This window comes from Capsicum annuum, chromosome 3 (genome assembly GCF_002878395.1).
Source record: "Capsicum annuum cultivar UCD-10X-F1 chromosome 3, UCD10Xv1.1, whole genome shotgun sequence".
Lineage (NCBI taxonomy): Eukaryota > Viridiplantae > Streptophyta > Magnoliopsida > Solanales > Solanaceae > Capsicum > Capsicum annuum.
In genome coordinates, this window is record NC_061113.1 from 51555471 (window position 1) to 51627559 (window position 72089).

Sequence of the window (72089 nt, forward strand, 5' to 3'; positions counted from 1 at the left end):
CACTCCATCAACTCTAGTTTGATGTTGTGCACAAGATGTTTATCCCTAGAAAGAAAATAAGGATTGTGGCTAGATTTCTTGACCTTACTCTTATGGAGTTACTGGACACTGAGGTGAAGATTGATCTGCCTTGACTCATTCTGAAGCATATGCAAAGGGTTCTCCTCAAGAAAGTAAATGGACATACTCTTCCTTATAAATTCTGTCTCACCCCTATATTTGAGAAGTTTAGAGTGTCTGTCCAAGTGTGGTCTTCACAGACAACCAAAGATATTATAGGGAGTGTAAACCATATGATGTTACCTTTGTCCATGAGGAATGCTGATATGCAAAAGTTAAGGAACGCACTTACATCAAAGACTGCTGAGTTGAAGGTTGCTAAGGCTGCACTAGAAGCTGCTCAAGTTGCTCCTGATGATGAGAAGAGGGCTTTACTTGCTCAAATTACATCCCTAACAGCTACTTCAGAACGTGAACGATCTAAGAATGCTGATATTGTTAGGAAGCCAACCTCTTTTATCCCTTCTTCTTCATCTACTTAGCTCCCCTCTTAGTTCCTTAAGACTGTCTTATTTGCTTTCTTTGTCCTAGGTCCCTGTTTTCTCTTTTTGCTATTTTTGGGTGATGATAATTGTATCCTTCTTTTTGAATGAAATGTACCTTATTGGTTATTATTAGCTGCTTCTGCTTTTGCATACTACATAAATATTCTCTTGATCTGAATTTTGATTATTTTAGTGATAGCCCTAGTGGCCATAAATTATTAGATGTGTTTCACTTGTTGGGCCAGCTTTTCGATGATGTCAAAAGGGGGAAGAATAGATTATGCAATGCTTATAACTCAATTGACTAACCTATTTCATTATGTGTTCTTTTATTTAAATTCCTTTATTGAGTATGTGCGGATTTTATGATGGATGTTGTGCTGCTAAGTTTGTCATCTCAAAAAGGGGGAATTTGTTAGCGAATATGAAGTTTTGATGATGGATATATGAATGAAATATATTGTGCAAGCTGTTCCACACAAGTAAAGAAAGAGAAGTTATTGATGCTCACATGTACTGCATATTGAAGTTGATGCAAGGCTGACAAGGCGTTAAGACAAAAGTGGATAAGCAAGGATGCTCAAAATTGTTACTAATACTTATCACATACAGCAAAAAGATTGAGAAAAAGATAAGTGCAACACTTAGAGTTTGAATTGATCAAGGAGTCCATCTAGACTAAGAGATGAAGTAAAAGAGTCCTATAGAGTCTAAGTAAGAGACGGCAGCAACAAAGAGTAAAACTACCTGGGAGTCCTATTGAAGATAGAAGAGTACATCAACTAAATGACTCATCAAGGAGTTGGATTAAATACAATATACGACATTCAAAGTTTTACTCAAGCGTTGAAAAGATAATCAACAATCAGCAAAACAGTTGACTTACTTGAAGAAGAACATGGTCCCTTACTTAGCAAGTCATAGACTTTGTAATAGATACGTTTTTTGAGTTGTAATGAGTCTTTTGTTCTAGTCTCAGTGAAGTATAAACTGAGTTAGGAGTTGTGTCTTCAATTTAGGAAACTCGAAGACTTGGGAACACTTATCTTGGGAAGATTTGTGTTTTTATAGAAATAAGAGTTAGAAGTTTTAATTCCTACTTTACAAGAAGTATTGTAATTTGTTGATTGTTGAGGCTCAAGAGTAATAGTAGAGTTGGAGTTAAATCCTGTAGAGGTACAGGTTGTGTTTTTTTACACCTTTCTTGAGCTGGGTGTTTTCCACGTAAAAATATTGTGTTCAACTTTTACTTCAGTGAACTACATTAGCTTACTTATTCCACAGATAGACAACCAGAAGAGTATATTATTAAAATCAGTAGGGTATGCAGTCTAACACTTACCCTTAAGAGGACCTTCATAACCTTTACTATCAAAACCTCCCTCTTCATTCTTAGATAGGGCTTACCCTATGGCTCATTTGGTTTCTTCAATAATGGTTTTATCCATAGAAATACATAAGCAAGGTCAAAATTACTATCTCAGACAGAGTGAAGAGTATCTACCCGGGTCATAAAAGTCACCCAATTCCTATCCAGTTCCACCACTCTCTTATCAGCCCTATGACGAGCCCTTAGAACTGATCATTGATACTTTATCTTTACTCTAAAATCCTTCTATTTACAATTGTGCTCTCAAAATACAGCTCTCGGCCTCTAATTGACCAATTTTCTCTTGGAGATCTTAGACAACTGAATAGGTATGGTCAAGCATGCATGCCTTTATAGTATTATCTACTCAAAGCTTTTGGTTGGGATCAATAAGGACCAACGGGGCAGCCTCGTGATTTTCCATTACCCAATGGATTTCCTAAAAACATAGAAACTAAAAGTACTTAAAGCCTCTTGTATCTTGTTATCATACTAGAGCTTCATAGTAAGTAACCAACAGAGTTCATGTAGCTTAGTATAAGTGTTTACAACATCCTCAAGTGATGTTGCAGACATAATCGATTGATCCCGAGCCTTATTCATAATAGTGAGAGAAAGCGAATAACACTGTATATAGGGCAAAAGCATTAAGATTGTCAATACTAAAAAGAAGATCATGACGAAAGGTTACATTACTTGAAGAATGGAGGCGATCAATTTAGAGGGTGAATACTTCAAATCATCAACAAAAGACCTTTTTTTCACTCCCAAAAGCTAGGGCTGCCAGTGAGAGATCACTCTATAAATTCGCATCCTCAAAATCTAAAATCAAAGTAACTGGTGAAATGCTATGTATATTAGAGCCACTAGTAGGAATTGCTCTAGCGCCTCTTTTCTTGGACCCGCCAAAATCCTTGGAAACTGTATAAAGAACATATTTAGGAAAGTCTTCACCTATTCTTATGTTTGTGTCCTCTTATTAATCATCTACATGACCATTATACCAGTGAGCAATGACACCATGATATTACATGCAAAGGAATGTGATCATGATTCCTCTGACATGATATTTACTAAACTTTCTACCCTAAGATCATGGTTTATCATCTAGCTGGAGTAAAGTTGTAACAGTCTAAAGCCTAAAACCAATCAGCTCCAGGACCCAAACTAAGTTTCAGGCACGTGAGAGTACTAAAGTATTGCTGACAGTACCTTTTTTAGGTGGTGGAGTAACTTTTTTTGTATCCATAATTTTTTTGCCCTTTAAGTAATCCTTGCAAGGGATACGAAGGGTTCTCGTCTTCACTTGTAAAACTCAATTTCATAACTGGGTTCTAAGAATTGAATGATCTTCTTATATTATTTCTCTAGTTCTAACACATTATCATTTTCGACTTCTTACTCATAGCTTAGTCAATGTTCCTTCATTTCTCCTTATTTCATCAGCTTAGCTAAAAAGGAGTTTGATTAATCTTAATTCAATTGTTGTTAAACTCTTATCTCACAATTTTAACTATTTTGCAAACTGACGATTTTCTAGCAAACAACATCTTTATTTTACTATCACCAACTTAAACTTGTCCTTTATCAATTATAATGTGGCAATTTAGGTGACTATTCATAACTAATAAAGTTTGGATACTATTATCCTAAACTAGAAGAGCAAGAACTCAAGGGGTATAAATAAGCAGTGTTGATTATAGATCAAGCTCAAAATACTCTAATTTTTTATTTTTAAAAAAATATTTTCTAGCTTTATGTTATCACTATATTATATTGTAATTCCCTGTATGTTTGGATGCCTTATTAGAGAGCAAAAATAAGCCTATATGATCCTTAGATTGATTAGAAAATGTTTTGGAGTGAGTTTGGGATCATTAGGGAAGCTTAGGACGTGAAATAGGACCATCTGTTGAGTGGTAGGAGGTCGTGCCTTGGCCTCACGCCATATGGACCACTGTAAGGTCCTACTACCTCGACTCACGGTGGCCCGTGCATCACACGGCCTTAGTCTCGTGATGAGGCTCGCACCGCACCAGGGGTGGTCATGCCTTGGGGTGTGCATTGCACCCCCCTATTTCATTGATGGCATTTCATTTTAATACGTTATTTTAAGGGTATTTTGGTCCTTCTTGGTTAAAAATCATCCTTCACTTATACTATTTAATCCCAGATCACTAAGTACGACATTATTAGTCAAAAACATACTCCATCATTCTCCAAAAACTCTCAGGAGCAAAGCAACTAGAGATTCAAGGTCCAAGGCTAAATTATAAAGCTATTCTCAAACTCCTTCCATCAAAAAGGCATGTTGAACACTCTCTTCTTCAACTACTTTTATTAAGTGTGAATTTAATCATTATTTATATATATTTTGTTGATGGTTTGAAACTAGAGTTGAGGATTTTGTTTGAAAAGCTTGATATAAAACTCCTTTTCCTTATGAACGGATAATTAAATCTTTGTTTGGGGTTTCTGAGTCTAGAATGTCTTTTTAAAAATGATGAATATTTATGTATTGACATTTGAATATTAAATGGATGAATATTTAAGTCATGATTTTTAAGTCTCTTGAAAGCTTTGAGTTGTATAAGAAATATAAATGTTTTTTTCGTCCTTTATATCATTGAATGTATGGTATTATGAGAATATTTTGAAATGGTTATGTGAAACTCAATTGTGGTTATGCTCGTGATTTTGAAGGCAAGATTTTGGAGTCTAAAATGTTAAATGATAATGATTTTGGCATGATATGGATGACTTGAAAGTCTTGATATGATGGTACCAATGGTGAATGCCTTAATGAAAGACTGTGAAAAAAGGTTAAGAAAAATATTTTAATTTAAGTTTAAAGAGAATTATGTAGTTCACCGAGAAGGTATAGTCCCTGTGACCAAAACCAGAAATTGTGTTTGCCGACATGGGGGAGGTCCTATCTTGAAAAATAAAAAACTATTGTATTCTTGTTTTGCACAGTAGTATTATAGTTTATGTTATTGATATAGATGGTCAATTATGTTATCTCAATCCATGCGGTAAGCATGGATTAAGGTCCCGCCAGCTGGGTATGGACTAGAGCCATATAGCCCATGGGTTACTAGATGCCAGTTCAAACTACATAGTTCAAAATTAAAGGTTTTCAAGTGATAATATTTCTTTTATGCTTTATGAGTTTTATAAGTTGTTATATATAAATTGCTTTTGTCCCTTTCCCTGGGTTGTATGATGTCACTAGTCCTACTAACCATCCCTGGACGCTATATCTTTTTATGATATAGGTTTCAAAGCCTTCATCTATGACCCTGCTTAGCATTAGAATTCATTTGGTACAATAGTTAGCAAGTGGTGATCCATCCATATTTCGAAGGGCATATGTTTTTTCCCTTCAGTTAGACTTGAATTATCCTATCTTATTGGATTATCAAAGACATGCATTTTTAGAAAATTCATAGTTAAGGTGGTTAAATATTTTGTGTCGCAATTTAAGACTTGGGTTCTGAATTATTATTTCATTTGAATTTCATATTTTATGGGCCTAATTCTGACTTTATTATGGCTATGCTTTTAATAGTATGTTAAGGGATACTCTCAGGCCTTTATTGGTCTGGGATGCCTGTCACGACTAGGGCCTAGGATTGAGTCCTGTGAAACTTAGTATTAGAGAACAATTCAAGATCCTAGTATATTTATGAATTCGTGTCAAGTAGAGTCATGTTTTAGGTGTATGGAGCACCATACTTATAAACGAGAGGCTACGAGACATTTAGAAATTTTTCTCTTTCTTCATGTTCTATTTAGTACTAGAGAGTTTAGTTTCAAGTGAATTCTTTAATCTCCTAAACCTTTTCCCACATTTTAGATCATGCCTCCAAAAGGAACTAATAACCAAGGGACTTCAGCCGGAGCCTTCAACCCTACTAGAGCAAATGTTGAAAAGGTCTGTCCTACTCATGATATATGGATCCATAATTGATCTTATACTTCTAATTACACCACTTCTACTGGGTTCCACCATCCCCAGCTAGTCCTCATCGAGCTCCTAAGATCGGCACCACCCATATCAGTCCCCTTAAGGTGAATTTTCTAATATTGAGTTCAGACAGACCATCCAAATAATTGCTTAGATTGTTCCATCTCAACCACTCCATTTAGTTAGTGTTGGTTCTCTTTTTTGTTCTTTAAATTCTACTTGGGTTGGCCAATTTATGTGGCTAAACCTACTGACTTTCATGGGGTCTAAAATTGAGAAAGATCCTTGAGTGTTTGTTGATGAAATTGAGAATGATTTTCATGGTTATGCATTTTAGTGACACTTAATAGGTGGAATTTGTATCCTACCAGCTAAAAGGGGTAGCCTTTCTATGGTATGATAAGTGGGAAGAGTGTAGGGGAAAATATATTGCACCAGGCATTTGGAAAGATTTTTCTAAAGCCTTTCTCAATCACTTCTTTCCTCGGGAATTAAGAAAAGTTAAGGCTAAGGATTTTGTGAATTTGAAGCAAGGAAGATAAGTGTTAAGGAGTATGCTCTGATATTTACTTAGTTGTCTCACTATGCTTCAGAGTTGGTGTCTAGTATGAGGACTTGGATGAGGAAGTTGTCACCTGGTCTCTCTAGCGAATTGGTATAAAGTGTAAAGGGGATGATGCTAAACAAAGACATGGATTTATCGAGGTTAGTGATTTACATGTAGTAGATTGAGGAGGCAAGCTAGTAGCAAAGTAGTAAAGGGGGCAAACAATGGTTCAAAAATAAATATAATAGGTAATGCTCAATCATCAGCTAGTGACCAACACCTAAGCCTTCTAGTGATCAGAGGTTCCAGTCAAATAATGGCCCAATGATGTAGGTTACCCAGTCTTAGGCCAGTGTGGCTTAATCGAATCCATCTTATCCTTCTTTCCATACTTGTTGGAAGCTCTATCAAAGATTTTCTCACTTGAGTAAGGGTGGTTGTTATAATTTTGGTCAGACTGGTCATTTTTAGAGGGGTGTTCTTTGGTGAAGGGAACTTTTGGTGGCAATAAGGCCCAAGCTACTACTTCTTCAACCTCAGCCCAAAATGAAGCTACCTCTGGTGTAGGCGGGGATCGCAACCATATATATGCCTTATTTACTTTTAGACTCAGAGGCCTCACAAAATGTTGTCACGGGTATGATACAAATTTTCTCTTGTGATGTTTGTGTGTTACTTGACCCTAGTTTTACTCTATATTATGTGGCCCCTTATATAGCTATGAATTTTGGTTTTGATCCCAAAAATATTCCTGAACCCTTCTCAGTTTCTACTACTGTTGGCGAGTTTATTATTGCTAGGAGGTTCTATAGAAATTGTGTTGTGTCTATTTTTTATCGGGATATTATGATGGATTTGGTAGAGCTTGATATGGTAAATTTTGACATTATTCTAGGGATGGATTAGCTCCATTCTTATTATACTAGCTTAGATTGTAGACCTGAAAAGTCATTTTACTTTCCAAATGAATCAATTATTGAGTGGGAGAGTAGCCCCGTAGTACCAAAGAAAAGTTTCATCTCTTACCTTAGGGCTCAAAAAAATAATTGTTAAAGGTTTTTTATACTATTTGGTTTGGTTATGTATTCTAGTGTTAAAGTCCTTAACTCCAGTCTGTTTCTATAGTTAATGAATTTCCTAAAGTCTTTCCTAATAATTTTTTCAGAATACCTCCTGACAGGGTAAAAAATATTGGGATTGATCTCTATCCAGATACTTGTCCAATTTCCATCCCACCATATAAAATGGATCCTGCAGAGTTAAAGGAATTAAAAGAGTAGTTGAAAGACCTTGATAAAGGTTTTATCCATCCTAGTGTCTCCCCTTAGGGTGCTCCAGTACTTTTTGTGCACAAGAAAGATGGGTCTCTCCATGTGTGCATTGATTATTACCAGTTAAATAAGATTACAATGAAAAATTAATATCCTCATTCCAGAATTAATGACCTTTTTGACCAGCTTCAGGGTGCTAAATATTTTTCAAGAATAGATCTCTGCTCAGGTATCATCAGTTAAAGGTTAGGGAAATTGATATTCCCAAGGCTGATTTTCAAACCCAATATGGCCATTGTGAAATTTTTGGTGATGCCCTTTAGTTTAACTAATGCCTTTACAACCTTTGTGGATCTTATGAACACGGTGTTTAAGTAGTTTTTGGACTTATTCGTTATAGTTTTCATTAATGACATTCTAGTTTACTCATGACGTAAGGATGAGCACGCCAATCACCTCTAGATTGTTCTTCAAACCCTTAAGGATCAAGAGTTATACACCAAATTTTCCAAATGTGAATTTTGGCTAAGTGTTATGACTTTCCTTGGTCATATTATTTCTAGTGAAGGAATTAAAGTGGATCTTCAAAAGATTGAGGCGGTGAAGAAGTGCATAGTCCCATAACTCTAACTGATATGAGGAGTTTCTTAGGTCTGGCAGTATATTATATGAGGTTCATGGAAATCTTTTTCTTCTATAGTTGCTCTATTAACAAGGTTGACTCAGAAAAGGGTGAAATTCATGTGGTTTGGTACTTCTAAGGGGGTCTTTGAGAAGTTGAAGTATCAATTGACTTCTTCCCCTATTTTAATGCTCCCCGAGGGTACTAAAGGATTTGTGGTATATTGTGATGTGTCCCGAGTAGGACTTGGTTGTGTACTTATGCAACATGGGAAAGTTGTGGCTCATGCTTTCAGGTAACTTAAGGTACATGAGAAAAATTACACTACTCATGATCTTAAGTTAGAGATTGTGGTCTTTGCACTCAAAACTTGACATTACTGTTTGTATGGGTGCATGTGGATATTTTTATTTATCACAAGAGCTTATAGTATATGTTCACACCAAAAAAGCTAAATCTCATACAAAGGCGGTTGCTTGAGTTATTGAAAGATTATGACATGAGTTTGCACTACCATCTAGGTAAGGCTAATGTTATTGTTGATTCTCTTAGCAGGTTGTCCGTGGGGAGTCTTTCTCATGTTGAGTAGGAAAAGAGAGGTTTAGTAAAGGACATCAACAGTCTCTCTAATTTAGGAGTCTGACTTTTGGACTCCGAAGATGGGGTAGCAATTATTCACAAAATGGCTAAGTCATCCTTAGGTGCTTAAATTAAGGAGAAGTGGGCAAATAATCCCGTACATATGCAAATTAGGGAAGATGTTGGCTAGCAAAAAGTTATGGCTTTCAAGATCAGGGGAGATGGTGTTTTGCGATATCAAGGAAGATTTTATGTTTTTGACGTTGATAGGTTACGAAAGAGGATCTTGATCAAAGCCCATGTCTCTAGGTATATTTTTCTTCCCGTCTCTACAAAAATGTATCATGATTTGAAAGAGATGTATTTGTAGAATAAGATGAAAAAGGATGTTGCCAAATTTATTGCCAAGTGTCCTAATTGTCAACATATCAAGGTTGAGCACTTAAGGCCTGGTCGTACATCCCAAGACATAGCTATTCCCATGTGGAAATAGAAGATATGGATTTCATCACTGGCCTCCCATAATCTCACAACTAATATAACTCTTTTTGGGTCATAGTTGATAGAATGGCCAAGCCTGTTCACTTTCTACTTGTGAGGACGATAGAAGAGAATTATGCTAAGTTGTACATTCAGGAGCTTGTTAGATTGAATGGAGCCCCTGTGTCCATCTTATCCGATAGAGGTACTTAATTTTCTTCTCAATTTTGGCAGTCTTTTCAGAAAGGTTTGGGCAAACAAGTAATCTTGACACCACTTTCCATCCTCAAATGGATAGTCAAGCGAAGCTTATTATTCAAACTTTGAAGCATATGCTAAGAGCCCGTGTTATTGATTTTAAGGATAATTAGGTGGATCATCTGCCTCTTATAGAGTTCACTTACAATAATAGTTATCACTCTAGCGTAGAGATGGCACCATTTGAGGCTCTTTATGGTAGGAGGTATAGATCACCAATTTGGTGGTATGAAGTAGCCAAAACTAAATTTTTCGGGATAGACCTTGTTCACCAAGCAGTGGAGAAAGTTAAAGCTATTAGAGATAGTCGTAAGACCTCTCAAAGTCGTCAAAAGTCCTATGCCGATAGGAGGCAAAAAGAGTTGGAGTTCAAAATTGATGATTGGGTGTTCTTGAAAGTCTCTTCCATGAAAAGAGTGATGAGGTTTGGGGAAAAAGTAAGCTCAGTTCTCACTACATCAATCCCTATAAGATTTCGAGGATGTTTGGAAATGTTGCAAATGAGTTGGATTTGCTTGTGAGCCTGGCATCACTTCATCCCGTGTTTTATATATCTATGCTTAAAAAGTGTGTGGGTGACCATTCGTTTGTTGTCCCCATAGAGGATATCGGTGTGAAAGATTCTCCATCTTATGAGGAAGTTTTTATGAAGATCTTGGATAGACAAGTGTGAAAGTTGAGAACCAAAGAGATAGCTTCGGTGAAGGTGTTGTAGAGGAATCAACAGGTGGGAGAGGCCACTTGGGAATAGAAAAATGACATGAAATCTAGATATCCCTCTTTATTTGCATCTTCAGACGATGTTGATTGAGGTGTTAATCCTAAACTCATCTTAATTTTCTTTGCATACATTCTTTCATATTTTACGTAAATCTTTATATCGTGATAAACATGCCCTTAATCATCATTCAAAGGTGAATGATCCCAAGAGAGGGATAATCTAATGCCTTGTATATTTGGTTGCTTTATTAAATAGCAAAAATGAGCTTATATAACCTTTAGATTGAGTATAAAATATTTTGAGATCAGTTTGGTAGCATTAGGAAGTTTAAGACGTGAAATGGGACTATGTGTCACATACTAGGAGGTCGTTCCTTGTCCTCATGTTGCACGGACCATCGTAATGGTCTACTGACTCAATCTCATGGTGACCCTCGCACAGCACGAGGGTGGCCATGCCTTAGGGTGTGCACCGCACCTTCTATTTCGTCGTACCCCCTATTTTGTCGATAAAATTTTGTTTTACATGTTATTTTAAGGGTATTTTGGTCCTTCTTGGTTAAAAACCATCTTCCACCTATACTAAGTGATCCTAAATCCTTAAGTACGACATAAGTAGTCAAAAACATACTCCATCATTCTCGAAAAACACCTAGGAGCAAAGTAACTTGAGATTAAAGGTCTAAGGCTAAACTCTCAAGTTGTTCTCAAACTCCTTCCATCAAAAAGGCATATTAAATACTCTCTGCTTCAACTGTTTTTATAAAGTGTGGATTTAATTATTATTTATATATATTTTGTTGATGGCTTGAAATTAGGGTTGGCGATTTTGTTTGAAAGCCTGATATAAAACTCCCCTTCCTTATGAATAAGCAATTAAATTTTTGTTTGGGATTTTTGACAGAGAAGGACCCACGTGTTAGGTTGGGGGTGCACGTGCACCCGTTATGTTCGTAAAAAGATCTGTATTTGTACATGTATATATCTTAAAAAACTAATGTATACATTATGTGCAACCTGTAGAGCATTGTTGCCCTTTGGGTGTGTTGGTTCTAGCTAATGTGCCCCACACCAGTGACCCTGGATCGAATCCCACTGTGTCACATTTTCTTTTCTATATTTTAAATTAATTTTAACAACAAAAATGGTAGAATTTGAACCTGTGGCATCTTGTTTACAAGATACACCTTTTACCACTGAGCCACTCCACTCGTCTACTTTCATATTATTTAGGTTTTATTTATTAACCTTAAATCCATATTTGACCTATATATTTATATTTTTGTCCTTGCTTAAGCCTATACTTATCAATCAGTCAGACACGCTATTACCCCTCAATCGTCATTGGAAGATTCTCGAACACTTAAGATAATGGTACACCCACACTCTTTAAATCTTAAGTTCGCCTTTGATTTTTTAGACTAAAATGACTATTCAAAAATGATGAATATTTATGTCTTGACATTTGAATGTTATATGGATGAATATTTAAGCCATGATTTTTAATCTCTTGAAAGCTTTGAATTGCATAAAAAATACAAATGCTTTTTCTGTCCTTTGTATCATTGAATATATGGTATTATGAGAATGTTTTGAAATGGCTATGGGAACTCAATTGTGGTTATACTCATGATTTTAAAAGCGAGATTTTGGAGTCTAAAATGTTAAATAATAATGATTTTGGCATTGATATGGGTGACTTGGAAGTCTTGATATGATGGTACCAAATGTGAATGCCTTAATGAAAGACTCCGCGGAAAAAAGATTAAGAAAAATATTTTAATTTGAGTTTAAAGAGAATTATGTTGTTCATCGAGAAGGTGTAACCCTTATGATCAACACCGGAAACTGCGTTTGTGGACATGGGGGAGGTCTTGTCCTGAATAATGAAAGATTATTGTATGCTTACTTCGCGAAGTAGTATTATAGTTTATGTTAATGATATAGATGGCCAATTATGTTATCTCAATCCATGCGGCAAACATGGATTGAGGCCCCGCTAGTTTGGTATGGACTGGACCAATATAACCCGTGGGTTACTAGATTTTGGTACAAACTACATGGTTTTCAAGTACTAATACTTTTTTATGTTTTAAGTCACTTGTTTCTTATTTTCTCTGTGATAAGTTTGTATTATGAATTTTATGAACTGTTATATAAATTGCTTTTATCCCTTTCCAGGGATTGCGTGTCAGTACTAATCGTACTGACCGTCTCCAAATGCTACATTTTTTTATGATGTAGGTTCTGAAGCCTTCATCTGCAATCTTGCTCAACATTTAGAATTCATTCGGGACAACAGTTAGCAAGTAGTGAGTCATCAATATTCCACACTTTATTATGGCTATGCTTGTGACAGAAAGGTACACATATAAGTTGCCAAACCATATGAAAACAGGAAGCACCAGTGTTCTAGTGGTAGAATAATGCCCTTCCATGGTACAGACCCTAGGTTTGATTCCCGGCTGGTGCGCTATCTTTTCAATTTTTCAATTTTTTCCGCCTTTCCACTTTCAACACAACGCAGCTACAAATTCATTCTACTCGAAAATACCACCTACGTACGTAATAAGCAAAAGGTGCACATTGCACAATTCTGTGTCAACACTTTTTTATTTGTGGAATCCTTTTTTACTTTTTAGTTGAAATTACTTCCACTAAGCACATGAAAACCAACAAAAACTCTTTTGACCTTTATCTTTAACAAACGGAAACTGCAATACATAAAAAATTCAGGAAATATTACACGGTACCCCCGTGCCCTAAGCTGCGCTCACGTTTGCATAATGAGAGAAGAAAAACTAAAATAATAGTACTAATAATATTTTATACCCTAAGGGGGCATTTGGTTAGGAAATAGTTATCCCGGAATAATTAATCCCGAGATAACTTATCCACCATGCATATGAGATAACTTATTCCATCACTATAGTGTAAATGGTAGGATAAGTTATCCCGACATTAACTAAAACCTCCAACCAAACATGAAATAAAATAATTCATTTTATTCTGAGACTACTTATCCCTTATACCTCACACCAAACCAACCCTAAAAGGACATGTGAACATTGCCCAACTTCAATACTCAATAGTGGATGATAGGAACGTCTACTTTTTGCTAGCCTAAAAATGATTCTGCTTTGGGAAACATGAATTTGCATGTATTGCTAGTGTGAAGATATTTATACTACTGATATTATTTATTCTGTTTATAAGAAATTATTTATTTATTCTGTTTATAAGAAATTATTTTTCTTACCTATTAATGCTTATTATAGATGGTTGCCTATAGTTGCCATGATACGACAGCACATAAAACTTTAAACAATACAGATCCTCTGAAATAGAAACTAATGCTCAACTACAGAGCAAAACTTTGGTTTCTATGAGTCCACTCCATGTGGTTAATTCACTGACAGCCTTATAATCAACCCCGGTCATAATGTCCCACAGGAACAAGGTACGTAAAAGGGGTTGCAGCAAACTTCGCTGAGAGTACTATTTTAAGAATGATATTTGCTGCAGAAACTGTCAATACTTTGGTTGCTCTATCAAAGTAGGTGCCTGAAATAACTATGTTGGGACTGATATTCCATTCAAAATACTGAAAAGTATCTGTTTCAACCAAAAACATCTTTACACAGACCCACAAGTCACGAGATTCTTACACTGACGAATTGACAGCAGAATTTTGAGTAAACACAGCATCATCTTCTGCAAACTAATTTACTACACGTCCTAGTTTCCAATGCTAATTACCTAGTGAGATAGTATACCACCAAAAAGAGAACCACAAATGAGGCTACAAGTGTAAACATTCTTCGGCTTGATTTTGTCTCAAATACCTGAAAGACGCGGAAACAATTTAGATTCAGCACAAACATCCAGGCTGAGGCAAAGTTGGAATAAAGGTCGTCTAATCTTACATACCATCTTAAATTTATCCATTGTTCCAGATAAAACTCCCCTTGAAGAATCCATGTCATTGCCCTGATCAGCCAAACAAGAAAAGCTTAGAGAAATTTTCAATAATACCACAAACGTAACGATACGAGGTAAGTTACATAATAGAAGTGTGCTGACCATTCTGTCCAGCATCCTATTATGAGTCTCCACTTCCTCATGTATATCACCTGATAACTGTTAAATATAAAGTTTCATCAGAACAAATCTATAAATCTTCAAAGGTTCAAGAAGCTCATTGTCAACAACACAGCTATGTTACTTGATGGACACATTCAGTGATGATTTAGAAGAGAAAAAAACTTGGAAGAAACTCAAATACTTAAGTAGCAACTAAAAAAGAGAACAGTTTTTCTAACCTAATGCAAGATCTCCACAGTTACATACATGACAATAATCAGTTGAGAAACTTAGAAGAAACTCAAATACTTAAGCAACTAAAAGAGAAAACAGATTTCCCAACCTAATGCAACAAGATCCCATAGTTAAATATACATTTTTTTTTATAACCGTGGTGTCCGGGCCAGCTTGCCCGCACCTCGATTAATTCCACAGGATACCTGCCACGTCCCACGAGCAATAGGTACCAGATAACGCTGTCCACCAAGGCACAGATGGGAAGAAATCACATAGTGTTTCTCTCTATTGGGGATTGAACCTGAGACCTCATGGTGCTCAACCCAACTTAATTGAACCACTAGGTTAAATATACATGACAATAACTCAATTGGGAAACTTAGAAGAACTAAAACACTAGAATTAAATCTTCGCTTTTTGGAAGATGGTCTATATTTTAACCCACCAGACATTAAATAGTTGGGCTCCATCTACTACTACTTAAGAAAAAAAATCCAAATGGAGCCACAATCACCCTTTAAGAGTGGTCTATTGTCAAAGTAGACAAATAATATTGTCAAAGTAGACAACCAAAATAACAATGCTATTTCACTCGGTCAGTAAACAGAGAAAAATATAACTCATGCAGGACAAAATTAATAGCTTCTACATGTGCAGGACTTACTCTTTTCAGCAGATTAACTCTATCTTGCAGTCCATCCATTGCTTTCTCATTCTCTTGTTCATCAATTTCATGTGAGCCATATGATGATGAAGCCCTTATACCACCTTCCTCAATACCATCAAATAGTGCTACTCTGTTGCTACGTTCCCTAAATTCAAGGATTATTAAGCAATTATACGAAGACGTAGGTGCAAATAAGAATGTTCCTTTACAATTACAAGAACAAAAAGCAGCCGTGGTAATGAAATAACTTCACCCCTAGTAGGTAGCATTTATAAGGCTAGAAAAGAAGTTTCCACTTCAATTTCTTTTTTTTTAAAACTTGCTAATTCAAATTACCCTGGCCACGTCAAATATCAGATGGATGGGGGTAGGCATACTAGGCAAGATAAGATTAAAACTGAGCATATCCGTGACAAGGTGGGAATGGCTTCGGTTGAGGACAAGATGGGGGAAGTGAGACTGAGATGGTTCACGCATGTGAAGAGGAGATGAACAGATGTTCCAACGTGAAGGTGCGAGAGGTTGGCCATGGATGACTTCATGAGAGGTAGAGGTAGGCTAAAGTATTGGAAAGAGGTGATTAGACGGGGCATGGGGCATCCAACTTACCGCAGACGTGACCTTAGATAGGAGGTTGTGTGACACGGATTAGAGTAGGAGATTAGTACATCGTAGTGTGTTGTCTTGCTATCCATTCATACTAGTAGTTGTAGTATTGCTCCTGTAGGTTCTTGTCCTTAGATTTTTGTTACTGTCTGTTGTTTCTTGTACTTCGATTATCATATTATTTTCTTGTAGTTATTGTTTAGAATGCTTTGTTATGCTTTCAATTCCGTTTATTCTTTTTCTGGATTGTTTTACCAGGGAAAGTAGCCTCTCTATCTTAACGGTAGGGATAAGGTCTACATGCACACCACCCTCCCTCTCCCCTGACCTCACTTTGTGGTACTACAATAGGTATGTTCTTGTCGTGTCAAATATGAGAGTATGATTGTGGCAGAAATGATAAAGTTCACCATCAAAGCTAGATCAAGCCTATCAACCCATATTTTACAGGGGAAACAGGCATGGGCAGCATACATGTCCAATGCACTAATAGGACATGTATATATATATATATATGTATATATATATACATACATATATTGTTAGAATAAATATGAAGAGGATCCTTGGAGTAGCAGGTAAAGTTGCCGTCATGTGACCAGGAGATCACGGGTTCAAGTCTTGGAAACAGCCTCTGGTAGAAATGCAAGGTAAGGCTGCGTACGATACACCCTTGTGTTGGGGCCCTTCCCCGGACATCGTGCATAGCTGTAGCTTTAGTGCACCGGGCTGTCCTTTTTTATATATTGTTAGAATATAAGTAGAAATAGGAATAGTATATAAAAATCCTACTTGGAAAAGAATTGTATTATAGTATCTATATATAGGGTCTCGATGTAATTATGTAAACACACAATTCAATAATATTTTTTCTCCATTATTTCTCACATGGTCAGAGCATTGTTGAGAAACTTCAGGGAAAAAAGTTATCGTGCATCAATTTCCGGTGACTGATTTGTGTCATTATCTATTTTGTGGGTTGTGTGCAAAATACAACACCACCAAGAGGATCAGAAAGTTCAGGGGACAAAAACCCGACCAAAACCATCGAAAAGTCACTAGCCACGCACCTACCGGAATTCCGGCAATATCTGTCACGCACCGACGCATGAGCCATTCTCTGATTGACTTTTTCAGCTTTTTCTTTTCTATTGGGGTCACCCAGATACTCCGACCTCTGACCAGCTTTTGTTTTTCAGTTTCAGCACAGATGCACAGATTCCAGTTGCTGGAACCCTAATTCCGGCGATTTTATATTTTTCTTTCCCGGTGAATTTTCAACAATTTTCAGAACCCTAATTCTGTTTCTTGGTATTTTCAAGTCAAAATTCCAAGATGTCTTTTGGGTATGATGTTTTTGGCCCCAGAACTACGGGAATCAGAAGTTCAAGTCCTATGATCACTTCCGAACCATTAATGGGAAGTTCAAATTATTTAGCTTGGGCTTCCTCGGTTGAGTTGTGGTGCAAAGGTCAAGGTGTCCAAGATCACTTAAAGATGAAGGCTAGTGTGATAGATGAAAAGGCAAAATCTACAGGGGAAGATGCAAAAGCCAAAGAACAATGGGAGAAAGTTGACGCTCAATTATGTAGTCTCTTATGGCGATTTATTGATTCAAAGTTGATGTTTTTGTTTCGCCCATTCCAAACATTTTATTTAGTTTGGGAAAAGGCTCCTGTTTTATACACTAATGACATATCTCATTTTTATGATGTGATATCTCGAATGACCAACTTGAAGAAACAGGAATCCGATATGTCTACTTACTTAGGAAAAATACAAGCAGTCATGAAAAAATTTGATACATTGATGCCCGTCACTGCGGATGTGGAAAAACAACAAGAGCACAGACAAATGTTGTTTAGTTCTTATACATTGATGCCCGTTACTGCGGATGTGGAAAAACAACAAGAGCACAGACAAATATTGTTTTTAGCTCTTATACTTGCTAGACTTTCTACTATCCATGATTTAGTACGTGATCAAATTTTAGCTAGTCGTACGGTTCCTACAACTGATGAGTTATTCTCTCGTCTGCTTCGTCTTGCCGCGCCTCCCAGTCACAGAGTAATTTCATCGCCCACCATTGATTCCTCCATTCTTGCATCTCAAACCATAGAAAAAGGAACATATCAACCTATGGAGAATCGGCGAGGAGGAGGTCGTTCTGAAAAATCCCGATCAAAGTGTAGTTATTATCATAAAGTTGGACACACTCAGGATATATGTCATAATTTGCATGGTCCACCACCCATTTATGATCCTATTGCTGTAAAGGAATATAATGAGTTTCTTTCGAATCGAGCAAGATAGCAGACATCTCCACAGCCTAATCGACCATCCAATAATGCTCATATTGTCCCGACACAATATGATGAGTTCCTTCAGTATCGAGCAAGCAAGCAGACATCTCTACAAGTAGCCTCAGTTGCCCAGCCTGATACTTCTATTGCTGGCATCCTTTTGCTTGGGTTTCACAGTATAGTACTCTTGGATCATAGGTTGTGGACTCAAGTGCTTATGATCATATTTCTAGTAATAAATCACTTCTGTCCGATTTTGTTTATTCACAATCTCTTCCTACTATCACTTTAGCCAATGGAATGGAATCCAAGCAAAACCAAAAGAAGTTGGACAAGCCAAACCCCTATCTTCTGTCACTCTAGACTCTGTTTTTTACGTCCCTGGTTGTCCTTTCAATCTTGCATTTGTTAGTCGTTTGACACGTGCCCTTCATTGTAGCATAACTTTTTTTGATGATTCTTGACCGCAATACGGGACAGACGATTGGCGCAGGACATAAATCACAGAGCCTTTACCATAGTACCTCTTCAAATTCCTTCAATATTCCATTAGAGACCCTCCAGACCTAATTCACAAACGTTTTGGGACATCCGAGTCTATCCAAGCTACAAAAGATGGTGCCTAGTTTGTCTACTTTGTCCACATTAGATTGTGAGTCATGTCAACTTGGGAAACACACCCATGCTACTTTTTAACGTAGTATTGAGTCGTTCAGAGTCTATTTTCTCATTAGTTCATTCTGATGTTTGGGGTCCTAGTAGAGTTAGTTCACCCTTAGATTTTCATTATTTTATTAGTTTCATTGATGATTTTTCAAAATGTACTTGGGTTTTCTTAATGAAACATTGTTTTGAGATATTTTCTATATTCAAAAGTTTTTGTGCTGAAATACAAACTCAATTTGGTGTTTCTAATCATACTTTTCGTAGTGATAATACCTTAGAATACTTATCCTCTCAATTTCAGGAGTTTATGACTCATCAAGGAATTCCGTACACCCCTCAGCAGAACGGTATAGCATAAAGAAAAAATAAGCATCTTCTTGAGACTGCTCGCACTCTTCTCATTGAATCCTATGTTCCGCTGCATTTTTGGAGTGACGCATTCCTCACATCTTGTTATCTAATTAATAGAATGTCATCATCTTCCATTCAGAATCAGGTTCTCCATTTTGTATTGTTTCCACAGTCACATCTCTACACTATCCCCCCTCGTGTCTTTGGAAGCACATGCTTTGTTCATGACTTAGCCCCTGAAAAAGATAAATTAGCCCCTCGTGCTCTCAAGTATGTCTTCCTTGGTTACTCTCGAGTTCAAAAAGGATATCGTTGTTATTCACCGAATCTTCGTTAATTCTTTATGTCCGCCTATGTCACTTTTTTTTAATCTCAGCCTCACTATACATCTTCTGATCATCCTGATATCTCTGAGGTTTTACCCGTATCTCCACTCTAACCCGCACCATCCTTGGTCTTACCCGTATCTCTAGACTTACCCGAACCAACCTTTGAGGAATCAACAATTACTTCTACGTCTCCAGCTGCAGTGCCACCACATCTGACTTATCATCATCGTTCGCATCCACCATTAGTCCCAGATGATTCCTGTCATGCGTCGGACGCTCATCCTACTGCGGATTTGCTTTCTCCTAGCCAATCAGTTCCACTTAAAAAAGGTATGTGTTTCACTCGTAATGCTAACTCACATTATACTTTCTTGAGTTATCATCGTTTATCATCACCTTATTATGTTTTTGTATCATCTTTGTCCTCTATTTCCATCCTTAAGACTATAGGTGAAGCACTTTCTCATTCATGATGGAAGCAGGCTATGATAGATGAGATGTCTGATTTACATGCAAGTGGTACTTGGGAGCTTGTTTCCTCGTAAATCTACTGCTGGTTGTCGTTGGGTCCATGCAGTCAAAGTTGGTACAGACTCTCAGGTTGATCAACTTAAGGCTCGCCTTGTTGCCAAAGGATAGACGCAAATATTTAGGCTTGATTATAGTGACACTTTCTCTCCAACAACAACAACAACAACAACAAACAACCCAGTGTATTCCCACCTAGTGGGGTCTGGGGGGGTAAGATGTACGCAGTCCATACCTCTACCTCTGATGAAGTAGAAAGGTTGTTTCCGATAGACTCCCGGCTCAAGACACGAGATACCACACAAACACATAGTAAAGCACAGAAGCAGATTACATAACATAAATACGGCACCCATAAGTAATATAAAACAGAGGAAAGCAGAGGAAAGCACACAAATTCGTAATAAAACATGGAACACGGAACACGGAATCATAACAGGAATAAAACCCCCACCAAGTAATTCCCTACACTAGCGACCCAAACTGGCCCTAATCCTCTGCCGAAATTCGCGCCCTCCAGACCTTCCTATCAAGGGTCATGTCCTCGGTGAGCTGTAACTATTCCATGTCCCACCTAATCACCTCGCCCCAGTACTTCTTCGGCCTACCCCTACCCCGCCTAAAACCATCCAACGCAAGCCTCTCACACCTACGGACCGGGGCATCCATGCCCCTCCTCTTCACGTGTCCGAACCATCTCAATCGTGCTTCCCGCATCCTGCACTCCACTGAAGTCACACCAACCTTCTCCCGGATAGTCTCATTCCGAACTCTATCCCCTCTAGTCAGTCCACACATCCAGCGCAACATCCGCATTTCTGCCACCTTTATTTTTTGGATGTGGGAGTTCTTAACTGGCCAACACTCCGCTCCATACAACAAGGCCGGACGGACTACCACCCTGTAGAATTTGCCTTTAAGCTTGGGCAGCACCTTCTTATCACACAGCACCCCCGACGCGAGTTTCCACTTCATCCATCCCGCCCCAATACGGTGCGAGACATCCTCGTCAATCTCACCGTTACTCTGGATCACGGACCCAAGATACTTGAACTTATCCCTCTTGCATACCTCCTGTGCTTCCAGCCTCACTACTATCTCATTCTCCCGCCTCACGTTATTAAACTTGCATTCCACATACTCTGTCTTGCTTCTGCTCACCTTGAACCCTTTAGACTCAAGAGTTTGCCTCCACACCTCTAATTTGTCATTCACACCCCCTCGAGTCTCATCTATCAGAACTACATCGTCTGCAAAAAGCATACACCACGGCACCTCCCCTTGAATGCGCCGCGTCAACATATCCAACACCAACGCAAACAAAAAGGGACTAAGAGTAGATCCCTGATGCAATCCTGTCAGGACAGTGAAATGCTCTGAGTCTCCTCCCACCGTCCTCACCTGGGTTTTCGCTCCATCATACATATCCTTAATTACTCTGGTATATGCCAGCAGTACTCCACTCACCTCCAAGCATCTCCAAAGCACCTCCCTGGGGACTTTGTCGTATGCCTTCTCCAGATCGATAAACACCATGTGCAGATCCTTCTTCCGCTCCCTATACTGCTCCACCAACCTCCGCACCAGGTGGATTGCCTCCGTCGTCGAGCGGCCGAGCATAAATCTGAACTGGTTTTCCGAAATAGACACTATCCGTCTCAGCCTCACCTCGACCACTCTCTCCCAGATCTTCATAGAGTGACTCAATAACTTAATCCCCCTATAGTTATTGCAACTCTGAATGTCCCCGTTATTCTTATAGAGAGGAACCATGGTACTCCACCTCCACGCCTCGGGCATCTTTGCCGTCCTGAAGATTTCATTAAACAATCCAGTCAACCATCTTACACCAGCCTCTCCAACGAACTTCCAAAACTCCACCGGTATCTCATCCGGCCCCGTCGCCCTACCCCTTCGCATCCTGCGGACAGCCTGTCTAACCTCTTCTACCTTAAAACGTCTACAATAGCTAAAATTCCGACACTCCTCTGAGTGCTCCAGTTCCCCTAACACAATAGCTCTATCCCCTTCGTCATTCAAGAGCCTATGAAAATACGACTGTCATCTCTTCTTAATGTGGCCGTCCTCCACCAACACTCTACCGTCCTCCACCAACACTCTACCGTCCTCCCCCTTAATGCACCTCACCTGATCGAGGTCACGACCTGTCCTCTCCCTAGCCTTAGCGAGTCTAAACAACTTTTTCTCCCCTCCTTTCTCCTGCAACCCTGCATACAAGCTCTCAAAAGCGGTCGTCTTAGCTGCCGTGACTGCTGACTTCGCCTCCTTCCTCGCTAGCTTGTACTCTTTCCTGTTTACCCGCTTCTCCTCTTCGTCCTTACTTTCCACCAACTTAGCATACGCCCCTTTCTTGGTCCCCACTTTCTTCTCCACCTCTTCATTCCACCACCAATCCCCCCGACGGTGCCCGGCCCGGCCCCTAGAAACACCCAACACCTCACTTGCATTCTCCCTGATGCACCTTGCCGCCCTGTCCCACATACTATCCACGTCCCCCCTACACTCCCACACCCCCATTCCCGCCAACCTCTCCCCTATCTCCCACGCATTCACTGGCGTCAGGCCGCCCCACTTAATTCTCGGTCTACACTCCTTAGTCCTCCTCTTTCTATTCTTCTTTATACCCAAATCCATAACCAAGAGCCTATGCTGGGTCGAAAGATTCTCACTCGGGATGACTTTACAGTCCTTACACAACGCCCTATCCCCTTTCCTAAGCAACAAAAAGTCAATCTGAGTCCTGACTACCGCGCTTCGAAAGGTGATCAGGTGCTCGTCCTTCTTCGGGAAGCCCGAGTTCACCACCACCAGCCCAAAGGCCCTCGCAAACTCCAGTAGGGTCGCCCCCTCGTCATTTCTCTCCCCAAAACCAAAACCACCATGCACGTCACCAAAGCCTCCCGGTAGCGCCCCGATGTGCCCGTTAAAATCCCCTGCTACAACAATCTTCTCCGAACTAGGCACGCCTCTCACCACCTCCTCCAAAGCCTCCCAAAACCGCATCTTCTCCTCCCCCTCCGATCCCACTTGCGGCGCATAAGCACTACACATGTTCAGGGTAAACCCCCGAACGACCAACTTAATAGTCATCAACCTATCATTGATCCTCTACACCTCCACTACCTGACCTCTAAGCTCTTCATCTACTAAGATGCCAACACCATTCCTACGCCTGTCGCTCCCAGAGTACCACAGCTTGTAACCATCCACATCCCTAGCCTTAGACCCTACCCACTTGGTCTCTTGGACACACGCAATGTTGATCCTCCTCTTCCTAAGAATCTTCACAAGCTCTATGGACTTACCCTGAAAGGTCCCTATATTCCAAGACCCAACCCTCAGCCTACCGTCCCGCCCTCCACTACCCCCCCGGCCAAACCTTGGCCCCCCTCCCACTCCCGCCCTCTCCTCATCCCCCGCCCCCACCGCGGCCCCACTCCCCAACCCCCTCGGACATAACCCTATCCACCCATTACCGCCCACAGCCACAACTACACGAAAGTATAGGAAAATATACAGATATACACGGTGGTAGTATCAAATCAGCAGCAAGAAAATACAAGGCTCACACAAATTCAAAGGAGTACTCCCGAAACAAAACTACACTCAATTAGGGGGCAAACACCACCGAACTCAACACCCACCGCCCCAAATACAGGTTCCCAGCCAATAACCCAATCCAAAGCAGTGAAAGAAACGACCACAGCAACAGCAACAACAGACAACAGACAATGTCTACAAATTCCACGCAAGTCCAGGTACAGGGGCTACTACTAGCACAATACTAAGAATGGAATATGAAATAATGAAATAAAATGGAATATGAAATAACGAAAATAACAAAGGTTAGAAGTCACCGGATTACGCTTGGAGCTGCGGCTGCTGGAGACGGAGCGGCGGGTGGCGGCTGGAGACCGGGCGACGGCTGGCTGGCTGAAGGCCGAGGTGGGGGAGAGGGCTGGTGTACCCCGCTGGGGGGGTACAGACAGGACAGGTAAGGGTGGGGGGTGGGGGGCTGGCTGTCGGGGCCGGCGGTCGGGTCGGCGGTCGGGGCCGGCGGTCGGGTTGGCGCCGGGGACCGGAGGTCGGGGCCGGCGGTCGGGTCGGGTCGACGCCGAAGGTCAGCGACGGCGCCGGGGACCGGGGACCGGTGCGAGAGGGAGGGAGAGAGGGTAGGGGGAGAGAGAGAGAGCCGTTAGAGAGAGAGAGAGCCGTTTGGGCGGCGTCGGGGGTCGGCGCCGGGGGCCGGAGGTCGGGCCCGGAGATCGGGCCGGGTCGGCGCCGACGGTCGGCGACGGCGACGGGGGCCGGTGACCGGTGCGAGCGAGAGAGAGGATAGGGAAGTACTAGATGCTTGACTAAAAAAAAAATTAAAAAATAGACTATTTAAAAAAAAGTTCCAATTAAAAATCATGAAAAAGCAACAAGTGACACTTTCTCTCCAATGGCTAAAATAGCATTTGTCCGTCTTTTTCTATCCATTGTTGTCATTCGTCATTGGCCTCTATATCAGTTGGATATTAAGAATGCTAGTCTGCATGGTGATCTCGAGAAAGAAGTCTATATGGAGAAACCACCTAATTTTGTTGCTCGGGGGCGTCTAGTGGCCTTGTTTGTCGATTCCGCAAGTCACTCTATGGTCTGAAACAGTCCCCTCGAGCTTGGTTTGGAAAGTTTAGCATAGTAACTCCGCAGTTTGGCTTGATTCATAGTGGAGTTGATCACTCAGTGTTTTATTGACATTCTCAACCAAATCTGTGTATTTATTTGGTGGTTTATGTTGATGATATTGTTATCACCGACAATGATGAAGATGGTATCACTAAATTAAAGCAACATCTCTTTCAGCATTTCCAGACTAAAGACACGGCAGACTGAAATATTTTCTAGGTATTGAGGTTGCTTAGTCCAGATCAGATATTGTTATTTCTCAATGCAAGTATGCCTTAGACATTCTTGGAGAGACAGGAATGATGGGATGTAGACCCATTGACACTCTTATGGATCCAAAAGCTAAACTTCTGCCAAGACAGGGGGAGTCACTCAGGATCATAGGCGGTTGGTTGGAAAGTTGAATTATCTCACCCTGATTGGACCTGACATATCCTTTCCTGTGAATGTTGTAAGTCAGTTTATGACTCCCCCCGTGAGTCATTGGGATGCAGCTATTCGTATTATGCGATATATAAAGTCAACTCCAAGTAAAGAACTACTTTTTGAGGATCGAGGTCAGGAGCATATCATTGGATACACAAATGTTGATTGGGCAGGATCACCCTCTGATAGACGTTCTACCTCTGAATATTGTGTTTTAATAGAAAGTAATTTGGTGTCTTAGAAGAGTAAGAAACAGAGTGTGGTTGCTCAATCTAGTGTGGAAGCAGAATATCGAGCAATGGTTGTATCAACTTGTGAGCTAGTTTAGATCAAACAATTGCTGAGAGAACTAAAATTTGGAGAAACTGGTAAGATGGAACTTGTGTGTGATAATCAAGCATCGTTTCATATCGTATCAAATCCAGTGTTTCATGAGAGGACTAAATACATAGATATTGATTGTGACTTTGTCAGAGAAAAGAAACTCTAAGGAGATATTGTTACAAAATTTGTGAAGTCAAGTGATCAACTTGCAGATATCTTCACCAAGTCCCTCACCGGTCCTCTATTAATTACATTTATAACAAGCTACGTACAGATGATTTGTATGCACCAGCTTGAGGGGGTGTTCGAATAAGAGTAGAAATAGGAATAGTATATAAAAATCATACTTGAAAAAGGATTGTACTATAGTGTCTATAAACAGGGTCTCGATGTAATTATGTAAACACACAATTCACTAATATTTTTCTCCATTATTTCTCACATATATATAAAATTTATTTTTTGACAGGAAGAGCAAATTTTAATCATGGATACTAGAGCAACTTAAAGATTCATGTCCACCTACTTAATCTGAGGGCTTTAAGAAACAAATGATTTAACAATTGAGGTTAGAAGAATGATAGGCAGCACTAATAAAGCATTGCTAGTACCCGAATAAGATAAAATAAACTCTATGCCACCTAATTACACATTTTAAGGCTTTTCTCGAGGTCTAAATACTAGTGAGGTCATATATATTTGTAGAGGAATGAGATCGTCTTTGGTAGGGAAAACTTTACCCCGAAAGTGAAACTTCCCAACATGAGGACTAGTCATCCCCCAAGTTGCTGTGGAATCTGAGTAGGAAAAGAGATGCACTATGGATCCAATGGTACACATATGTTATAGCAAAGGAGGCACTATATAGGCCATGGTACAAAGCACGCTTGTTGTATGTTTTGGTGTGGTATTTGGAGTATCTTGCTTCTGGTATTATTGAATGTGTTAATTACTATTGTATCTTGTTTTACTACTATTCCTTATCTTATCTTAAATTGCTTTATTTTGAGTTGGGGGTCTATCGGAAACCGTCTCTCTATATCACATTTGAGGTAATGGTATGGACTGCGTACACTTACCCACCCCAGACTCCATGTGGTAGGAATATACTGGGTATGTTGTTGTTGTTGTTAGTGATAATGGAGATGGTTCTTAATGGTGGTGGTGGTAATAATTGATGTTAATGATTAGCAATATAGGTGGTGATAGTTGTGATGGGAGAGAAATTTGGTATTGTAGTTACCGTTATGATGGTGGCGATTGGTAGTGGCGGTGGTAGTAATATGAAGTTGGTTGATGCTAGTAGTTGGAGACAGTGATTGTGATAGCTTAAAAATGAATGTATGATGGTTGACGATGTGTTGGTGGTAGTTGGAGATGTTGTTAGCTGTGATGGTGGAGATGATTATTAGTAGAGATATACTGTAGCGCTGATGCTAACTGAAACAGTGGCAGGGGTGGTGACACCGGTGACAATGGTGGTGGTGGTGATAGCCGAACAATGTGTGGATACTGATGATGTGTTAGTGGTAGCTAGTTAGCAGTGACGCTAGGTGTGATAGATGAGTTTGTTAGTAGTTGGGATTGGCCAATAGTGGTTGATGATAGTGGTGGTGTTGGCATTGGCGTTGGCGTTGACGATGGTGATAGCAGCGGATATAATTAAAATAATGGAGGTGGTAGATATGGTAGCGACTGAAAATAGTGGTTAGTAGTAATTATGATTGTGAATGGTGGTTTTGATGGTAGAGGCGATTGGTGGTGGTGGTGGTGGTGGTTGTCAATGGTGGTGATGGCAGAGGTGGTTAGTGGTGGTGATTGATGATTATGGATAGAGTGGTGGTGAATATTATCCAACAAAAGAATACCTCTTAATGATTAAGACTTAGTTCCAAATCTGAATGATTAAGACCATTCAGACCTATTAAGAGACAAAATCTTAATGAAAAACAAATGCACTTAATGGTCCGAAGTCTAAATCATTCAGATTAAGAGCTCCATTAAGTGCAAACAAATGAGGCCTAAGGGATCCATTGGGCTGGCAAGAGGAACTACAGTGGTGTATTGCTCATCATACTGGTAAAAACAGTACAGCTACAATGTTCAAGATAACTCTAGCAGCTGCAGTTTACCATAGCTGGTTGGAGAGGAATCAGGTTGCTTTTCAGGGGCAGCAATCCAACATTGACAGCTTAGTGAAGTTGATCATACATGCCATCTTTGTCAGAGCAAGTATGAAACCCAAGTTAAATCAGGAAACTTGAAACTATGAACTGGTACCCGTAGTTGTTTATGTGGTTCTGGGAGTCTCTTACAAATAGAGGGTGTTTGACATCACGGCATAAGCCTTGGACAGTCCAGAGCTGTGCCATATCAGTCTTCATTGACTCTGCTTTGTAATTCCGCACTTGGTGATAAATAAAATGTTTATTTACCCCAAAAAAAAAAAACTTTGAGGATTGCAGTGCCCATCTAGTACATAGATTAATGTAAAATAGTAATTACACTGTTGAAATTAATTATGAAATAGAACTGACAAGATTCTTAAACCTAATTCAGAAAAACACATGAAAATTCTTTGATGAGAAAAAAATAAGTGTAAAATGTATCATTATGTCCTAAGTAAAGTAATATCAAACCAGGTCTATTTAGTCCACTGGTAATGCTTGTTAAATATTGGTCTGAAATGTTATTAAGAGCCTTCTTGGAGGGGCTTATAGCTTTTAGCTTATACGCTATAAGCCAAAAACCATAAGTCCGGAATTCTAACTTATGGACTTTAGTTTATTTTGTCTTTTTGTCTTAAAAACAAGTGGTTAAAAACATTTTTTATTTTATCCAAACACTACAAAAGTTGCAGTTGAAGAGGAGCCATGGGGTAATGGTAAAGTTGCTACCATGTGACCAGAAAGTCACGGGTTCAAACCGTGGAATCAGTCCCTTGCAGAAATTTAAGGTGAGACTATGTACCATAGACCCTTATGGTTCGGTCCTTTCACAGATCCCATGCATAGCGAGAGCTTTAATGCGCCAGACTGCCCTTTTTACTACAAAAGTGCTTAAAGGCACTTAAAATGAATCAATCCAAATAGGCTCTAAATCCAGCTACAAGCTCAATGAGTACTCGTATAGCCAACCCCAGTTGGGATTGAGATACAGTTGTTGTTAAAGTAATATCAAAAACCACGTTAGATGGAGTAACGCATCCTACTATCATGTGAATATTCTTATACACACTGTCTATCAACCAACAACTCGCCTCAATCCAAAACTAGTTGAGTCGATATCACACATATCTAAACCAACCTGACACAGGCTCATTCACCAAATGATTGAATCTATGCTACTAACACGATTAACGTAATGAATAAGATGATCAGCATCAAAATTCATTAAGTAATTAAGGAATAAGACAGGATAAAATTAATAAAAGAACCTTCGAGAATTCATGGCTAGTGATTTGAAACTTTTGTTCTGATGGATCACAGACGAAACCTGTAAGAAAATTACAACAATAGATCAAATATTTAATCAATTCAGAGTAAAAAGATAATATCCTAATCATCAATTTAACAACCCTGGGTGTACAGATGTGACAAATCAATTGAAAATCAAAACAATCAGATGATAAAAATGACTCGTAATTGTACATGATCAGATTAATGAAAAACAACTAGTTTCAGATCTGTTGGAAAATTTTGGTGGAGGTTACCTGCAGGCTGTAGCTGATCGCCAACTTCACTGAGGATACTGTGCAAATTCCTTTTGCTTACCACCGGGAAGAATAGGAAGGCCAAATGGGTTTTAATAAAAGTTGCCAGTTTTAAAAAATATACGTTATCCCATTTTTTTTTGTTTCTTTTTTCAAGGTAAAGAGATTGTTTGGATAAGCTTAAAAATTGGTCAAAATGGCTTTTAAGTTATTTTTTATTTTTGAAAGTATTTTGCAATTTTAAAAAAGTTAAAATTGGCTTTTTAAAAGTCAAAAGCTAAAAGTACCTTATTTCCTACTTATTTATTTTTGGCTTATAAACCATTAAAAGTTGACCAAGACGCTTTAATTCCTCATAATTCTCGCTTATTCCAAAATTACCTCTTTTGTATGAAACTTTTAATTTATGAAATATAATTTTTATATATTATTTTGCTTCTTTAATATATTCTTTTAAATTTCGACAATCATTATTATACAACATATGAATTTCTCTAAGAAAAAAATAACTCACCAAGCAAGATATATGGAGAACACTCACTGAAGATATACAACTTCATAAACGATTAGTAAACAATTCATCTATATTTGACGACGCAACATTCATATTTGACAATGTTTTAATAGTGATATACTCATTACTCAATCAACGAGTAATATATTTTTCAATTAAGAGTCATTTTATCAAATAAATAGTATTATTTGTGACCAACTATTTATCTATTAGTGTAATTAAAATGATTAATAACATATATATTTTGTTTGATGATTTAAACTCTTTTAACGGAAAAAAAAATTAGCGCACAAATTTAATAATCATTCAAGAATCTATTAGATAGATGGATAGATGGAAAGATGGATACATAGGATAGATAGGATAGAGAGGATAAATTGGATAGATCGATGGATAGATGGGATCGATTGATAGATAGATGGAACAGATGGGATCCATCGATGGATAGATGAAATAGATGGGATAGATGGGCTCAATCAATGGATAGATGGGATAGAATGGACAGATAGATAGATGAATAGATGGATGGATGGATGGATGGATGAATGGATGGATGGAAAGATATGATGGATAGATTAGATGGATAGTTAGATAGATGGGATGGATGGATGGATAGATGGATGGATGGATGGATGGATAGACAAATAAATAGATGGATAGATGGATAGATAGATGGATGGATGGATGAATGAATGGATGGATGAAAAGATACGATGGATAGATAGATTGAATAGATAGATGGAACAGCTAAATAAATGGATAGATGGATAGATCGATGGATAGATGGATGGATAGGTAGATAGGTAAATAGATGGATGGATAGGTAAATAGGTAGCTAGGTAGGTAGGTATCTATCTATCTACCTACGTACCTACCTAGCTAGCTAGGTAGGTAGGTAGGTAGGTAGGTAGATAGATAGATAGATAGATAGATAGATAGATAGATAGATAGATAGATAGATGGATCGATGGATGGATGGATGGATGGATGGATAGATGGATAGATGGATGGATCGATGGATCGATGGATGGATGGATGGATGGATAGATAGATAGATGGATGGATAGATGGATGGATGGATGGATGGATAGATGGATGGATAGATGGATAGATGGATAGACAGATAGACAGATAGATAGAGATATAGAGATAGATATAGATATAGAGATATAGAGATAGATATAGAGATTGATAGATAGATAAATAGATAGATAGAGAGATAGATAGAGATAGAGATAGATATAGAGATAGATAGATATAGATATAGAGATAAATAGATAGATAGATAGATAGATAGATATAAATATAGAGATAGATAGAGAGATTGATAGATATAGATATAGAGATAGATAGATAGATAGATATAGATAGGTAGGTAGGTAGGTATTGATAGATGGATGGATGGATGGATTGATAGGATGTAAGTAGATAGATGGATAGATGGATGGATGGATAGGATGGATAGGTAGGTAGGTAAAAAGATAGGTAGGTAGGTAGGTAGGTAGCTAGACCGATAGAAAGACAAATAGAGAGACAGACAGGCAGGAAGGTTGACACACAGACACACAAACAGACAGACAGACAGATAGATAGACAGATAGATAGACAGACAGACAGATAGATAGATAGATAGATAGATAGAAAGACAGATAGATAGACAAATAAACAGACAGATAAATTGATAGATAGACAGATAAAGCTGGAAAATTAGCCATGATGTTGGGTACGATTCACTTAAGTCAACCTACTCTAGGGTATGAATGGTTACCTAAATCATTCCCTAGGATTCTCTTAGGTCATCTACACTGGTTAGCGTATGACTACACATCCTTGAGTCATATCCAAAAGATACGACTCAAGCTCTAACCCGTACACATTACTCGTACCAAAAATAGTCCACTTTTGATCAAGGCATCACTTTATACAATTGGTCTTGGTATGACTCGTACCTTATGGTATGATTGGTTAGAGGCTCACCCGTACCTAGGATAGTGAGTGACCCTCACCACAATGCCTAAGGTACGATAAGGGAGGGAGAGAAGGATACGACTCATATTTAAGTGTTATGACTCATGCCCCTATTCGTACCCACCCCAGTGACCTCAAATGAAGAAATTTCTCCATAGTTCAAAGTCCAGGTGTTTCAATGCTGTATGGAGGGAAGTGTTGGACAGTCAAGAACTTCCACATTTATAAATTAAAGTTGGCAAAATGAGAATATTGCATTGGATATATGGACTTACTAGAGGGGGTAGAGTTAGGAATGAGACTATCCGGAAGAAAGTGGAAGTGACTTCGATGGAGAACATGATGCGAGAAGTGAGGTTGAGATGGTTTGGGCATGTGATGAGGAGGGGCACAGATACCCCAGTTCATAGGTGTGAGAGGTTAGATTTGGATAGTTTTAAGAGGGGTAGAGGTAGGCCAAAAAAATACTGAAGGGAGGTGATTAGACATGACATAGAGCAGTTATAGCTCACTAAGTACATGACCCTAGATAGGAAGGTGTGGAGGTCACGAATTAAGTTAGAAGGCTAGTGTGTATGGGTGAGTCATAGAAGTAGTTAGAATAGCTTTGGTGTAGCCGGGTTAGTAATCCTAGGACTGTGCTAATAGATAGGAGCTGCTAGTTTGGAGAGTTTGGGTGTGGTAAGTGTCTTTGGTTTGTGAGTGTATGCTATTACTATGCGGGTGTCTTATTTCTTATTTCTATTATTCCATTCATCTTATTTCATGTTTCATTATGACTTTCTTAACTATTCTTTGTCTTGAGTCGGGAGTCTATCAGAAATAGCTTCTCTACTTCTTCGGAGGTAGCGGTATGAACTGCATCATTTTACCTTCCCCAGATCCCACTTTGTGGGAATACACTGGATTTGTTGTTGTTGTTGCTATTGTTTTCTTATCTTCTTCAAGATAAATTTGAAGGATTTCAACCAATTGTGCTTGTGAAAAAAATATTCAACTATTTTTAAGTAAGTGCCGCTATGTTTTCCTTATTTTTGTTCAAAATTAGAACTTCAGCCAAATAAGCTTGTGAAAAAAAGTAAAATTTCAACCAAATGTGTTAGCGGTGGGAACCAAATCTGATTTTGGTTCAGTGAATACAAAGGCATCCATTGACTTATGGTAAATTTGATTCCACTTGTGATATGGAACAATCAAATGTTCAATCAAATCTAATTTTAGGTACGGTAAACTCATAACTTTTAGTGGTGGAAAGTTTGTGGCACTTGTGGTGCGACAAAAGTGATGGAATTGAATTTTAAGTTCTGATTTTGGATGTTCAAAATCAATAAAGAATTGAGTCAAATTCAACAAATATAACTATAGAATTTAAAGTGGGAGAAGATATGAGAGAGGTAACGGAGGTTTTTTTTGAAGGAAATTGAGGGCTTTTTTTTAGAAGAAGAAGGCCCCCAAAGTGATGGAATTGAATTTTAAATTTTGCTTTTGAATGTCCAAAATCAACAAAGAATTGGGTCAAATTCAATTAATATAGCAATAAAATTTAAAGTGGAAGAAGATATGATGGAGGCAATAGAGGTTTTATTTTTATTTTTTTTGGAGAAGAAGAAGGCTTATAACTTTTTTCTTGAAAAAATATTTTGGCTCAATTTTTTTTTTAGTTGAATTATTTGTACAAAAATGAGATATACGGAAAAAGCCCAAAAGTTCAAGGATCTATCAATGTATTTTGCCTTATTTTTAAAATACATAAAGTCACTATTGAAGTTGTTTTGAATTTGCAAAAAGACACATAAAGTTTGAGGAAATACTATTACCTCTTTATTCTTATTCAAAATGAATTTATCTTCCCATTTCGAACTCACATGACTGATAAAGTAAAGTGCACTCTTCAATGATGCGTGACATAAGAAAAAATAATTATTTTTTAAAATTTATTTCAACATTTGTTCTTTAAAATACATTTTTGATGTTGCTTATTTTATTTTACTTTTTCAATTTTTTAACTCATCTTCTCCAAGAAGATTCAGTTGCTTATCTCATTCGAATCTATGTCACTTTCTCCTCTAATTTCTTTTTCATATCCTTCTTTTTCTCTATTTCTTTAATTTTTTCTATAATTCATCATTGTGTTGTCTATTTTTTTTTTTTATTATTCTTATGATGTTTGGTAATGGATTTTGATTTTCGATTATAGTTTGATGATGATTTTGATTTTTCTGATTTTTATTATGAGAATGATTTAATAATAATTTGATGATAAGTATGGTGGAGTTAGTTATAACAGTGACATTGATGGTTGTTGAAAGATGACCAACGATGAAGAAATTGACCAACAGTGAGGTTCAATTGGCCGGTGTGATGTGTTGCGTCATTTACTTTTTCAAAAGAAATTATTAAAAGGTAATAAAAATGAAAAAAATGAAAAGGAAGATGATCACTGTTAGTTACCACTTTCGATCAAAGAATATTTTCTATTGACAAAGAAATGACAATTGATTTTTGTAGCAACAATACAATTCGACGCAACCTTTTCTTCCTCAATTCTCTGCAACTTTTCCTTCTCTCAGTAGTGAAGGGGTTAGAGAAAGGGGAAGAAGTAGATAGGTTGGAGTGTGGTAGTGGGGAGTGAAATTTGGGAAGTTTTTTAAAGTTATTTATTCAAAAAATAGTTTTTTTCTTTTTTTTAATAATTTATGATTTTTTACTCGTGACAAATAGGGATTAGTGCATGACAAGTTTTTTCCTTCTTAATATTGAGATTGATCGAAAAATGAGGTAATAATACCACTTTAGAATTGTTCAATGGGGTAATAGGACGCCCAGAAACTTTAAGTGTCTTTTTACAAATTTGAGACAACTTCAATAGTGATTTTATGTCTTTACTCCTTTTTTCCCTTTTTTATCAGCATTTATAATACTCCCCATTTGTTTTTAATACTTTACTATATTTTTTCTTCTATAAAAATAAATAACTTACCTTTATTGTTTAGTGTAAAAATAAAGAAAAAAGTTTTGTATTTGTTGTTATTAACTATAGTCATTTCTTCATATATATTTTTTTGTTGCTGGTTTTATTTACTACTTTCTAAAAACAAAAGATTAATATTGGACACATAAAAATGAATGAAGAAAATCTGGCAGTACGCATTATTTTTATAGTTTCACTGCAAACAGTATGATATTACATGTTATTTTATCTAAAATAGATATTGGTACTATTTTCTTTAGAGAGAACCAAAACTGCAACGTTCTATATTTATTTTTATTATTTTGATCATAAATTTTGTTATCTATAGTACTTTTTATCTATAAAGTTAATTTACCAAAATTGTCAGTATTTAAAATCGGATAGAATAATTTTAAATATTTTTAAAAATTAATATTTTAATTAATTAAAAAAATTGAATATTTGAATGTTTTACTTGTCACTTGAAACTTTTTTTTTTTTTTTTTTGCAATAGAAGGTTATGTCATCATTTTTTTCTTGATAACCATATTGTCCGGATCAGCTTACGCATACTTCGACTAAATTCACGGGATACCAGCCACCTCTCACTGACAACAGGCACTAGATAACTTTGTCCATTAAGGCTAAAATAGATGGAAAGAAATCGCCTAGTGTTTGTCTCTGCTGGAAATTGAACCTGAAGAAGAGTTAGGTCGTAATAATAAATGTAAATCTCATATGTGGATGAAAATAAAATAAAGCTGACTATAAATCATAAGCTTCTTCTTGGATTTAATTTAGAGGCATGTATTTGATTCTACATTATTATGTCGCCCAAATTACACCTCTTAATGAAAGTATAAAGCGATTGTTATACCAAATAGAGAGCTCAACTAGATTGGAATCGATCCTACGAGAAATAGCCCGAAATCTCAATCAAAATAGTTATCTAAACAATTATAGTAATTTTTAGTTAATGGGGTTCTTGAAATTATGATTTCAACAAGTAACAATTTTCAATTCAAGTTTGTAGTCAATATATGAGAACCACTAGAACTGTGTTCCCATAACTTCATAATTTTGTAGGTTCTTCATACTATTGATTTCTTGCGGTGTTTGGCATGCCAAATTGATAGGTTATGTTCACTTAAATGGTTTTACGTATCTATTAGATGACTACCCTCAATCATTCTTTCTTATCTCATGAGTTTTGCACTACTAATTCCTATCTTGGATTCCAAATTCGTTTCCGCTTTCTCGACTCAAACTATTAAGTGAAGGTTGATAGCTCCAAGTCTCTATTGTTTGTTTCCTTTACTCATTCGTTACCCCTCATTTTATTGCGACTAAATATAAGTCTAGTTCTAATGTTTGCAACCGTTAGAAATCAATAAAAGAGAAAAGAACAACAATACACGTGCAAACACCCTTTGAGAATCACTTCGTACTTCGAACCCTACTTTATTAATCCGTCATAGTTTCCACAAATCTAATTGTGATATTTAGCTATTCATGATCATAATAATATAATAATAATTCTGAAAAGAAGACACAATCATGCACTTATGAAGAAGATGATGAAAATCACATATCTTAATTATGAATTAAACCCACAAAATCGATGTTTACAACTCTCAAGGACAAGTATATGCCTTAAAAGTAGTAATAGAATGTAACCTAAAATATAAAACCTATTAGATTATTTATAGACATAACACAAATCTTGTGCTAAACAAAATCAGATTGTTGGTCCGTCAGTGCTAATGACCCGTTAGGTATCCTAACGATTCATTGGATGAAGTAATGACTATGTTAGCACACTTTACTATAGCTGGTGGCACTCATATAACAATTCGTCATTAGTCCGAATGAGTTGTTAAGTCTTTGTTTTACTGGGACTCTTTTGCCAACTTTTAGGCAATTTCCCAATGATTTGTTTAAAACAACCATCCCATAACCATTGTTAGTTGCATCGACTCGTGGTGTACTCTCTTTGTCACTGAGTCACTTTTTCATCTTTCAGCTTTCTCTTTTGAACGATTCCATAGAATGGTTGGTATTGACTTGTTAGATGTCTTAACGAGTCATTGAGTTCATCCACTGCATATCTCTCCAAGTTTAGTTTTCACAACTTGGTCTTTGATATTCAGAACGATCAAGGGAATGACTTATGGCATGATCCAATGAGTCAACCCTACTTGGGCAGCTTACACTTGTATATTTCTTTACTCTTTTGCCTTGCCTACTTTTGAAATCTATTTTTTTTTGTAAAACTTACATAAACACATCACTACCACATAAACAAGCCTTAGAACTAGCATATTTCTCATATTTTGAGCATCGAAAGTGTCATGAGACCATGATATATCAACACCCTTAACTTAAGACATTTGCATGTCATCAAGCAAATAAAACAAAACAAAATCATACAACGCTTAACTAGGAGAAATTGGAGAAACCGACAACAATCAGTGCAATTAGTTTTAACATAACATTTCACCCCCTCCTACATAAGAATAAAAAACCACCATGTGTATACAAGCAACCCATTACCATAATACAAAAGGGACCCAGAAATGGCATCATATTATGAACAGACAACCTAGCATATATGCAAATGACACCATCTGAATAAGTAGCAACCAACAATGCAAACTATATGCCCTTACAACAATGAAGTCATGTATGTTCATAGTCTAAAGATGCACTTATAGATAGGGACTGAATCAAAACACTCGCTCTCTTAAAGAAGTTCTAACAGTGTACTTGAAATACCATAAATTTGCACTTATTTTTGATATCTTAGTTTTTCGAACGGTTGGACTAAAATCACAATAAGACTTTTATCGGCTTGTAATGTAGGCTTGGGGACAGGTATGATAGATATGGATATAGTGACTCAACCCTTCTTGACACTACACTTTTTTTTCTCCACTTTTCAACCTCACATATTTTCTTCCCCCTTCTTCCCTTTTGGTTTTGTTAAGTTTTTGGATGTGGTTTTTTTTACACTCTATATATTTTTTCCGTTTTTTTTTCTCTTTTCTTATTCTCTTTTTCTTTTTCAAACTTTAATTATCACTTTTTTTCTTTTCTTACCACATTTGAATTTATTTTCTTATATTAACTGCTTCTTCATACCTATGTCAAACTATGTTCTCCTATGATCATCACCCTCAACTTACGCAATTTACTCGAGTTGAGGTATACAGTATTCAGGAAGGGACCAAGTCCAAACTAGGTTTATTATAATTAGAAATAAGAAGATGAATAGGTTAATAAAAGAATCAAGTCAATTAGGTCTTAAAATTGGGATCAAGGGATACTAATTTCATTTGGTTAGGTATTTAATTTGGGATAAGAGTGGACTTATTCAAAAATGGTCCATGATTCTTTCCTAACTCAGTAACCTAGGCAAAATCAACCGAACTAGTTTTAGACCGCGCACACACAGAGTAGAACTAAGTAAACACCTCACACGCATGTCGCACAGGGTTACACTTCTCAACTACTACCTATCTAGTTCATGCATCGCTAAGCTATGGTTATTATGTCTGTAATACTAATTTCATAACAAGATCCACAGTGGCCACAGTTCAAAACATAAATAACCCAACCTAATTTTTTTTAAGAGAGGTATCCTTTAAACATCAGATTCAAACTCAAAATTAGTAAAAACTTAATTGCACTATGGTTTCTCTATTTTCCTCCTAATTAAACATAGGAAAACACATTAAAACAAATAAAAAATAAAAACCTAAATATGTTGGTTCTACTAGATAGATCATTTGTGGAAAAAGAAACACAACTAAGAAACCCTCGAATGTTGGTATACCTCATTCCCAATATGTAGAATGTTCATTTCCCTCATGTACAAAAACTACAATACATGAAGTAAGGACATACCTGTGGTACCTCAGGCGTATGGTCGGATGAATCAGTCTGGGATACAGTTGCAGTCTCAAAATCAGTAATAAAAGTATTGGCAATGTTTAATACTTTCGCAACAACCTCAATAACAATAGTGTCACCGACAATGGTTAATGCACTAAATAGTGGGAGCTCCCCATAAACTGATGCTGAACTAGGAGAAACCCCTAGATGAATTTGCTGCCTAATCTAGTCCACATGCTAGTCAATATGGGAGGCCTTTGAGACCTTTTGTATATGTTTGAGCTTAGTGATCCGGACTCTATCTGTCTCAACTCATATATCTTACCCTCGACCATATTCAAGGGTTTCTTAGTAAAAAACCCAAATACGTGCAATAAATCCTCATCTACCACTGAAAGTATGGATTGTGGTGGTATCATCCATATCCCTCAGGATAATGACTTTCATGTCTACTCATAAAGCCTAAAGTTGAGCATATAAGTCATCAAATCAGGAGCCTTGACTACCGCAGTAAAACACCCTAGGTTTTGATCCTTAGAAAATTTCCTATGTTCGAGCTTCTGGACATCATGCAACTTGAGGGTACTTGTCGTATGATGTGGGTACTCTTTAGGGTGTCTTGGTCGTATGTTACTTTGTGACATTTTGGTTGTTTTTTTCCAAGATACAAATCGACATCATAAAGGTCGTCTGGAGATGGTATGAGTAGTATAGTTCAATTCATATGTTGCCTAGTGTCAACCCCCTTGGATTCTATCTTAGATATAGTTTGAGGGTACTAGTCCTATGGTATGGGTACAACTTAAGCTAGGGGATTCATATGGCAGATAGTGTGTGATGTACAATATTTTGTCTAGGGTACGAGTGGTGGGTACTACTCGTATGTTGTGGATACAATTTGGGGTAGTGTGGGCGTACCCTCATACACTTAATTTTTATCTTTTAAGCTGAGGGTATTTTGGATATTTCCTCTCTTACCCAACTTAAAATCCACATCTTATAACTTCTATAGCGCATTATTAGCTATCAAAAACACATCAAATAAACTCTTAAATACTCCCAAATCCTCAAGGTCAAGAACACTTAGGGTTTTTATTAAGCATATCAATTGGGGCGTTCAAGGGTGATTTCTCTCCATACTCCTTTGGTATCTAAGACATGTTACTCCTCTCTCATTGTTACTTCAACTAAATCCATGTTTTAATGAATGGTTTTCATGATTTAATTGTGGGTACTATTTGGTTTTGAACTATATATTGGGGGTTTTGGTTGTAAATGGTTGGATATTGTTTTCGTGTACTTTAGTTATGTTTTTTCATATTATAAGACTGGTTGGGACATTGTGGAATGCATGGTAATGGTAAATAGGTTTAGGGGTACTTTGGATTCCCCAAAATTACTTGGTTTTAGTTTTGAAAACTATATGCCATCAAGATATTTGATAAAATGCCTATAAGAATGGTTTTGTCATATAGTTTGACTTTTATTGATACTATTGCATTGCATAGTATGGTTATGAAACCTAAATTGGTTTAAATAGATTTAAATAATTTGGTAAGGCTTTGGTGGTCATGGTTTTGGTAAATTAGAAATCATGTGGGGTCATGGGAATCTCTAAGTATTGGCTAATGACATTTCTTTCAAGCTATAGTTGGTATGATGATATCACTTTATAAAGCCTTGGTTAATAACTTCTGGAATTGGTTGGTTAGTTATGTGTGAATGGTTTTAATTGGGCGATAATGGTGGGTTGTGATAGCTTGCCATGAATGTGTAGGTCTGATGGACGAACACTTGAAACTCATGTTTGTCGATATAAAGGATGGTCATGGTCACCTTATACTTGTGGGGTACACGGGAATCCCCTTAGTTATACTTGTATATATGTATCATGGAGGGCAAAGGGTATATGGGAATCCCTAGCCCCTATTATATCTTCAATTCACACGGCTACATACACTGGGGCCCATTTAGGGGGTAATACTAGAACCATATAGCTCGTTGGTAGATTATGACGGTAAAGCTACATAAACCCAGGTTAAAGTTTTAAATGCATTCTAAACCTGATTTCCTTTCCCCGCATGGTGTATATGTATATATGTATATGATTGAATTTGGTTATTCAACTTGGTTTTTGGATTATTAGCACTATTTTATCCTTACTCCTAAGTACATGCTAGCGTTCACCTACTAATCCATCTTAGGACGTTGTATCCCCACGCAATATAAGAACCAACCATACTCCTCCTCCTGCTCAGTGATTGGATTCAGGGACAAATTGGTGTTAGATTGAAGTGCGAGCTTTCATACTCTAGAAGGCTCTATTTTATGTTATGGTCTTCTCTACATACTTCTGTTTTATTCTTAGTCTTTAAATTTGGCTATGGTTGGGGGCATGTCCTGATCGAATATGGTTCTAATTTTGAAATAGAGGCTTTATAAGACGACTTTAGATTGGCATAGGTGGTGTCGATATTGGTGTCATCCTTAGCATTGGTATTGGTATTGAGGCTGATAACGTTTGACTATATTTGATTTGTAATTGTTCCATCTTATTATATTATATGTTTAAAATTTATCTGATATGATATGTAGGGCAGTTATGGTGGGTATTGGGGGTGGTCTCTTACCCCGATTGGGCTTGATTCACCCGATACAACTAGGCCCCGGTTCGGGTCATGTTAGAATGGTATCAGAGCCCTAGGTTCATAGTCAATTGGGATTCTAGAAATCTATGTTGAGTAGAGTCTCTTTTAAGGATGTGTACCGCGCCACACTCATAAGGGCGAGGCTACAAAACAATTAGGAATACTTCTCTTTCTTCTGTTTAGTTTTCTAGTTGTAGAGTCTAAGGTCCTGTATTCCTCTCTAATCCCTATTTATTCATTTTTCATATCATTCCTTGATGATCTAAAGTTCACAGAAACTCTTTTGTCCCAACTGAGGATAATGTGGATGGGACACGCTCTGCTCATGTGATCTATACTCAATTTAGAGGTCTATTTTTGGATTGTTCTGGAGTTCCACTGATTCTCTATAGTCCACTTCAGAATCCTCAGGCTAAAGTGATGAATGCTGAGTTTCATCAGTCCATTCATATATTGGCACAGTTGGTAGCTACTCAGTCTAAGCGTGGTGTTCCTGTTACTCTATTTTTTGAGGCCATAAGGTTTGGCTAGTTCATGAGGTTGAACTCTCTGACCTTTACTGGTGTTAAGGTGGAGGAAGATCCTCAAGGTTTTCTGGAAGAGATGGAAAAGATCTTTCGTGTTATGCATTCCACGAATGTGAAGAGTGTGGATTTTGCAGCCTATTAGCTGAAGAATATGGCATACTAATGGTACGAGAAATGGGATTATGCAAGGGGTGACAATGATGAGTCATCACTTTAGGACGATTTCTCCAAGGCTTTTCTAGATTGCTTCTTTCCTCAGGAGTTGAAGGAGGCGAAAGCAAAAGAGTTTATTAATCTGAGGCAGGGTAAGATATCATTCAAGGTGTATGCGAGAGTTGGTGAAGGAAATTCACCATTTGGCTAACCTCTAGGTTTGTCTTTTGGACTCCGAAGATAGTAGTGTGTTGGTGCAGAAAGTGGCTCGGTCGTCTCTTGGTGCAAAGATCAAAGAGAAACAAATGTTAAATTCTATCTTGATGAGGATCAAAGGTGATATAGGTGGGATAAAAGTTATGGCCTTCGAGATTAGTGATGAGGGAACTTTGCAGTACTAAGGGAGGCTATGTGTTCCCGACGTCGATGGTTTGCATGATAAGATCTTGACTGAGGCACATAATTCGCGCTATGTTGTTCATCCTGGTCCGATGAAAATGTATCATGACCTAAAGAGATGTATTGGTGGAACAATATAAAGAGGGAAGTGGCTAATTTTATGGCCAAGTGCATGTGTGTCAATAAGTGAAAGTTGAGCAAATAAGGCCCAGGGGTTTGTATCAAGAAATTGAGTTGCCAGAATAGAAGTTGGAAGTGATCAACATGGATTTGATTACCGATCTTCCCCAGTCTCTGAATCAATTTGATTTGTTTTAGGCTATCATGGATAGGATGATGAAATCGATTCACTTTTTGCTAGTGAGGACTAATTTCTCAGTTGAGGATTATGCAAGGTTGTATCTTCAGGGGTTTGTAAAGTTGTAGGGGGTGCCTGTTCTATCATATCTTATCATGGTACGCAGTTTATATCTCACTTTTGGCGGTCGTTTAAGAAAGGGTTGGAGACTAAGGTTATTTTGAGTACTGTTTTTCACCTGCAGTCGTATAGGCAAGCAGAAAGGACTATTCAGACATTGGAGGACATGCTTCGTGCTTGCGTGATGGATTATGGTGGTAGTTGGGTTGAGTCTTTGTCTATTGTGGAGTTTGCTTATAACAATAGCTACCACTCTAGTATTGTGATGGCTCCATTTGAAGTCCTGTATGGTAGGAGGTGTAGATCTTCTATTAGGTGGTTTGAGGTTGGTGAGGCGGAGGTGTTTGATCCGGACATGGTTCACCGGGCTATAGAGAAGGTGAAGGTGATTCGGGATAGACTTAAGGCTACCCAAAATCGCCAAAAGTCCTGTGCAGATGTGAGGCAAAGGGACTTAGAGTTTGAAGCTGGGGATAAAGTGTTCCTTATGGTGTCTCCCATGAAGGGAGTGATGCAATTTGGGAAGAAAAGGGAGCTCAGTTCCTGGTATGTGGGTCCGTATGCAATTTTGAGGAGGGTTGGCAATATTGCCTGTGAGTTGGAGTTGCCTTCTAGCTTGAGCTCCATTCACCCAGTATTCTATGTCTCTATGTTAATGAAGTGTATTAATGATCCATCACGGGTTGTGCCTATCAAGGATATCGTATTTCGGATTCTTTGTCTTATGAGGAGATCTCGATTGAGATCTTATATCGCCAGGTTTGTCAATTGCAGAACAAGGATGTGGATTCAGTAAAGGTTCTATGGAGGAACCACAAGGTTGAAGAGGCTACTTGGGAGGTGGAAGATGATATAAAGTCCAAGTATCTATTCCTGTTTTTTGCTCCAAAAATTCATAAGGAAGGTAGTGTTCTTTATCATATCTTTGTTTTCTAACTTAGTTAAGGGAAAGATTGATTTCCTTACATCTTTGTTTTCTAACTTGTTTAAAGGTTGGAGTAGGGGTGTTGGGGTTTAAATCACGCTTGTATTTCCTTGTTCCACCATTCGAGGATGAATAATCCAAGTGGGGGAGAATTGAAACACCCTAGGTTCTGATCCTTAGAAAATTTCTTGAGTTTGAGCTTCTTGACATCATATGACTTGAGGGTACTTATCATATTATGCGGGTATGATTTAGAGTGTCTTAGTCGTATCTTACTTTGTGAGGTTTTAGTTCATTTCTGTCCAAGGTACGAATGGACATCATAAGGGTCGTATGGAGATGATACGAGTGGTATAGTCTAATTCGTATGTTGCTAGTGTCAAACCCCTTTGATTCTATCTTCGATACAATTTGGTAGTACTGGTCATATGGTATGATGACTTAGGCTAGGGGAGTCGTATGGTGGACAGTGTGTGACGTCCAACATTCTGGCTAGGGAATCTCTAAGTTTTGGCTAATGACATTGCTTGCAAGCTATAGTCGGTATGACGATATCACTTCATAAAGTGTTAGTTAATAACTTCTAGAATTAGTTGGTTGGTTATGTGTTAATGGTTTTAATTGGGCAATAATGACAGGTTATGATTGCTTATCATAAAGGTGTGAGTTTGATGAATGGACACTGGAAATTGGAAAATCATGTTTATTAATATAAGGCTTGGTCATGATGACCTTATACTTGTGGGGTTCATGGGAATCCCCTTAGTTATACTTGTATATATGTATGATGGAGAGCGAAGGGTACGCAAGAATCTCTAGCCCGTGTGATACCTATAGTTCTTGTGGCTACACGCACTAGGCCTCATTCAAGAGGTAATACTGGACCTCTATAGCCCGTAGGTGGATTATGATTGTAAAGCTATACAAACCCAGGTTAAAGTTTTAAATGCATGCTAAACCCGATTTCCTTTCTCGGCATGTTATATATCTATATATGTATGTGATTGTATTTGGTTATTCACCTTGGATTTTAGATTACTGGCACTATTTTATCCTTACTCCTGAGTATATGCTAGCATTCACCCGCTAACCCATCTTTGGGCGCTTTATGCCGATGTGATACTGGAATCGGCCATACTACTCCCCCTGCTTAGTGATTAGATTGGGGGACATCTTGGTGTTGGATTAAAGTGGTGAGCTTCCATACTTAGGAAGGCTCTATTTCATGTTATAGTCTTCTCTATATGCTTTTGTTTTTTCTTAAACTTTGGTTTTGGCTATGGTCAGGAGCATGTCTCGACCAGATATGGTTCTGATTTTGGATAGAGGATTTGTGAGACTACTTTGGGTTGTCATAGGTGGTGTCAGCCTTGGCATTGGTATTGGTATTGGTATTGGGGCTGACACTATTTGACTGTATTTTATTTGTTATTGTTCCATCTTATTATGTTTTATGTTCAAAATTCATCCTACATGATATGTGCGGCAGTTATGGTGGGGTATTGGGGGTGGTCTCCCATCCCGATTGGACTAGAGGCACAAGACATGACCAGGCCCCGATTTGGGCCGTGTTACGCAAGGAGCTTGTCTATGTTTCACTTGAATGTATTTAGGCGGTCATATAATGTCCTCTCAAGCGCCTTGAGTTTTTGAATAACCCAAGGCTTTACTTGCTTTCTCAATACTTTCACTTGCAACATGGTATTTTTCTACTACCTTTAATTCTAAATTAACCACTTAGATATGTCAGCTATGTATTTATATGATATAGTGACTAAGCTAGAAGCTGGGGGACAAGGAGATAAAAGTTTTGGTGCGACCCCCAATGTAGTGGAGGATGAGGTCGGTATTATAATTAGAGTGGCAGCGGCAGTTACTGAAGTTCTAGTCTTAGAGATTGTGCTCCCAATCTATGAATCTGAGGCAGTTGTCTGGACCTTGACAAAGCCTAGCGTACCTATTTATAGATCCTGCTACAATAAGTTTACATGTATTATTGCACCAGCTGAAATAGGAATTGGGTCTTCGACTTAGATATAGGGTTTGAATCATCCAAAATCAACCCATTGTCTATTATCTTAGTCCCCTCTAAAAAATGGTCCATATTAGGAAACCCAGAACCCAGTCTCTAGGTATAAATCAATATCTAAACTAAAAAAGGTGATACTAGTGTTGTCCTGAATAGCCCGCTCTAGAATCTCCTCAAGAACGTATGGGGGTATATTCATTTTATACCCTTTTATAATATTTGCAAGTAGTATAGCCCGATCTGAAGACACTATGTTATGATTGCTCGTTCGACCAAATCTATTTCTGATCAAAGACCACCATACCTTTGTATTGAAGTTCAAAGTTTCTTTTTTGATTTGTGATTCATTGCCTGTCAACCACTCAACATTGGTCCCATATGTGGAGATCTTGTGTTATACTCACCTCCATCATCTTTACTTTCTTTGCTACTCTTTTATCCTGTTGGGATACACTCTTCTCTATTTTTTTATTCCCTACTCCTTTCAGAGTGATAAGGAAAAATCGTACCGGAAACCAAAAATTATGACAGGACCAGTTACCGAGTAACATTTATATTCTTCATTCCCAGCATGTGTGGATGCTGTATCAGTTTTGCTTCTTCAACTGGGTACTTCACTACAAAGCTGCTAGACTCTTCAGAGCTAATTGACTGTTTCAGTTGATTTAAGTATTTTGTTAGCTAGAGTTTGGTCTTTCCCCTTTTTTTATCAGCTTTTCATAATACATGTAGGTATAAGTGTTAGGCCCAAAGAATTAGGAAATAGAAAAGTATATTTTCTACTGTAGATGCTTAGGAAGGGTGAAGTAACATATCGTCCCTTGTGGGAATGACTCATTGCATCACTCATTAGGTCAACACCTGACACCATCAAAACAAGCCAACTCAGAATGAGTCAAGTAACAAGTCTTTGGCTTACCAAATGACTCATTCTTAAGGGTCCAGACTTAACAACTTTTTTCTTTTAAACAATAGTGCTAATGATATATACCACGACTCGTTACAGGGGGCAATGATTTGTGAAGTCATTTATTGCCACTACTAATACCAGATAGTGCATACCAATATCAATATTCACTTGACATTTTAACTAGACAAACAGCTTGGGGTACTCAAACTCACCCTATGCTTCAATATTGAGCGTAACAATTGTAATTTATGCGTGCAAAACAATTCAAACTTCATTTTCAAAACAATTTTGGATTGTAATGCCCACTGGCTCAATGGGTATGACACATCCAATTTCAACTGAACCATCCACAGTAATCATACACATTGGACATATAGCATTCACATACCAAAACAATAAACACATGCTAGACTCTTAAGCAGTAAAAAAAACAAACACACCAGATTTCACTTCAATATCGACCAAGGGTTTCACACAATGATGTAGAATCTACACACCCATAGGTAGTACTATAAAGTATCGATTCAAGTAAATCAAACTTAATTTACTTACTTCAATTGAAGGTAAGTTCTTGAAAATATGAAAAATGATGTGAAGTGTGTGCCATTGAATTGCGGGATTCAACTATAGGGGAGTGAAATCTCAATTTTTGATGGGCTTGGATGAGTTTGTGGAGTGATCTTATGTAGTACATAGAAGAAATAGTTATGAAGGTAGCTTAAATGTTATAATGTAAGAGGGAAAGAGAGAAAAGGGGAAATGTGTCACAGATTAGGGGTTAAAAGGAAAAAAGGGCACATACATAGGTCGGGTCAGGTCAAATTTTAAATAACTTGCATTATGTTGACTAGAGTTGACCACGACCCGCTGGAATGAGTCAATAAATAGGGAAATACATGGAGAGGGACTTTCCTGGGACTTGATGAGTTCAGTAGATAACTCGTTACATAAGTCAATCAATTGTTTCCTGACTCACAAATCATCTTTCTATAGAGTATTAATCTAGTAAGTCAGGATTGTCGACCTAACGACTCATTATTTGTAGGGATGATTCATTAGAACCCATTATTTTATGACTTAATTTTTCCAGGCTGAGTTCAAAGCCCATGACTGTGGACACGAATCATCGGAGGACCTAATGATCCGTTCTGTGGCCCGTAACCCCTGTTTCTCCCAATTTTTTCACGTTTTTCTTCTCCCCTTTTATGAAACCCTACATACTTCAACACACATTATCCTATATTACATATTACAAATAAAGGTAAAACAAGAATAAAATCCATGGGTTGCCTTCCAAGCAGTGCTTGATTTAACATATTGGCACAACGTGGCTAATTTAGCTACTTAGACTTCACCAAACTAACCCATGGGTTACCTACCATGTTGTGCCTGATTTAACATTGTAGCCCAACTTGAGTGTCTTGATTATTTAGACTTCATCAAGAACCACCTCACATATTTGCTTGACTTTTTCAATGTCACCGAGGTAATGCTTGACTCTTTTACCATTTATTTTAAACTTCGAGCTCTCATTATTTTCAAGCTCAATAGAACCATAAGGAAATATTGTCATCACTCGATAAGGTCCCATCCATATTAACCTTAACTTGCCAGGAGACAAGTTCAACTTGGAATCAAAAAACAAAACCGCATCGCCAACTGTGAAGTTTATTTTCTCAATCTTACGATCATGGTATAATTGTATCTTCTCTTTATACAAGGCTGAGCTCTCATATGCTTTGAGATAGAATTTATTTATCTACTCGAGCCGTAGTTTTGTTGAGTCACTCCATGCTAGATTCAACTTCGTGAGTGCCCACAATGCCATATACTAAAGTTTTACAGGAAAGTGGTATGCCTTGCCATACATAAGATGATTTGGAAAAACACCCATAAGAGTCTTAAACATTGTCCAAAATCCCATAAAGAACCATCTAACTTTCAGCTAGTTTGTTTTATTGGCATTCATAGTCTTCGCCAAAATGAACTTGATCTCCCGATTAGAGACCTCAACTTGCCCGCTTAATTGAGGATGATAAGGTGTTTCCACCGTGTGTTTCAAACCATATTTCTCAATCAAGGTCTTACATTTACGATTACAAAAATCAGAAACCCCACTATTGATGATGAATCTTATTGTACCAAACCTAGAAAATATGTTCTTCCATAGAGTAGCCATCACATTTTTCTCTTCATTGTTTGGAAGCGCAAATGCCTCTCTCATTTTCAAACATAATAAACAACCACCAAGATGTACTTTGTACCATATGATCTCACAAACAAACTCATAAAATCAATACCCCATAAGTCCAACAACTCAATTTCTAAAATTGGGGTCAATAATAACTCATGCCTTCGTGAGATGTTCCATTGCCTTTGGCATTGGCCATAAGATCTTTCATAGTCATGAGTATCCTAGAATGGTGAGCTAATAGTACACACATTTCAAAATCTTATGAGCTATCTGTACATCACTATAATGATCCCCAACTGAGGATGAATGACATGCCTCTAAAGTACTCATCATCCCAATCTCTAGAACATATCTACAAATCACTTTGTTTGCATAAATTCAAAAAAAGTATGACTCATCCTAAAAAAATTTCCACACATTATGCTTGAACTTTAGCCACAATTGAAACTATAACTCTTAGGGTACCACATCACGTACCAAATAATTGGTAAAATCCACAAACCATGGAATCAAGTCTTAGGATGTAGTTAATACATGTTTGCCTTTGAAAGTATCATAAATCTCAAGTTCGTTCTTCAATTCCAACATTGCCTCCTCTTTAAGTCGTGACAAGTGGTGAGCCACTTGATTTTTGGCCCTTCTTCAATCTTTGACTTGAAAGTCAAATTCCAATAACAGATGTACCCAATGAATCAATCATGGATTTACATCATTTTCTGCCAAAAGATACCTAAGAGTTTCATGGTTAGTATGCACAATCACTTTCATGTCAAGCAAATAAGATCAAAATATCTCAAGCATAGAAACCACAATAAGCAACTCTTATTTAGTCACAGTGTAATTTTTTTGAGTTGGATTAAGAGTTTTGCTAGCAAAATATAAGATGAAGAATATTCTCATTCTTTTGGCCTAGGACTGCTCCTAGCACCACACCATTAGCATCCCATATAACCTCAAAAGACATGGACCAATCGGGTGAAATAATAATAAGGGCCAAAGTCAAATTCTCTTTCGGACACTCAAACGCATTTAAACATACTTAATCAAAACTGAATTACAAAGATATGCAATTTTAGAGAAATCCTTAATGAATCTATGATAAAATCTAGCATGCCCCAAAAAGCTTTGAATACCTTTCACAAAAATAGGTGGATACAATTTTTCAACTACTTCAATATTTGCCTTATCAACCTCCAACCTATTCATTAATATCTTATGACAGAGCACTATCTTTATTTAACCGTGAAGTGACACTTCTCCCAATTTAGCACCAAATTACAATCTTTGAGCCTTCTCAAAACACTAGCTAGATAGGTCAGGAATTCTTTGAAAGATCACTAATAATAATAATTGAAAAAATCATCCACAATAGCTCAATAGTGTTTTCCACCATATTTGAGAAAATGGACATCATACAACACTAAAAGGTTGTTGGTGAATTACATAATGCAAAACGCATCCTCTTGAAAGCAAAGGTTTTATATGGACAAGTGAAAGTGGCCTTCTCTTGGTCTTGGGAGCAATCAAAATAAGATTGTATCTCAAATAACCATCAAGAAAATAATACCATCCTCTACCAACAAGACAGTCTAACATGTAATCTATAAAATTCATCAAAAAGTGATCTTTTTCAATCCATACATTCAGCTTCCTATAGTCCATGTACAATTGCCAACCAGTGACCGGTCTTATTTGAATATGTTCATTCTTCTTATTTAGAACCATAAGCTCACCTATTTGCTATGGGTAATATACTTAAACCATACCAACCACTTAATGATCTTATTTTTCACTACCTCTGGCATAGACGGATTTAGCCTCTGTATATGCTCAACAAAGGGATACAATCTGGCTCGAGTTGGATTTTGTGAGTGCAAATGTGTAAATTTTAGGAGAAATACCAATAATGTCAGAAATGATCCATACAATGGCCTTCTTAAACCTCTATAAAACCGATATTAGAGCCTCAACTTGCCATTCAACTAAATCTACTTCTATAATAATCAAAAAAGTATTGTTAGCTCCCAAAAAGACATAGCAAAGGCGGAATGAAAGACCTTTGAGCTCCACGATAAAAGGCTCCTCAACTGAAGACTTAGATGATGGGGTTGCCCAATTATTCGAATCCAAATTTAACTCTTTCAGTTCATAAGTATAGGAACCCAAACTATCAGGTGTGTTCACCATCCCATTATACTCATTAATATTACCCATTCGAAATTCATGATCACTGCCACTAGTGCTTTCACATCTACGCACTCTTCAACATGCACTGTTAATACATCTCCATTGACTATATGAATGATTGAGATCACATAAATATCCTTTGGTTGTTTCTTGGATTGACAAACATTGAAGATAACTTCTTCATGATTCAACCCAAACTTCAACTGACTAGTTTCCATATCAACTAATGCTCTCTCAGTGGCAAATAATGGTCTTTCTAAGACAAAGAGGACCTCAAAATTAACTTCATAATCGAGGACAAAAAAATTAGCCAGAAAAATGAAGCACTTAACCTGTCACGACCCAAGCTAGGGCCCTGGCCGTTATGGGCATCCTAGACTAACGAAGACCCAAGAGGACCCCTTAGCATAACATCATAAGTATAACCATTATAAAAGTGCAAAAATTTAGAACCAACGAATGAAATTCAATTTAAATAAGAGTTGCAAAACTAAATCTGGAAATAAGACATGATACCATCTATTATATTAGTCTACAAAGCCTCTAACATATGAATGAAAAAATGAAGCCGGGACATAGAACCAATAGTGCCATAAGACTAAAAGTTAAGGTCTAGTCATGAATATCATATTGCCTTTCGAAAGATGGAGGGTTCAACACTTGTTAAAGTTGTCTCGAGGAATCCTTAAGCTGCACAGAACTATAATAAGGTACCTCCAAACCTACATCATAAAAAGATATAGCGTCCGGGGATGGTCAGTACGATAAGTACTTAGACGCAACTCAGGGGAAGGGAAGACAAACAGTACATACATATATATATAATATATCCATAAGGGAAAGACATAACCATAAGTACATACCAAAATATTTAAACATAAATCTTTCGAAAATCTTTAATCTTGTAGCATAGTCATAGGGGAAAACATAAATATTGACTCCAAAACTTTAGGCATATGCATTTAAAAAACTTTACTTCTAAGCTAGGTAATGATCATCAACATTAGGAAATCCACGAGCTTCATGGGTTTGGTCGACACTCGACCAGCTGAGCCCAAATCCATGTTCACTGCATATGATTGAGTATAGGCTGAAGTCACCAACAGTATAAAGCCACCATTTCATCCCCAAATTAAGTAAAAACATTAGCCATCCAATGAAGGAATGGGCATCCCCATGTCCGCAACCATAGATTTCGGGTGTTAGACCCCCTTTGGAGCCTAACCCCTTCTCAATGTGCTACGAAATTCTCTTTGAACCCAATTAAAATATTATTCTTTATTCATTTATCAAATACTTATTCATAAAGGCATATCCATTTTTGTATCATCATACCAAGATTTTCAAGTCATTCATATTATGCTAAACATGATTATCAGAAAACTTTATTGACTCTTTATCCCATCTAAGAAATCATAAACATTATTGACTCTAAATCCCACCCTTTGAAATCATAAATATAGACATAATAAGATCTTCTCAAGAGTTTTAAAATATCACATAATTTCATACTTTACATTATTCAATAGTCGAGGGATAAACATTATATTTCTCATTAAAATTCAAAGCTTTTGAAAGACTTGGTAAAATTATAATTTCAATAGTTCATAACATTTACCATTCAACTTTGGATTATGAAATTTCATTATTTTTCAATTGTTATTTCCCCGTTTGATCCCCACATAAGTTTATAAAACAATTTATAAAAGAGAGGATTCAAGCAAGCTTTCATAAAAAAACAATCTTCAACCCTATCTTCAATCCATCATTTAGAAAATACGAATAACTTGAAACAAATACCTTGTATGAGTAGTTTGAAGTAAAGAGTGTTCAAAAATATTTTTTTTGATGAAACTAGAAAAAAAGACCTTTTAGGAAAGCCTTAAGCGTTGAATTTGAGCATAAATCTTGATATTTGGGAACCTATCTTGAAATTAATATGAAGACTTACTTTAAATGGATTCGTCCCACGTACCCTTGATGTCGAATTTGATGAGAAAACATTGAGAAGGAATCTTAATCTTTAATCCTTCTTGAAACTTTAGGATTAAGAGTTTGGGGTTTTAGGAGAGAAGAGAAGTTAGGGATGTATGAATAAATATAATAGTTTAGGATGTTTTGGGGTTTTTAAAATGAGTTGGGGAAGTTACATGGGTGAAATGACTAGTTTGTCGCTGATTTAATAAGTGAAAAGCAGAGATTTTTGCCTGGGAAGGAGGGTGCATCACACGGATAATTGCATAGTCCCCATACATGCCCAGTATGGCCTATTGCACGATACCTAGTCATGCCTCGCATGGCCTATTATACAACTTGGACAGCGTCTCACTAAAATGCCCATAACTTTTTATTCCAAGTTTGGATTGATGAACGATTAACAGCATTGGAATGAAGACTTAAAACCCTTTAATTTAGTAGGTAGTAGTCCACCTAAATCATAATATTATAGGAGCAATTATACTTTGGAATTTGACCCAAGTAATAGCATCTACTAAAGCTCAACCAGTAGGAATATTTTCTACTTAACTTTGAGTTGGGAGATTTTTATGACCTCATTTCATCTCCAAAGATATCCCTATATTAAAGAATTGATCTTCTCACCTATATCTAAATAGAAATAATTGGGTTTGGGTCTATACACGAATGAAATATGGTTCAAATTCTAGCTTGAAAGTGTGGGATGCTATAGTATCTCCTCCTTGAGATCATTTATCCTTGAATGATGGCTAGGGACTTATTAATGTTCTATAAGCATGACATAAGGGCTGAAAATTTACCTCAAGAGTTCTCTTTTAACTTCTTTTCATCAAGAGAGAGGTATCATAAAAACAAAATACAATTCAATTAAGCATGAATCATCAGAAGTATGAGATATATACATATCTTGAGTTGTATAGAATAAAGCTGGGATTCATAAATTCAAGGCATAAGACAAAGATTGCTGCTTGAAGCTATCACTTCTTAGTCTATGAACTGAGAATGGTATGAGTTAGCATAGATAGTATTGCTTTGGGCTAGACATGACATAAAATAAATTGGTAACATATAAAAAGTATAGTTTCTTAAAATTAAGCATAAAGTGAGACATGGGTAGCATGGATATAAATTTCATAGAGAACTCGGACCTTTGGCATGGGCAAGACTTCAATACATGAGGCATTAGTTGAATTTCTCTTAAACTAAAGCAGGAGGAATTTTCTTGAATAAGAATATATATCCCATCATGACTCATCCTTGAAACTTATCACTATGAGAAAATTCAAGATCTGCCTTAGTTCATCATCTCCTCTTTAGCTCAAAAGTCGTTATCCTAGACTTGCAAACATATCTGACTAAATGTATAAGCACAACACTCAACACAATGGGGATATCAGTATACACATGAATTCTATACTCACCCTTATAAACTATAATATGAGGACACTAAATTCTTTTTAGGACATCCTTCTAGGGATACTAATCTTATCTTTTGCTAGGTTCTATAGTCATCACCCTATAACTCACACTCTTACGGGCATACATATCGACATTCCTTAACACATAACAAACCATTTTTTACTCCTTAATATACTAGCATTAAACCTCTAATATCATATCTTTACAATTTAACAAAACTTTTAAAACTATACCAAGAGCTCACATTATCTATCTATAATTCCCTCAATTCAACTTTAACAATGCCATGTGATATTTAACTAGACTTCTTCATACAAAATAACTCAAGAACGCTTACTAGGAACACATATCTTATACACTTAAAACCTCATCTAACAACATACTACCTGGGTTTAACTTATTCTTATAAACTTAACCCTCTTGTCCATCTAATGACTTTTCCATATTTCATTATTTTTAACACTAGTCCATGTGTATATATAATAATTACATATTCAATTTTCCATAAATTATCAACCTAAACTCCTGCACATGTCACATCAAGCCTAATAAACCCACTTTTCACGAAGTTGGCATCGCTATCCTCTAACTATCATTCTTCTTACCACAAACAACATCTAGATTTCAAACTTAATATCTAGTACCAATCATAGACTGCCAATGAAACATCATACGTACTATACTAGTCCATCAAAATATGTGATAAAGTAATCAACCTTAATTTCTTATTCCACTTAACTGTAAGTTGCAAGCTCTTTCTTCTTTACAATGTCACTACTACACCTTAATATTCATTACACATCTTTTCAGATCCTATACTTGTTTACAACTACTAGATAAAAATTAAGAGATACTAGGCTTACTAAAATCTCATGGTAAGAATAGTCTAACTTAATCCTACAACCTATCTAATTACGATCCATTAACACATCCTTCTTTTTCAAATCATGTCCACTTACCTAGACATACATTTATACTATATTCATAGCTTTATAAGAAGCAAGAAGTTCCCTGTGATGCCCCAAAAAAATTTTCCATTAAGATCTCGAACGAAAATGTGTTGAATTCTGTTCTTTATTGTGATTAATAATTTTTCTATGTGGAATTTATGGATATGCAACCCGTCATCATGTAGAGCATCGAATAAGATTTCCAACAATATATGGATCATCCAAAATGGACACTCGAATGATGAGTTATGATCATTCCGATCTAACCGTGAATAGTGGTGAACAGTAAATGTGCAGGAGAAAAAATATTGAGGCCAGGCAAATTTTAGGGTTAAATTAAAACGATCATAACTCCTTGTACATAATGATCTGGGTGCGCTACTATATATCAACAAAAAGATCTAAAAGTCCTCTTTCTAATGAAATTAGTTTCATCTAATTTGGCCATCTGAGCAAAAAGTTATGGTCGATCTACTTCAGCCTATCAAAACAGTCCACCAAAGGACAGATTTGACATTATTTAATTTTTAAGGGTATTTTTGTCATTCCTACTCCAATCCATCCGGGTAAACCATGGATTTAAGTCCATTAAGAGCATTGAATAGCTCATTTTCTCCAAAATTTCTAAGGCTCAAAACCCAACCCTACTACTCCAAATTTCATCCTTTTATGTCTCTTGATTGAACCATAGAAATTTCAAATTGATTTGGAATTCGAGTTGATCATGTTAAGGGCTTCGAGAAGCACCCTTTATTTTTGTGAATAAAGTTCCAGAGTCAGAAGATCATATTCATATTCCATTTTTAGGTATGTGGGGCTTTGAACAAGATTATCCTTTCGATTTTGTGCCCGGTATTTTTTTTGAATTACATTGACAAAAGATTTTACATGTTTTACCATGAACTGGAAATATAGTTTTATATCTTATATTATTGTCCATGAGCTATGGGATTATGTCATCCGATATGTGTATGATGTTGAGATGGAATTATGTCCAAAAAGTATTTGATTATGAGAGTATGATGATTTAATTTGTTAAGCCTTGATTTATACTATCATTTCACTATTTTCTTATTATGAATTTATAATTGATATTAGAAATTCTATATCTCTACTATGGGTTGATATCTCAATTACCTTTAAATGAGAGTTGGATGACAAATTGAGAAATGTTGATATTAAAGTTGCAATGAGTCTTGGTATTTTCCGGATGGTTTTAATGAGTTAAATTATTGAAAATATTATGTATTGATTCTTGATATCCTTGTCCAAATGTCGAGTCGGTTATGGTTCAATACATTGATACCTTGTTGATGTTGAGGAAGATTAAAATGTTTTAAGCTAAAATGTGTTGAGTTAGGAATCCACAAATTGATATGATTTGATAAATGAGAAAGAGATTTGATTTGGTCTTTATGATAGACCCTTGTGATGTTGTGGTGGATTTCCTAACGCATTCTGAGCTTGTCGGGGAGTAGTACTTAGCACCGGAGGGAAATTTGGTATTTTTCCAAACCTATGTGCCACCGTAGGGTTGTTTGATGATGATATTATTGGCCAGAGAGCCCGATATTGATTATTGTAGTTTTAAGGTCGTACTCCCTGGAAAAGAGTATGATGCTCCCACCAACGGGGGTTTCAAACATCGGTATTCCACGTAGCTCACATGGGTTTATCGGTTATAGGAAACTCCCTTGTCCATAAGAGTCATGTTTATTGAAATACCGAGTCACTCCGAGTTTTGATGTGGTAAGTCAAGTTGCCTATGATGATCTGTAATGATTTATGAGGTTTTTTTCCTACATTTCCTATCTAAGATTTTATGAGTTGCATGATTCAATGTCACTCAAGCCAGGTGTGTCATTATGGTCCGTATGTACATTTTTACTAAATTTATGATATTATTTATATTTTGCATGCGCCCTCAGTACGTATCTTGTGCTGACCTACATTCTTACCATGATGTAGGTTTAGGTACTCAGCCGCATCCGCGACAGTGATATCCGAGTGTTGCATCTGCGTTTCTTTAGTAGTGGGTCCTCATGGTTCGAGGACCAAGTTGCTAGTTTTGGTGCTATTATTTTGTGATCCCTTTGGTCTGTTGAGTCAGTTGGGGGTTTGTCCCAATGGCTTGTTGATTTTGCTGTATAGAGGCTATGTCAGACTAGTGTATTGTTGGATTGGTTTGTGTATAGACATTCTATATTTGTACAGTCTAACAATATTTCGTGCCATGTCCAATGTGATATGATATGTACTTATATATATATCTTTAACGTAGCGTGTATGTTGTTGTGTTGGAACCCAAGGGTAGTGTCTTGGCTTAAACGGTTAGCTTGAGGCTACATGTAGCCTTGGGCACCGTGTGGCTTCTCGGAATGATATTTCCGGGCGTTACATTCCCCCTGAACCACAAATTAAAATTTAAATATAAATTCTTAACACAATATTATTTGATTCACCACCTACACTTGTTCTTTAGTACCCCAATAACAAGCCGTTAGAAGAACTTTTCTTACTTCAAATGACTTTTAAATCATCATAACTAGTCATTTCCTCAACTATCCACCATAAAATCTACAAATCTTGTTACAACTTTAGCTAATCACCATAAGGGTATACCCCCACCTTTCACTCAAAGGTTACACGACTACAATTAGGTTCTTTACTTAAAGTTGCTTGAACTCCAACTTGTATGCCTATAACTTTATATTTCTGGCTGTGAGATCATTTGATTGCTTATAGCTTATAACACTCTAAGTAACATTATCTCATCTAGTGGTACCATAATACTAACATTTAGCTACCCCATCTTTTCCTCCTTAAGCTTGACATTTGCAATAAAGTTTTTGAGGGGGTCTAAATACACGTCTCAACTCGACTCAAATGTAGGATTTATGAAGATAAGAGTCTATGTTAAAATAAATAGACTTTGATGTACTAATGGACACCACTTAAGTTTTTGTGCAGTTTCATAATTATTTGAATGACTCAATTGAAAAGAATCACATTGTTAGGAATCTAAGCTTTTTTACTTGTATCACCTCAATAATGAGACGTAGTCAACAAAAAATATAGCAAGGAAGGATTTTGGTAACTTTCATATAGATAACACTGTTGCACGATCTGCAGTATGAAAGAATGGAAAATATTTTCTAAATGCCCTGTAATCTCCTAATTATAAGTGTAGTGCATAACACACCCATAAGAAAGACCCGACAAGACGCAACTTTGTAGACACCCTAACACCCTGAACCATGCTCTGCTACAAATTTTGTTATGACCCGAGCCGTGGCCCTGACCGTGATGAGCATCCAGACCAATGGAGACTCGAGAGAACCCCTAAGCATAAAATCATAAGCGTAACCATTATAAAATTAAATAAATTTAGACACAAGGATATGAAATTTAATTTAAATTCGAGTTATGAAACCAAATATGGAAATAAGACATGATATCACTTATTACATCACTATTCAAGGCCTCTAACATATGAATGAAAACTAAAGTTGGGACATGGCCACAATAATGCCACAAAACTAAAAGTTAAGATCTAGTCATGAAGTCATATTTCCTTTAAAACATGAAGGGCTTAACACTTGATGAAGCTATCTCGAGGAATCCTAAGGCTGCATAGAACCACAAGAAGGTGCCTTCAAACCTACATCACAAAAATGTAGAATAAAAGGATGGTTAGTACGATGACTACTTGTATTCAACCTAGGGGATGGGATAAACAGTGTATACATATATATAATATAACCATAAGGTAAATACATAACCATAAGTATAGAAAACATAACCATAAGTATAGATCCAAAGCATTTAGATACAAACCTTTTAGAAACCTTTAATCCTGTAGCATGTCATAAGGGATAACTATTGTCTCCACACTTCTGAGAATATGCATTCAAAAACATTACTTCTGATTTAGGTAGTGATTACCAACATTAGGAAACCCATGGGATATATGGGTCTGATCGACACTCAACTGGTTAAGCCCCAATCCATATTTTCCGCATGTGATTAGGACTAAGCTGAAGTCACCAATAGTCTAAAACTACCATTTCATCAATATATTAAGGAAAAAAATTAATTGTATATTAAGGAACGAGCATCCTTATGTTGACAACCATAGGTTTCGGGTGCTAAGCCCCTTTTCGAACCTAACCCTTCTCGGTGATACTACCAAACTCTCTTTGAGCCTTATTAAAACATTATTCTTTATCCATTTATCAAAGAGTCATTCATAAAGGCATATCCATTTTGGTATCTTCATACCCAAATTTCCAAGTCATTCATAACATGCCAAAATCATTATCATAAAACTTTATTGACTCTTTACCCCATTAGAAACCATAAACATTATTGACTCTAAATCTAGCCCTTTGAAATCATAAATATAGCCATAATTGGATCTTCATAAGAGTCTTAAAACATCACATAATTTCATACTTTATATTGTTCAACAAATGTGGGATAACCACTATATTTCTCATTAAAATTCAAAGATTTTGAAAGACTTGGTAAAATCATAATTTCAGTAGTTCATAGCATTTATCATTCAACTTAGTATTATGAAAGTTCACCATTTTCCAATCATTGTTTCCAAGTCTTTAATACCCACATAAGTTAAGTAGAAAACTTATAAAAGAGAGAATTCAATACCAAATTTTCATGAAAATCAATTGTTGACCCTAGTCTCAATCAATTATTTAGAAATATGAATAACTTGAAATAAATACATTATATGAGTAGTTTGAAGTAGATAGTATTCTAACATGCTTTTTTGAAGAAACTAGAAAAGAAAATCTTATAGAATAGCCTTAGGCTTTCAATTTGAGCATCACTCTTGATATTTGGGAACCCTAGCTTGAAATTGATATGAAGACTTACTTGACATGGATTCATCCTACATACCCTTGATGATGAATTTGATGAGAAAATATTGAGAAGGAAGTTTAAGCTTTAATCCTTCTTGAAACTTTATGATTGGGAGTTTGGATTTTGGAAGAGAAGAGGAGTTAGGGATTTGAGAATAAATATAATAGCTTAGGATATTTTTGGGGTTTTAAAATGAGTTGGGGAATTTACATATGGTGAAAGGATTAGTTTGCCCCTAATTTAATAAGAGAAAAGTGGAGATTTTTAATTTGGGAAGGTGGTGCATCACACAGCCGATTGCATAGCCCCCAAATATTCACCACATGGTCTATCGGATGGCACCTAGCCATTCCTCGCATAGCCTATCACACAACTAGGATAGTGTCTCACTAAAATATCCATAACGTTTTACTCCAAGATCAAATTGATGAACGATTTGCAGCATTAAAAAAATAGTAAAAAAACTTTAATTTGATAGATAGTAGGACACCTAATTTCTTATATTCTGGGTGCAATGATCTTTTGAATTTTACCGAAGTAGGAATGTCTACTAAAGCTCAACCAGTAGGAAAGTTTTTCACTCAACTTTGAGTTAGGAGATTTCTATGACCTCAATTCATCTTCAAAGATTTCCCTTACAATAAAGAATTAATCTTCCCATCTATATCTAAATAGAAATTGCTGAGTTCAGGTCTATACATGTATGATGGAAGATTCAAATTCTAGCTAAAATGTGGGATATTACTCAACTCTTACAAGACATTATATAAAATATGCACATGTTTTATTATGGTATGATCAACCAAAAGAGGTCTTATTAAAGTTGGTTTGGGCAAATCCAACCCTAACTATCTAAATATTGCTAGTAGTATTAGATTAATACTAGTTTCCTAAGGCAAAACAAAGCTTTAGCAAAATTAAAAGCCCCAGTAATACATGAAATAAAGAAATCCCCAGGATCTTTCTTTTTCCCCAGGATCTTTTTTTCACAAGAGATCAAAAAGTTATTGCACTACAGTGGTGCAAATTATCAATAGGCTCAAAACATATGATCCTCTTTTTAGTCACCATATCCTTCATAAACTTTGCATAAAACAACATTTTCTCAAGTGCATTAACTAAAGGGATGTTCATGGGCAGTTGTTTCAACATTGAAATAAACTTATAATATTTCCTTCTTTGACCCTCTTTCTCAATCTTTAAGGAAAAGGAGACGGAGGTCCTGATATGGGAGTTAACACCTATGGGTTCTCTCTTTTTGCCCTAACCTCTTTTTAAGAACGGGATATGGTTGTTCAGACACCTTTTCATCAACAACCTAATTTTTCAATTCAAATTCTTTCTCATCATTGATTCTTATGGGCTCAACATCATTCGCAACAACTATGGCCATAGGTGGATTACCAATCATCTTATCACTCCTAGTGGTTATAACCAAACAAAAACTGTAATTTTATTCTATTTTAGACAGTGTTTCTAGAAAGTACACCTTTTTATCGTTGATTTATTATGGCAGATATTTGACCAAACTATTGCTCAAGTTGTTTGATAGTAGTAGCATATGACTCGACTTTTTGACTGATTCTTAAAATATCTACACAAATCTTTATAAGTTAATCATCAGTATTTTCTACCCCTTTTAACACTTTTGCAAGCATATCATTCATCTTAATGCTAATCGAATCATTTTCACAGCTCTTAGGTGGAATGTAAAGGTCATTTTTATCATTCTTATAATCATTTTTTCTCTTCCAATCACCATCTCTTCCTCTAGTTCTATCTATATAACTATATTGGTTTTACTTATTATCCTTATAATAGTTTCGAACTTAATTTCTTTGACCAAAATACTCTTATCTTGATTAGATCATTGTCCTTTGGCTTGAAAACCCACCACCCATTCATCTAGATATTTAACCTTTTCCTTAGAATTAGTGTCATGTTGTCTAGATATTTTACCATGTAATCCAACTGCATTCACCTTGCAAACTATTTCAGCATTTTGTGAACAAGCTAAATTAGTCCTCAATTGTACTACCTCTTGAGTAACTGAATTATCTATCATTTGTTGCTCTAGAAATACTCCTATCACATAAGTACTTGCGAAACATCTAATCTCATATAAGCCAACCCCGATGGGTTTTAGTAATCCTATCAAGTATGGAAAAAGCTTGCTCCTAAAGTTGACTTATAAATGCATTTCCCATTACAGTATCTGTTGCAACCTTGTTGTTAGCATTCAACCCTCTATACAATAACTCAAGAAAACTGTGACTAGGTATTCTTTTTTTGGGACTTGTTGCAGCTTCTTCTTAAATCTAAACCATATCTCATACAACACCTATAAATATTATTGCCTGGAATTTTAAATTTCATTTTTCAATTATAATATTTTGAAAGGTGGAAAAAATCTTCAAAAATTATGTTTTCAGCTTATGCTAAATAGTTATTAATCCTCTTGAAAACTTAGTTAATGATTGAGTAGTTTCGCAAGTTAGAGAGTAGGGAAACAATCACAATCTGATAGCATCTTGACTCACCTCAAGCAGGTTGTAGGAATTTCAAATCCCTACAAAGTTCATCAAATGGAAATTCACATAAATAGTAGTAAGGCCCGTGAATACTCCTTTCAAGTTCAATAGTTATATCATAGAATGGATGATGCCTAACTTAGTTCTCAATAGAAATGGGAGTGGAACAATAGTACCTTTTCATCTGCCTTTAGCAATTCTTCATCATCATTAAATTGAGAAACACAATATTAAGGATGTTGATGTCCCCTATTCCTTCTTTGTCTTGTGTGTATCTCAGCGAGAGTCAGACGGTCTACTTTTTCTTGTCTAGCCTGCTTCATAAGTGTTGCTTGTATGGCAGCTACTTGTATTGCTTGTTCTTTAGTGCGTATGTGAGCATTCATCTCTTTCACGATCTTATAAACTCCTTGATTATGTATTTCTTGATTTAGAACTCCTTCATTATGAACTGTTTTGTTAATTATTTTTCCTTTAGCTTCGGAATCTTTTTAATTTTATGATCAAGTGAAATTAGGGAATTTCCTTGACTCTGAGTGTTGGATAGGCACTTGTGTGTGTTCTCAAAACAACAAAAAAAGTAAAATCAAGAAACGAAGATCAATAGTTAGGCAACACAGTCTATCAATTCTATAATCATATTTTCAATAACGGTGTCAAAATTTTATGTTGCCCAAATTACATCTGTCAATGAAAGTATAAAGTAGTCATTATACCAGATATAGAACCCACTAGGTTGGAATTGATTCCATGAGGAATAGGTCAAAATCTTAGTCAAAGTGTTTATCTAAACAGTTAGTAACTAATTTCTAGTAAATGGTTTTTTTTTTTTTTTGCAATTGTGATTTCATTAAGTAACAATTTTCAATTTCATCAAGTTTGTAGTCAATAGATGAGAGACACTAGAACTGTGTTCTCCATAAGTTCATAACTCCATAAGTTCTTTATATTACTGATCTCTTTCGGTGCTTAGCATGCAAAATCAATATGTTATATTCATCTAAAAGACTTTGCTCCCCAATTTGATGAGTATCCCCAGTCACACATGCTTATCTCATGAATTTTGTACTACTAACTCCTATATTGGATCCCAGATTAGCTTTCTTACTTTCCGACTTAAGCTATTAAGTGAATGTTAATAGATACAATTCTTCATTGTTTTTTTCATCTGTTATCCCATCTTTTATTATGAGTAAAGATAAGGTTAGTTCTAAAATTTACAATCATTAGAAAGAATCAAAGCAAAGAGAACAATAATACACGCACAAACATCCTTTGAGAATCACTTTGTACTTCAAACCCTACTTTGTTAATTCATTATGGTTCCCATAAACCTAGTTGTGGTGTTTAGCTACTTTTGATTATAAGAATGCAATAATAATTCTGGAAAGAAAACATAATTAGCATTTATGAAGAAGAATATGAAAACCATGAATCTCAACTATGAATTAAATCCTCAAAATCGATGTTTAAAATTCCCAAGAACAAGTATATCTTCAAAATAAGTTATAGAATGCAATTTAAAATATAAAACTTATTAGGACTATTTATAGGCATAAAATAAATCATGTCGTAAACAAAATTAGATTACAGGTCCACTAGTGGCGATAACTCTTAGGTATCCTAATAGTTCATTGGGTGAGGTAATGCTTATGTTGGCATGCTTTACTGCTAGGTAGTGATGACTCAGGTGATGACCCATTATCAATCGTAATGGATCGTTAAGTCTTTCATTCCACTTAAATTATTTTGCTCACTTTAAGGTATTTTCCTAATGATTTGGTTAGAATGACTGCTCTGTAACCTATTATCAGTCGTAACAATTCGTGGTGTAATCTCGTTGTCATTGAGTTATTTTTTTATTTTTTAGCTTCCTCTTCTGAACGATTTCTCAGAATGGTTGGTATTGACTCATTAAATGTACTAACGAGTCGTTGAGTTCATCCGTTTTATGTTCCTCCAAGTTTAGTTCTTAAGACTTGGGCTTTGATGTTTAGAACAATAATGGGAACGACTAGTGGCATGACCCAACGAGTCGTCCCATGCTTTGGCATCCCATACTTGTGTATCTTTTATTTTGTTGTCTTGTTCACTTTCAAAGTATGTTTTCCTGCAAAACTTACATAAGCACATCATATCTACATAAACAAGCCTTAAAACTAGCATAGTTTTTATATTTTGAGCATTGAAAGTGTCGGAAGACCATGACACATCATGTTATTCATTAATGCATATCAAATTAGTAGGATTACTCTATATTTATTTCGTAGATTAACTTCTTCAGTATCTAGAATCAATAGAACCATGATGTTAGGAAGAATTCATGGGTTAAGCCCTAAAAATGATGAGCTAAAAATATCAAATGTAAAGGATAAAATAAATTCAAAATATACTAAATGGAAAAAAGCAAATTAATAAATTTAAAAATTATTCTATGTCGACACAGGCCTGTGCTAGCACAAGCTTCGATTTGTAGTGATTAAGATACATCTTGATAATGCACCATTTGATATTTATTGTGAATATTATATGCCATAAGATCACTGGATCTACTTACCATCATCAAAATAAAAGTACCAGTGCATGTGTATAACTAGGATGCACTCAATCAATTAGGAGTTGAGCTAGAAGTCAGGTATAGCCCCAATCAAACTTAGTAATTTTTGCACAAATAATGTATGAAAAGGGCTTAACTTACCCTCTAAGTACACAAAATTAAGTAGATATACCCTCCTTTGTTAATAATTTAATTCATTTCTGCCTTTATTGTTGAATGATTGGTTCAAATATTTTTTATAATTTAACTAGAGTCCTGGATTAACCTAATTAGTTGATTTAAGAGAGAAAGGCCAATATGCCTTTATATCATGTGAAACTGGACATATATATTCTCCTATTAAAAATATTTAGTAAATATGTAGAAATATTAAACTTAAAACCTCGATTACCACTTGAAATCGTCATTCTAAAATTTAAAACTCATAAAACTTAAATCTTTTCTTGCTTCTTCAATGTCTAATCAGTAGACTAGCTTGTTAAAATAAGACGGTTTCCAGAGGCTTCTCTTTTTCGATTTTTTCATAGGCTATTACTCTGAGTTAAGCATTCAACTTTGTTTTCTTCACCAATTTCAATCTCGTTGTGACCAAGCATTAATCTCTCTACATCTTTCAGATTTTGCAACATACACAAAGAAAATTAATCATGAATTATGACTATGTAATCTTTTCATTGTCTTTACTACAGTTAGATATTTTTGTAACGGTTATTCTTTATAAAAATAATTCATATAAAATTCAAGTTTTCTTTGAGACCGATTGCAATATTAAGTTATATTATATATTTTTATAATATCATTTGTAAAAAAAAAATCAAATTAAATGTTATAGATATGTTTGGATATACCTGCTTTACAAGAAATCGAGCAAAATAGATATTTTCTTCCTTTATTTTCACATAACATAAGACACAATTGAGATATCCACCATTTTCTTCTTTTGATTTTAGTAACACAACTTTGTAATATTTATTGTATAGGATTGAATATCCATAACATCTACAACTTGTTTTACATTAGCATTTCGAACATATACTTTTTGAGAAATTTTTAATTATTTGCATTACATTAAAAAGAAAGAAGAAGGGATATGTACCTTTTTAGGTCGTCATAAGAAGCATATATATATATATGTATTGTACTTTTGAGAAATTTTTAATTATTTGCATTACATTAAAACAAAAAAGAAGAAGAGATATGTACCTTTTTAGGTCGTCATAAGAAATATATATCTAATAAGAGGGAATTAGCGGGAAGCACACACCACACTATCAACATGTGTGTTTCCCTAAAATTCTATATCTAATTGAGGGTATTTTCATCATTTCACGAGTGTAGCTACAACTGCAATTCAACATACCAGTACACGTACAATCTCCTATTACTTCTGTTGGTGTTAACATTATCTCCACCTACTTTCCTTTCCTTTTGCTATTACCTATTTGCTTCTCTAGATTTTGTTGCCCCATACTCAGGTGTGTTTACTTTAGCTGATGTTTTCTTCCAATTAATTCATTTTTATTGTCTTTTTTCTAATTGTTCTTTTTACTGTTTGATTTTACTACTTTTTGGAGTTGGAATTGTTGTTGTGTTTGATCAGCAATATAGATTAGAGTTGCTTCTGAAATTTTAAAAGTGAAAAATTGAGAGTAGCTTTGTTTGGTAATTATCACACCACAAGAGAAAATAAATTATGCTTATATCTTACAAAATAACATTTTACATGATTTTCAAGTGCAGGCCATTTTATTCAACATAACAAACAGTTTTGTAAAGTGAAAATTCTTATTGTTGGATAAGTAGTTCGGTGAATCATATTTCATAAATAAAATAATAATAAAAATTATTCATGCCATCCTTTCAAATAGTGAGAGCATTTTTTAAGTAGAAACAACAAAGTTGTATGATCATTTATTTTTCTTTGGTTGCTTCTACTGGCTTTTGTATTGGATCTTCTAATTCTTCTGCTGTTGAATGGAAAGAGTACAACTCCTATGTGATATCCTTTGTATTATATAGCTGCTGCCTTCTCTCCATTTTATAGATTATATGTTCTTTGATCTGTAGATATATTTCATTTTCTATCCTACATAACTAATATGAACCATTGAAATGCAAATATCTGTGGTAAAATATTGTAACAAATGCCTTCCAAGCAAACAAGTAAACTTTCACGTATAGAGGAACAAATTAGCCAAAAGAAAATCGGTAGAACTAATGCTTATACGAAAATAGGAAATGATAAAAAACAAACGACACCAACAGAAAGCCAGCACAAAAAAAATGCAGCTACAAAAGATCAAATCACTTACTAAAATCCCAATTGAAACAATAAACTCTGATTACGACCACGCATTGTGGATACAAACTGCTCTTACAATAAGAGAGCCTGCTCTTATTAATATCCAAGGTTTGAATGAAAAATTACTTCTTTTTATTTCAACTACTATCAAAATATACTACGTGGCTCTATGCTAATCTAATGTGTACGATATATTTCATCAACCACACATCAAACACTTACAGTGAATTTAATACTTCACCAAGCTCTTCTGCGAAAGAAAAACTAGCCTGCCAACCTTTCTGTGTATTTGAAACAGGTAATCCTATTGACTCTGGCTTTTGATTCATTAGTGCATCACATAATTTTGTTATGATAATTTATGTCTCAGGCTCAACATCTATCGCATCGAGCAGCCAACAAAATGGCTGCCCTAAAATTATTTCTGATAAAGGTTAGCATTACTTGCATATCAAATTAATTTACCCTTTTATTTAATTTGAATCTTGGGCCCATTCTTAGTTCTAACAATACTCATAACATACCCATCTATAGAAGAGAGAAATTATCAAATGAAACTCAGAAGGTGTCATACTTATACGGAGATAACAGCTGAGGAAAAACAAGCAATGTTATTACAAAGAAGTAGCAAAGAACTGAATCTACAAAAACCTAAATCAGTTATTGATTGCCAAGGTAAAAAAATACAATCTCCACAGGCTGCTATATCGTCAAAACAAATTGCTCTTACTATGAAAGAACCTCCTTCTGCCAATGTGCAAGGTTGGAATAACAAATTGCTTCTTTTATACTTCTACTATTAAAATGCAGGGCTGTAGCTTGGTTCTAACATCATATGCAATATATTTGATGTTCCATACAGAAAACACGTATCGTGAAATTAATACTTTATCAAATTTTTCTTCCGAAGGAAAACAAGTCCTTCAGCCTTTTCCTGTATTTGAAAGAGGTAATTTAATGACCTATATCTTTAACTTTCTTACTGTTACATATCTTAGGCCAACAATTTGGTATTAAGCGTCTATTCTTCAGAATCAACATCAAATGCGTTTAAGGAACAACAAAATATTATCCCTAAAGTTCTTCCAAAGAAAGGTTAGTATTAATTTCATATAAAAGTCGTTCTACTCATTATTATACTGGAATATTATACTACACTTTGTTCTAATAATACATGCAACATATAGGTTGTAGGATACAAAAAACATTTCACCAAAAACTTCATAATAATCAATTAAGTTATGTTTGTTTAAAAAATATTCTAAACTGCAAATTTTGCAATGCAAAAAAAATTTTAGTATGAATCGGTTGGATTCTGTTATAGTAAAGGCTCGATTAGGTTGTTTCATATCAATTTTCTAATGACTTATTTGATTTATATATGGGAAATATAGAGAAATCCACACACTTTCAAACCTACATTAGAACATACAATAATATGTTTGCATTCACCTCACTTGGTGTAACTTATGACAAAAATCTAGCGAAAAGATATCATGGTATATATAAATTTCGAGTTCAGGGTCAAATGTATCATTTTATACCGGATTTACTTTCTTCTGGAAAAAAACCAAAGAATTTGCAATTATATTTTTATGATAATAAAAGTGAACTAAGCAATAGGATGTCATGTTCAACGCATATTAATGAATCAACTGTCCACAGACTTATGAACATACTCTCAAATAATCCATATTCCATCTTTATAAAGTCGTTAGTGAACATTCTGAACATATCTGATTTTTATATCGCATTTAAATGTCACCCGACTTTAGATTAACGTGTATATAATCTACCTTCTGTATATGAGGAAGATAAAATATAGGCTCAAGATGATTCTACTGATATTGGTTCCGCATCATATATACGTATATATACTCAGTAATAACACTCGATTAGTAAATTATTACTATGGTTGCTATGATCCTTTATAATATCCATTATTATTTTCAAATGGTCAAAACAGTTGGCATTGTGGTATAAAAAGAATTATGCAAAAAAATCAATCATATTGTGAACATGAAGAACTTCCAAATGCAAAAAATATATGCTCTTCTTGGTATGGAAGCTCAAGTCCTTAATAAAGGAAAACGAAAAAGTGACATCGTTTCTTATCGTAAATATTACTGTTATAAATTTCAAATAAGATAAAATAACAAAAATGAAATATTACATTATGGGAGATTGCTTCAACAATTCATAATAGATATGTTCATAAAGCTTGAAATGCAAAGGCTAGATTTTTTTGCCTTTAACCAAGACTTATTTCAAATTGATATGTAACAAGGTATTATAGATTTTTTAAAGTTCGGTGAAACAGAAGCTTTCAAAATTGACAAAAAAATATTTCTCCCGGTTAGTTTTACTGGAGGACCGAAAGATATGCATCTTCGGTATATGGACACTATCGCTTTAGTACAACATTTTAGAAAATCTGATCTTTTTCTGACTATGACATGTAATCCATTTTGGCCAGAAATAAAACAACATATGTTATCAACTGATAAAATTCAAAACAGATCAGATTCGGTATCACACGTATTTAGAGATAAGGTAGAAGAACTTAAAGTAGACATTTTGAAAAGAAATATCTTTGGTAAAGTTACTGCTTTTATGTACACTATAGAATTTCAAAAACGTGATCTTCCACATGCTCATTTTCTTATTATACTTATTGCTGAATATAAATTATTAACACCTGAATCATATGATAAATTTGTCTTTGCTGAATTACCCGACTCTAATGACCAGTACCTTTATTCATGTGTTCTCCAACATATGATACGTGGCCCAAGTGATAATATAAATCCCACAAATTCATGTATGAAAAAAAATGGCTTATATAAATCTCAATATCTGAAAGAGTTTGTTGAACAGACATCAAAAGGTCAAAATTCATATCCACTTTATAAGAGATGCAATACAAAAAAAGTTGTATATATGAGAAAACATCTTACGGACAATTCATGGGTTGTCCCATACAATCCATACTTGCTTTGTAAGTTTGATTGTCATATTAATGTTGAAATTTGTTCTGATATTAAAGTTGTGAAATATATATATATATAAATATATTTGCAAGGGACATGACAAAATTATTTTTCTATACATGACAATGTGAAAATAGATGAAATAAAGAAATATCGATCAACTAGGTGGGTTTCACCACCAGAATCAGCGTGGTGTTTATTTTGCTTTCTATTAATGAAATGAAGCCAACTTTTTACCATCTCCAGTTACATTTAGAAGGCCAACAATTTATTTCTTTTAAAAGTACTGAAAGTGTGAATAAAATCCTAAATAATCCAATGATCAAAAAAATAATATTGACTAAATTTTTTACTATGAATAGAACAAACGATCATGCTAGAAATATGAAATTACTAAATAGAAAATTTCTAGAACACTTTGTTTGGTCTCCAAGAGATAAAATGTGGACGCGGCGACAAAAACATGATGTAATTAGACGTATTGTTACATGCCATGTAACGGAAGGAAAAAGGTATTACCTTAGGCTATTACTAATGAATGTAAGGGCACCAATATCATATCAAGATCTTTTCACAGTTAATGAAGTGTTTTGTGACACATTTAGAGAATCTGCAAAAAAAAAGTATTATTATACAGTAATAGTAGTCTAATTGAATGTATGTTAGAAGCTTTAAGTTATCAAATGCCATATAGTTTACGACGTTTATTTTCTACATTGTTGATATATTGTAATCCTACTAATCCAAAAGAATTATGGGAAATATTTGAGGATTCACTATCTGAAGACTTCAAAACTTTTCATAATACTGAAGCAAAAAGAGTTTGGTCTATGGTTTTAAGTCATATAAATGATATCTTACATTCTATGGCCATGATATAAATGAGTATAAGCTTGTGTTAGAGAATATCAGACCTTTTCAAACTGTAAAAGATGCAAAAGATGTTCATTTTGAAAGAAATATTATTGTTACTGAAGAAGATTTAATGTTACCGAAAAGATTAAATGTTGAACAACTTCAATCATACAATACAATTATGGAAAGAATATCTTGTAACAAGTCAAGAGCATTTTTTATTGATGGACCTGGAGGAACAAGTAAAACTTTCTTATATCGTGCATTATTAGCAACTGTTCATTCTCAAGGGTTCATAGCTTTAGCAATTGCAACTTCTGGTGTAGCTGCTTCTGTTCTTCCCGATGGACGAACTGCTCACTCACGTTTTCAAATACCTATTGACATAGATGATAATTTTTCTTGTAATATTAGTAAACAAAGTTCACTTGCATGTTTAATTCAAGATGCAAAATTAATTATATGGGATGAAGCATCAATGACAAAAAAGAATATGATTGAAGCTCTTGACGTACTTTTAAAAGATATTATGGATGACAACACACTTTTTGATGGTAAAATTATTGTATTTGATGGAGACTTTAGACAGACTCCTCTAGTTGTTAGAAATGGAAAAAAAAGAA

General features: G+C 36.0%; 1 protein-coding gene across 1 annotated transcript; it reads right to left on the bottom strand.

Annotated features, from left to right (window-relative positions):
• Positions 1-13926: 13926 nt before the first annotated feature.
• Positions 13927-29443, bottom strand: LOC107863860 (bet1-like SNARE 1-1). The gene is made up of 6 exons (XM_016710032.1): positions 29286-29443; positions 29010-29068; positions 15346-15493; positions 14445-14501; positions 14292-14351; positions 13927-14206 (listed from the first exon to the last, which is right to left on the bottom strand). The coding sequence occupies exons 2-6, from the start codon at positions 29021-29023 to the stop codon at positions 14117-14119; spliced, it is 369 nt and encodes a 122-aa protein (XP_016565518.1). The 5' UTR covers positions 29024-29068; positions 29286-29443; the 3' UTR covers positions 13927-14116.
• Positions 29444-72089: the final 42646 nt, after the last annotated feature.

Coding starts and splice junctions, on each gene's coding strand:
- LOC107863860 (XM_016710032.1), bottom strand. Junction 14,502..15,345: donor GAGTTAATCTGCTGAAAAGA/GTAAGTCCTGCA, acceptor TATATTTAACAG/TTATCAGGTGATATACATGA. Junction 14,352..14,444: donor ATAGGATGCTGGACAGAATG/GTCAGCACACTT, acceptor TTGGCTGATCAG/GGCAATGACATGGATTCTTC.